The sequence below is a fragment of the Poecile atricapillus genome, chromosome 1, assembly GCF_030490865.1.
Source record: "Poecile atricapillus isolate bPoeAtr1 chromosome 1, bPoeAtr1.hap1, whole genome shotgun sequence".
In the NCBI taxonomy this organism is placed as follows: domain Eukaryota; kingdom Metazoa; phylum Chordata; class Aves; order Passeriformes; family Paridae; genus Poecile; species Poecile atricapillus.
Window position 1 is genome coordinate 143,615,166 of NC_081249.1, and position 71,218 is coordinate 143,686,383.

At 46.4% G+C, this 71,218-nt stretch overlaps 2 protein-coding genes across 3 annotated transcripts; both read left to right on the forward strand.

The window, feature by feature from the left end:
- Positions 1-28,792: 28,792 nt before the first annotated feature.
- On the forward strand, positions 28,793-40,114 carry DLL4 (delta like canonical Notch ligand 4). 2 transcript variants are annotated; one of them, XM_058829191.1, is made up of 11 exons: positions 28,794-29,190; positions 29,317-29,580; positions 29,999-30,056; positions 30,690-30,959; positions 31,660-31,720; positions 31,829-31,959; positions 33,337-33,506; positions 34,580-34,799; positions 35,252-35,960; positions 36,710-36,818; positions 38,257-40,114. In XM_058829191.1, exons 1-11 carry the CDS (start codon positions 29,137-29,139, stop codon positions 38,260-38,262), a joined length of 2,052 nt encoding a protein of 683 aa, XP_058685174.1. In that variant the 5' UTR covers positions 28,794-29,136; the 3' UTR covers positions 38,263-40,114. The 2 variants fall into 2 exon arrangements, with proteins under 2 accessions (XP_058685164.1, XP_058685174.1); XM_058829181.1 differs by lacking the exon at positions 38,257-40,114 and having other exon boundaries at positions 28,793-29,190; positions 36,710-38,229.
- Positions 40,115-67,294: 27,180 nt separating this feature from the next.
- CHAC1 (ChaC glutathione specific gamma-glutamylcyclotransferase 1) lies at positions 67,295-69,810 on the forward strand. Its single transcript, XM_058829205.1, has 3 exons — positions 67,295-67,598; positions 67,693-67,728; positions 67,989-69,810. The coding sequence occupies exons 1-3, from the start codon at positions 67,347-67,349 to the stop codon at positions 68,418-68,420; spliced, it is 720 nt and encodes a 239-aa protein (XP_058685188.1). The 5' UTR covers positions 67,295-67,346; the 3' UTR covers positions 68,421-69,810.
- The last annotated feature ends 1,408 nt before the right edge of the window (positions 69,811-71,218 follow it).

Consider the following 71,218-nt stretch of genomic DNA (forward strand, 5'->3'; position numbering starts at 1 on the left):
TTATCACCTTCAGGCAGAGAGAAAAGGTTATAAGAATGGACATACAAGTGAAAAACGGGTACCAAAAATGGTGAAAACTTATGAGATCACCTTGTCCTTCCCTCACACCTAGTCAATACAGGATTGTTCCCTCACTGATTCCAGAACAATGCCACTTAACCTAGATGCAATTGTGCTGCAGGAACTGCCAAACACAATGCAATGAAGACCAGAGAATGAGCTCATATGAGTTAATCCAATTCCTGCGATAAAACAATCCAGGGCTCTGGTCTCCATCCTGCAACATTCTCCTGAGCCAACCCTTCTCCAAGCCAACCCTTGAGTGTGCTAACACTCAAACACAAGCTGGAGCCACTGGTGGGCTGCTGAAATAACCTGAAGCTGGGAAAACGCAGCAAAACAATATGTTCTTTCTACTAAAACTGTTGCTTTGTTTAGATGGGATCTGTAAACCTTGTTATTCACAAACATTCAGGGAGCAGAGCTTGATTTCCAAGAATGCTCATGGAAAGGAAATCCATTGTGTAGGCCAACATGAATAGACCTTTGGTGTGCAGTTTTTATGGGAAGCATCCAGGTGGCTAGTGAGAAAATAACTCCTTATCAAGTAAAGTAATGCATTACAGCTACGGATGATTCCCAAACAGTTGAACATCCCCACCTGTGAGGCACACGGCACCCCAAGAGGAGTCCAAAATAATGCCACACAGCAAACACACAGCAGGAATGGCCATCCCCTCCACCAAATCCACCATCAACCAAAGGGTTCACATTCACTGCTTGCAAGTCATTGCAGAGCCACTAACACTAGACAGCACAAAGGAGCATCCCATGTATTCCTTGGACTGGTATCTTGCAGTGCCTTATACATAACAGACCTTAAAACAAGGGGTTAAAATTAATTGTAGGGTACACTGAAACACTTTCCTGGAAATGGTCTGAGCAGCAAACCTATCTCCTCCTCCTTCTTAAAATCATGTAGCTGATAAAAAGCAGAAAGTCTTTCATCACTATTTTGTATGATAATTAGGTTTAGTTGGCAGAGCTATGAGTCCTGAGTTAGCAAGTGCACATGCACATACACAAACACACATAGACCTTGTTCATTTATGTGACTGGTACCTAGAAACACAATTCCTCAGCCAGTGTCTGGGTGGCAAACATGAAAATGCATTTTGATAATATTGATGCTGGAACGCAGCAGCATGAACAAAAAATATGTCCACCAAGTGCAACACATTGTAAACAGGAGAATAAGTAAAATAAACAAATACATGTAATTTCATCTGGGTCACAAGTTGACTCAACGTGACATTTCCTTTTGTAGTGAAGAACATTGGAGAAAAGAGAGCTTATTTATACATACTGGAATATATTTGGGTAAGTTTTTTCCTAGCTCTCTTGGTTATTTTTGCAGTAAGCCTAAGTGTTTAGAGGCTTTTCCCCCCTTTCAAGATCAAGATTTTCTTTCTACTGTATCTCACAGAAACATAACTCATCGTTCTGCATCCTTAAGAATGACTGCTGTACGGCTGCAAGCAACGACCTCACCATGTGATCTTGCCCCAAAATCAAGTAAGAGATTAGTCTGTAAGCAGTAGCTCTAACTTCAATACTATCAGCTATTGAGAGGCATATGAAACAACATCCATTTCTCCCATGGTTGCTTTCTTCTCTGAGTGATGCTTTGCAGCTGTGTCTCTTCCAGCAGCAAGGCGGCCAGGACTCCCTGGGGAGCCCATTTACACTGAAGGGCTAAAGTGGGAACACGCGTCCTGTGTCCCTGGACACACAGGCTCACACACACAGCTCTGTGAAGCCCTGTGGGTGGTTTTCATGGAAGAGAAAATGTTGGCTAAAGTTCCTGTTGCTCTGCCTGCCTAGTACAGAGTGAGTGAAGCCCTGGTCTCAGATGAGTCCACTCATGCTCTCTGAGCTGGGCATGGGGCTGTGGTCAGGGCTGAATGCACACATGGGGGGTGCTGAGCTGCAGGTTACACAGCAGAAGGGCAACAGCAACAGCTCAACTCCTTGTGCAGGTTTCCATCCAGAGCACTCAAAGCACTGTGCACAGGGAATAGGAATCACAGGGAGGGAGAGGGAGGGGAAGAGGTTGACCAAGTCACTGAGCAAGCCAGCTGGCTGCAGGGAGTGCAGATCAGGCTGGAAACATCACAGCATCCTACACAGTCACTCATTTACCATGAGCAGCAGGGTACAGCAAGCACAAATAACATGTGAAATCCAACAGAGGAAGCCAAGCCTTGCTCTGGGTTGAACGCCCCTCTGCAGCCCTTTGGGAAGGTGCCAGTGCAAAGCCAAGGCTCGCTGTGAAATATCGTGTGTTAAGGGAGTTGGGGAAATCCAAGAGGGGGCTTTTTAACAAGGAGATGAGGGAAGGCTGTCAAAAGCAAACAAGTGCCCTGAGCTCCCTGCCCACACAGAGTGACACTGCAGCACTGAGCAAATGAGATTATAGTCATCAACAGCTCATCAACCCTGTGACAAGGGCAAGAGTAATCACCTCTGCTTAACAAACACAGGACCTGAGACAGGCCAAGTGCAGCTACACCAGTGGTGGGAGCAGCATAGCAAGCCTCTGCCCTGGGTCTCTGGGGTTCACATGAAATGGGACCAAGAATGGGCAAGGCCATCCATCTGAGCCAGGCAGCAATAGTCACCGAGCAAAGGAGACAGGAAGAGGATCTGCACTTCAAGGCTCTTAGCTGTGCATTACCAACTCAGATGTTGTCCACACCACTCCCTGCATCACCCCTGTGCTTCCCCCTGTGCCCCCAGCAAGGGTGTCCTCGGGCTCACAGCTAACTGTGCCTGCAAGGTTGGCAGGAAAGGCTGACCTAACCCTGCACCAAGCAGGCCCTCAGACCTATTGTCTCGAAATCAGGGTAATGATGGATGCCTAGGATGTTTCATCATTTCCCAGCACTGTTACAAGGCCCACATTTAAACCTCATCAGAAACATTTTGGTTTCCTTTCTGAGTTTTACATGCTTGGAGTGCCGGCTATACCCCCTCCAGCCTTTGTTCTCCTGTTATTAAAAAGTGTTCAATTTTTCAGAAAATGAGTAGTGCTGTAGAACAAACCTATGAATCTCTTCAAGCGGTCTGAACCTCTTGCATTAGCAGCAAGACCTCAGTGAGGCATTTGCCACCTGGGACATATCCTTCACAACCTCCCTATCCCTATCCCCCATCCACCCTCCATCTCTCCCTTCTCAGCTTTTTCCCACACTTGCCATGAGGTCAAACAAATGAAAGGCTGGATAAGTCAGCAGTAGAAAACAGGGAAGTGAGCTTCTGAATGCATTTGACAAAGAGGTTAAGACAAGGAGGTTAAAAGGCTGGGAGACCTGGACTGAGCTTAAAAAGAGCCCTGGGCCGATGGATGCAGGGAAGCCCCAGGTGAGGCTGGTCAGGACCACTGCAGTTTTTCAGTGCCTTTGAGGCTTGGCACAGCTACTGGCTGGATCCTCCTGTTGGTCTCTGTTCCCAGAATGGCATTTCCTTCAGACAGAGCTGGTGTGTCCTCCCTGTGCAAGGACAGCACATGTCTGCATGCACAGGCACAGCATGATTTTGATATTTGCCCGTCTTGATTTTCCATCATTCCCTTCTGCTAATGTTTTTTCCCACATTTGTGTAGAAATTAATACCCAAGTGTTCCAGGCTTGACCTGGGATTTTACTGCCACAGTACGAGCTTATAGAAATAGTGGTAGCTATACCACCTTCATTTGGAAAAGAGATTATGTGCAACAACTTGCATGTTTCAGTGGCTAATGTAATAATGAGGCAATTACAGCTCTCTGTTGGGTCTGGTCCAGCTGTTTGTCCAAGAGGTCCCTAGGTGCAGCTGTTCTCACCACCAGACCCAGATCCTTCCAGCTACTGTTGAAATTGTGCCATAAACCTGCTGATGGATTTTGTTTTTCTTCCTTGAAAGCACCTGCTTGAGATGTATGGCTGGTTTTGTTATTAGATAGTCAGAAAAGGCAAAAGTTGAATTCTGCTTTCAGGCATTTCATGGAGTCAGGTGAGCTCTCATGTTGGAAGGGGTTGTACCTCTCTTGCAAACTCTACTAATAAATTCACCTGTGTCTGCTCCCCAAACTTGCCCTGTCCTTACAGGACACTTGAAATGGTCATTAAGAATTAGCCTGCCTCTTGCATGTAGACTGGCTTAATAAAATACAGATCACTGCAGAAGTGGGGATAATGCAAATACCTACTGCAGCTTTAGCAAATAATTCATATAAACTAAAGAGGGAGAGGGAGAGGATGTTCACTCCAGAAGATGAGATTTTCTCAATTTCTGTGATTTTGATCCATAGTATGAGTTTAAGATATTATTTGCACCAGTAGTTGAAAATGTGTCAAGCAGTTAAAACTCAGTGACTCCTACAGGAACAGCACTGGTGCAGTCTGGGGAGGATAATGCCGTTATTGACCTTAAAAAGACCCACATAATCCCAATGCCATCATTGGCATGCAGGGGCAGCAGGACCTCCCCATTGGAGCAGGAAGAAACAACTTGCAGTCCCTGGAGGAGGCAACTCACTGGGGTCAGGCAGCACGTGCAGGCCTGTAACACTGGAGGTCCCTTGTGCCAAGGAAAAACATCTTGGGCATACTTCCTCCAAGCCTTTGGTGGGCAGGACAGCCCCAGTGGTTTCCTGCAGACCAGTGAGCAGGTGGACAAGCAGGGACATGTGTTGTGCTTGGAGCTGCTGCCTGCCCACCCCTGCCCACCGCTGGTTCAGAGATCTGGGTCCTTTGGCCAAGCCATGGCCATGGCACTTTCGCTTCCCTGGGGCCGGCAGAGCCCCCTGCGAGTCCCAGCTGCTCACAGCCCTTGCAGCCAGCCTGGCATGAGGCTGGGGGAAGCTGTGGATTTGTGGCTGGGAAGGACATCCTCATGGGATTCCTCTGGCACCTGCTCACCGGTGGTGCACGCAACATCTAGGGGTTTTACCCACAATATACGAATAAGATTTATTTCACCTTATCCTATCCTCTTCTTAGTTTCGTCCTTTCTCCTTTAAATCTCAACAGCCTGATTTCCTCTTGCCTTGCCTACATCTGCATTGATGCAAAATAGACCACCAGCCTGAAGGCACTGAAGAGTTGCTGCTTTTGCAAAGCATGGAATAGGAACCTAAGATGCAAAGGAGAAGGGATTAGGGCACCCAGAATCCTCATTCCCAAAAATCAGTATAGTTGGCTTTACCTCAGCTGCCCTTTTGCTCATTCACAAGCCATTTCCTTTATTCTTTTTAAAAAAGAACTGAGATCACATCAAACAATCCCCCGATATTGGGGTTGGATGAGCCTCCCTTCTTTAAATTAATTCATTTAGAATAAGCTTCAAAACCATCAAATAAAGTCAGCCCTTCTTGCAAACGTAGTTGTCGTTGTTGGCGGACATCAATGTGCTGTGAAGAAAACTGTCATTTGCCTTGACTTCAGAAAAGCATGAGAAAACACTTGCAGCCTTCCCTGAGATAAGAAGCCACAAACAAATCAGAAACAACAAGCGAAAACTCAATTCAAGGTTTACTCCAGGATGGACGTCTTGCTACGATAAATTAAGGTGTTTTTCATTATTAAAAATAAACAAAGCAATGAAAGTGAACCATGTCACCATTCATATGCTTAAAAAACATCTTTAATCTGCTTGGGAAAATCTTTTTTTCCCCCTAACAGGAAAAAATATTAGTTGTCCAGATAACAAGCAAAACAAAATCAACTAAAGGGCATCAAGAGACTTCCTGAAATTGAAAAAACAATGTTTTGTGTAACAAGTTAAAAAAAAAAAACAAAAACAAAACAACCACATACAGCAAGCAGAATGATTCCTCCAGCTTCTTCAGGTCGTCAGTGGTTTCAGGAACATGAGGAAGAGCTACACAAGCAGTCAAAAGTTTTATTTAACCTTGCAGCATTTTACAGCTGTCCTAAGCCTCTTCCCTTCTCCCTTTCCCCTCCCCAACCCCCCCGGAAACCATTTGTCTTTCTAGTGCCTTATTTTTAACAGCTCAGCTCGGCCCCAAAGGGACATGTGTAAAAACAACCAAAGAACTTAATCTGGCAGCTTTGGGGTTCCCAGGACTGAAATAGCAAGCCTGATGCAAATCAGGACAGAAGCTGCTTTGGAAGAGGGAGCAATACCTCCTCCTCCTCCTCCTCTTGAGGGAGAGAGGAATGGAAGGAGGCAGAGCCACGAGGATGGGCAGGGCAGACACTCTGAGACTGGGAGACACGGGCAATGCTGGGCTGGGTTAGCAGGGATGCTCGGGACCCCATTCATCCTGCAGTAAATCAGCCCCTGGAGATGCACGGGGAAGTTTGTACAATGTCTGCCCAAACTCTGTCTGGATCCCTGCCAGGGCTGCGAAACTTTCATTCTCATGAGTTCACAAATTTCACCTACAAGAGCCTGATTTAAACAATACAGGAGACAGTGTGGCATTCCTTCCCACATCCCTCTCGGCCTCTGCACTGTGAAACCACAGGAAATCATTAGCTGTGCTTGCTAAGAACTTCTGGATCAAACAAATGATCCACATTTGATGTATGGAGAGATTTTTTTTCTTTGTTTAAATATATTTATGATTTTCACAGGTTTGTTTGTGATGCTGGTTTATGCAGTTTCTAATGTCTGGCTGTCTGGTTTAAGTGCAGCAATACGGGGTTCAAAGGCCTCCCATGTTGCAGTTGCCATGGTTTAAAGAAGCAACGTTGCTCGCAATCAGGTAATTAAGCCATGAATGTATATCTGCTCCCTAATAAACACTCAGAGCGGCAGGTCCAACCCTCACACATTTAGGAGCTAGTTTCAAATGCAGCCTCTGAAATGCTGAAAGACCTTTCCTGTGAATATTTACAGCAGAAGTCAGTCCATTGAATGTTTGCAAAGAGTAATCCCTAGACAGGTGGATCAGTAGCCAAAGCAAATTGGTTTAGAAATGTCAACATATATTCATGGATTATTTGCCCAGCTTAAGCATTTATAGTAAATGTCAATAGATCTGGTAATAAGGTTCAACTTGCCAGTAAGGAAACCCTTAGCCTTGTAGCAAACACATGTACCACAACAGGAAAGCAACACAAGCTGCTGAGAGAAGGAAACCCACTGAGGAGAGTGATGGGAGGGAAAAGCTCCATCAAATATGCATCCACCTTTTCTGGGGCTACTCCACCAAGGCAAGATTAGCAATCTGTGGTGCTTTCAACACATCTGATCTTCCTTGCTGGCACAAGGTCCCTTTGTTCAGCAGGGTGGTTTCCAGCAGCCCAGAGCTGTCCGCCAAGGCAGCCACCAGCTGCAGGGTGAAAGGGGCACATTTCCCGTATGGGTGTGCAGCCTGTAAGCATCTGGGAATGCTCACCTGCACCCTTTGGCAAGGTGACACTCCCACCCCTTTCCTCCTCCACCAGACATGGCACTTTCCAGTGTTCCACCAAGGCACTGATTCACCACATCAGTCTGCTGGCCAGGACCAAGAAACCCTTTAACTTCTTAGTAAATCAAGCAATATAGGGCATGTTTGTGCTGCATGCAGTGCTTCCACTCATGCAAACAGCAGAAATCAGTCTCACCACCTTTTACAAAAAAACTGTCTTCAGGACAGAAAAGCATCCCGGTTTTTGATTTCAAAAGCTGTTCGGCACAAAGCTCGCTCCCAAGGCAGAGCACGGGCAGCGATGTGCAGCCCAGGGCAGCTCTGGGCTGGCTGTGCATCACTGCATCCCTTGCTGACCTTGCCCTCCCTATGCAGCCTGTCCAGGGCAGGCAGCGACTGAGAGAGCTCGTGTGTGACAAAGGTGCCTGTGCTCACTGCTGACAGCAGAGCAGCAAGCTACAGGGAGCTCCTTCAGTAACTGCAGGGTTCAGCCATGTCTGTTCCTACTGCTAGAAGCCTTTCCATGAAGAAGTGATTTAAGGAATCATTATTAATAACAAACAATAGTATTTCTTTCTTTTTTTTCCTTTTTCTATTTGATCGGTTTTCTAGACCTGTGACACATCCTGCCCTTGGGCACTGCTCCAGAAGCACAAACCTGCCATGCTCCCACTGTCCCTATGGGCTGCTCCTAAGTAAACTTGAACACCCTGCAGACACTTTCCTCTTTGTCCATCTCAGTTTTGTTACAGGAGAAAAAAATATGCCAGAGATCACAAACCTCAGCAGCAGCCACAGTGGTTCCCGCAGTACCATTCCTGGCATAAATCAGCCCTGTGCCTATTGCAGCTCTTCCTTGGCTCTGTGGCTCAGCTCAGCCACAGGAAGGCTGATTTTTAATCTTACTGACACCCTGTTTACACCAGAGAACCTGTTTTGATTGCAGCTGGCTTCCAGCTTCCCTTTGCCAGACTTGCCTCGCACCATGCCCGACCCTTGCAGACACTGTGGGAAGCATTTCCCTCTCTACAAACCACAGCCACCGGCTGCTCTAAGGGACAGGCCACCACAGAGCCATGAAATACCCATCCAGCAAGGGGATAAACTGCACAGCTCTGCTGCCTCCATTTGCTCAGCATTCCTGACCAAGGGCTTCTTCCTGCAAAGTCACCAGGCCCATCTTGAGCCAAAGTGCACTCACTCAGCTGCACCATATCCTGACAGGATGTCAGCAGTAAACAGTAGGTAAATACTCATGCTTTATCATTGGTTAGTATTTGTTGTTTTTAGAGAACTGGACTAAAATTCCCACTGAAAAAAAAATATGTGTACAACAAAAGTAGCTTCTATTTTCTGCCCACAGGAGAACCATGAGAAGAGAGCCATTTCCGTCATCATTATTCCCCACACAAAAAAGTTTGATGGTGTTTGCACTGGATTTTTAGATCTTTTGCATCTATCTACTTAATTGTTGGTAAATTATTTGATTTATTAACAAATTTGTATTCTGGATTGATAAAGAGCTATCCAGTCCCCACGATTGTTTGCCCTTGGCATTGTGGACCTTCTTGGATCAGTGAAAGCCCTGCAACCATCCCTGAGGTGCAGAGCAGGCACTCCTTAAGCATGACTATTCTCACACCACTCAAAATTGGTTTTGGCAAATAATTGTGGGTAGAAGTGAGTGCTCTGCAAAAACCACACTCCTTCAAAACTGAAGGAGTAAATGGGTGCAGCAAGCAAAGCCTTATTCTGGCATGACTAAAACATAAACAGCTATTTGCTGGAAATCACTGGCAGCATTTTCTCAGCAAAGGTTATTGTGAGAAGATGTAATTGATATTAATGTCTAGGGTTATCTCATCTGATTGTATCAGCAAAATATGGGATCAGTTGGTAATTACTTTTAACATGATTTTCGCGGGAGAGCAGTCGAAGCTGGAGAACAGAGTTGTCTTTTTAAACGCAGCAAAATACTGCCTAATTATGAATTAAACCCCAGGCTGAGCCAAGTTAGCGGTCTCTGGATTGATTTTGAGCTAGCAGCACTTTCCCATTAAACTTTGGATGATTCTCATAGTCATTTTTCCATGGAAGTTACACTTTTCTGAAAAAAAATAATGTTGTTAGCCTGCAGAACACTAAAATGATACAATAGCTGCTTGCTTGGAGCTCACTCGCCACCTGCTTTTCCTTGTTTTGTTTTCTAGCCTCTAATTACTGAGCAGAGTCAATTCCTAATGAGGCAGTTTGATTTCCTGTTTTTCATACTTCTTGAGCTGCTTAAAGAGCCTGTCCAACATAAAAGGAACCCTTTTCTAAACAGATTTTAAATTAATTATAATAACCTTGGTGGTTGTTGTTGTTGTTGCTCTGCATGTGTGCATGTGTGTGAGTGAGCGCATCTGAGTTTTCCATGGCTGTGTTTCTCATTTAACATTTCCACACGAAACAACCTCTTTTTTTCCCCTCCTGTTTCCCTCCTCCCCCCACCCCCAACAATGCAAACTGGAAACTCTTGTCCAGGAAATTGTAGCCACAGAAACACTGTGTCTGGGGCTGAGGAGGAAAAGGTGGTGATGTCATGAATAATTGGGCTGTGAGAAAAAACGGAGCATGAATAAGGAGGGAAATATTCTGACGTCTGTCTTTAAAGCTGGAAGATAAACACTTGTTGTGAATGGTACACGCTGACTTCTAAATGGGCTGGTAGGAAGAAGAGCAGTACTAAATGACTGCTCAGAAATATATGAATGATGCTAATGAGGTCTCTCAGCCCTCTCCTAGCCCTACCAAACACGTGTGGCGCCTCTCAGTTTGTGTCTCAGTGCTTCCCCTCTGGATAGCAGCGGCACTTGAGTGCTGCTGCGTTCCTGGGATTTACAGCAGTCCTATCCTCCTCCTGCCTCTGCTCCCTGCTCACTCTGTCCCTGCCTGCTCCCTGGGACCCTGTGGCACGGTGAGAGGATGCTGCAGGCTGCAGCTGCACAGGCGGCAGGTGTGGGGTGGCCACGAGCTCTGAGCTTGCCCAGGAGGTTCTGCTGGACACTGCTCCCTTCTGGCTGGCCACACAAATCTTGCAGCTGTCTTGGTGCATGGATGGTACCAAACTGCCAGGCAGAGCCTCCTGGAACAGAAGAAACCCCTGTCATCATCCACCTGCATCTTCCCAGCGTTTCAACACCCCTTGCCCCAGTCCCAGGCTGGTGATTGTCATCACCTTGCCCCTTCCATTCTCTAGCCAAGAGCCTTCCCAGAGAAATTCCCCATGGGAAGCTTTATCTGGAGCAGAGCCTACCACCATGCCTTGGTAACAGGGCTCTGCAGCATTGAGAAGGTGGCTGAGGATTGTTTTGTGTTTGAACAACAGCCACAACCAGTCCAGCTCAGGACTGTTGTGCTGGGCCATTTGACAAGTGCACAGGAGAAAGGCACTCCCTGTCCCAGAACGTTTGGAGAAGAAATGGATTTGCACCAGTCAGCCCCTGGACCTACTACATTTGTGAGTGTATGAAGATTCTCTGTGGAAACTGCATATGAAGCTCATTGAAAAATATTCAACCTGCTGCTAGGAATGTAATGAAAGGCAATCCATGCTATAGCTCTTAAAATTTGAGGGAGCCTTGGCCAGGGAGCACTGCATTCCAGCCCCACCCAAATCATAAAGCTGAGAAAACTTCAATGGACTCTAGCTTCTGGATTATTATTATTATTATTATTATGACAGGGTTTTCCTCTCAGGATTCAGACTCTCTGTAAATGGTGGGAAAAAGGGTTTTATACAACCTCCAGTCTCCACATGACAAAGTGACTGCCTATTCCTACAGTCATCTGAACAGAATAGACGGAATAAGCTATTGTCTGTGCTCAGAAGTCAGCGACTGCACCGGCACTTGATTGGTCCAGGATGTAGAGGAACAAAAAGGTCATTGAATAAAAGAAGAACAATACTTTTCATGAAACAAATGAGCTTTTGCTAATTTATAACATGTTTGGATTGGGTATCATATACATCAAAATGATGTAATTAGTAAATGTCATTTTCTGGAGAGAGAGAGTTCAGCAAACCCTTAATGATGGGAATTTCCTGCCCTGGACTGGAGTCTCTGGACTATCAGGGAATCATAAAGATGCTGTATTTCACTAATAATTAGAATGGGCACAAAGTGGGACCTAGATGTATGACAAGGGGAAAAAGGAAAAAGTTCACCTACTGTGAAGGTTAGTTGCACTGCAGGATTAATGATAGAAATACAATGGGCTGAAGGATGATTAAAAACAGTCTTGTACATTTCACACTCAGCGTTTGAAACCTGGAATCTGAATTGTTCCTACCTCCATATACCCACATCCCTCAAATCTGTCGCTACTTGGGTGATGGTGTTTCTGCAGCAGGCACAGCCATGGGCTCAACTCCCGAAGTACCTCAGTCAGAGCAGGACAGAAGCTCTGCAGTTTGTACAGCACTCCGCTGAACACATTGAATTCAAGGGTGATTTTCAATGGGAAAATGTTCATCTGTTCAACAGCAGCTTCACAAGTTTTGAGTGTGTTGCTCCCCTACATACTCACATACACATGTAGTCACATTCATAGTGCAAGGCAGGATCACACCTGGGGTTACACTTTCCAGGTCTGAGAAAAAAACTGCTCTCAAGATGCCCATCACTCAGAAGGGAGTCAAGAGTACTGGAGATGCTTGTATACGAAGCATTTCTCAAACAGTGTCATTCCAGGTTGCTTTAGGTAAAGAATTCATGACATTAGCAAAGCCAGACCCACTGCAAGACATGAGGAACATGCAGAACCTACTTGTTAAGGAAAAAAAAGTAAGTACTTTACCCTTTTTTGCAAGTCAGGCTTGACACTAAGCTGAAGACAGACTTGTCCAAGCCCATCTGAAAGCGCAGCTGGCTGCAGCAGTGAAAGCCAAGAGGTCTAAACTCACTCTTTAGATATGTCTGCCATCTTCAAATAAACATATCAGCTACATCAGAACTGCCTTGTATCTTTTCCTCCAGATCCTGAAGTCAGTCCTAAGCTGAATGTTGATATGAATGCAGAAAAACACTGTTTCTGTTTGCAATATAGAATCATGGAATAGTTTGAGTTACAAGGGACCTTTAAAGGTCATGATAGTGGTCTATCAGATTCAAAGAGCCTACCAAAAAGGCTGTACCCTGTCCTAGTTGCTTAGACCTGGGAGATGACTCTTTGCCTCAGAAGTTTTACACCACTTTTTGGACCCAAAGCTCCTGCTCTAGCATGAAAATCCCCAGGATGTTTCAAGAACTGTGTGGCACACTCTGTTCTTCAGAGCTCATGGAAGTTCAGCTGCTCTCAAAAAGACACCAAAAGGGCAGGGCACTGAACTGAGTTACCGCCTAGAAAAATTTTTACTCTGGTGGAAAAACCCAATAGGTGGGTTTATGAACAGAAATTTCCTCTGGCAATGGCCTCAGCCTTCTCTGAGATGTGCGAGAAATATGTTATATTACTTCATGTTTCCTTCTTTGCAGGAATTGCTCAGGCACAAATGAAATGTGATTTGGAAAAACTTCCTTAATCATTTGTACTCCAACTTTATTCTTCACAGCAAATTAAATGTAGGTGGGAACTAAACCAAAGACCCAAAGGTCCAGTAAACACTAATCACAGAACCTCTTCTGCCTGTAATGGGCATGTTTGAGCAGGAAATATTTAACTGTTAAGGGATTTTTGCCTCTCTATTAGCAAAGGAATGACACCTCTAAATGTGACATTCTTGTCCCCAGGAAATACCCTTACATTCTCTGCAAGTTCAGAAAGGAAAACACTCCACGGCAAATAATTTACTTCACACCCGCTTCTTTCCTTTATTTTAATTTGGTTTTTTTTTTCAAAAATTCATTCTGCTGCCAATTTTTCTATCTTTTATGAAGATTAACCCAGCAAGTCCCATGTTTTTGAGAATCTCCGACGGAAATCTGCTAAATTAATAATCTTGGGTCAACAAAACTATGTTCTGAAGGGCCCTGGCTGAGCCAGCTGCAATTCTGTGACGGGGAGGGGGGGAAGGAAGAAGAAAATAGTGAGAATTTTCTCCTTGGAGGTAAGGCTGAAAAGCAGAAAAGGTTACCACACATCTGCTGATCCACTGCACAGAGTCACCATCATTTCTGTGCTCGCAGCAAAACAACATCAGCTGAGAGACAGTACCTGCTGGCAGGTGGGACAGCACTTGATCATAACAGGAACAAGGATGCAGTCCTTCCTGCACAGTCCAGCAAATACTAGAGTATGACACACCACAAAAGCAGGTACAGGTGCTGACTCACAGAGAATCCACCTTTTTTCAGCAAACTCCTTATTTACCATAAATGAGTGCATACAGCCCACTTTCAGTTCCTCTGAGTTGCAGGGCAGTTAAACTCTGCTTTGTGCTCACCAGATGATAAGATCAGGACCATAATTTCAAGGTGATAGCAGCTCTCTACAGCTTCACCTATTACTAACACAGCTGTATCAAGACAAAACCAAGATTCAAAGAAACCACGTTAATGGGCTGAGTGACAGGGCTTGTAGGTGAGAGCAGACTTGCTGTAAATATTAATAGTTAATATTAATAAAAATATTGATAGTCCATGACTGTGTGTGGGTGGCAATGCACCAAAGAAATGGGCAGCTCTCGCTTATTCCAGTGGTTTCCTATAGTTTTGATTTCTGGATGGACAGAAGAAATAAAGACATAATTTAGAAGAAATAAAGACATCATTTCAGTTAAACATTCATTTGCTCACTATGTGGAAAACACACCACTGAGCTAACCAGTCTCTTCTCAGTGTATCAGTCCAAAGTCATTGCCAGTAACTGCGTTGTTCAAGCTTTGTCTTCAGATTTCACAGTGTGCTCTCACAGTTCCTTCACTCCACTGCTGGAAGATGTGGATGGAGCTGCCACTCCACATCTTCAAATGTTTTGTAGTTCTTTCCTGTCCCTTTCCTGTGGACAGAAAGACCAGAGCCCCGTGCAGAGCTCCAAAGATGACAATATTGCAAATCTGAAGTACAGACAGTTGAGTTTTATCCCCAAGTCCTGCACCCAAAACCTTCTGAAATTCTACCTGCATGCTCCCAAAGGAAGGTGTGAAAATGACAGCAAGCATGAGACAGTTTGGTCTATTGAGAGCTTCAGAGATTGGGCAGAAGTGATCAGCTGCCACGTTACACGGGGCCATCAAATGTCACTTGGGATTCAGGCCCTGCCTATGCACAGAGCAAGGGAAAGCCTTTTATTACCATGCAGTGTCCAGTAATGTCCTGGAAAAGCAGCCTGGATATGTATGTGGTGCCAGTGTGGTGGGGTTCTCTGCATCCTTTTTGGAATGAGAATCCATCAAAACAGACAGATACCCAGGGTTAGGTGTTACCAGCAAGCTCACTACCAAACTCCACAGAAATCATCACATATCTATGAACCTCTGGCAATTTATTTAAGTAACTCCCTTGGTTTGGGAATAGAGAAAACATACATTAACAATAGGTCTAGTAAGAAATCTCACTTGAACGCTAGCATGCATACTTCCACATGTCCACACACCCAAAATCCAAGGAAATGGCCAGGGCAAAACAGTCATTGGTCCCAGAGTTTTCATACTTTGGTTTACACTGATTTGTGAGCTGCTTTACTGATAAAGAGCTGACACAAATTATCAGCTGTTATCTTGACAGAAATTGCTTCCTTTACTAAACTAGCTTTCAGCACTTCCTCACAGCCATTGGAGACCTGGATCTCTCAAAAAAAAAAACCCCTCTCTGATCAATGCAAAACTTTGATCCTCATTTACATGTTTGAATTAGGCTTGCAGCCTGCTTGGTGCTGTATTGCCCAAAAGCTCTCCCTCTGCAGATATCCCAGCTGGCAATGGCAGTCCAGTACCCCAAAGAGAGTAAGATCTCACCTAGACACAGAGGAAAGTAATTGTATCTAAATCCTGATGGACAACCCTGCCCTGAGCCCAACTAAAGGAAGTCTTCCCATTCCTGTGGCTCTGTATTAGGACAGGATAGATACAGCAACACTGGAGAGTCAGGTACTTTCATACCATCCCTACACAACTTACCAAGGATAGCCACAAACTTTGCACTCCACATTTCAAGGACTTGAAATTACAAATAGACATAGACACTAATTTCATAGACAGAAACTACTTCTGTGACTTACTAACCTTTAGGCCAAAGCAATATAAATCACAGCTGTTAGCAACAGTTAGCAACTCAGAGCTCCACATTTCATCTAACCCTGGGACTTTTCACAGTACAATGACCAAACCTAGTCACTGCAGGAAAACAGCAGCTCAGCAGTCTCAGCAAAATCACCAGCAAGACCTGCTGGCTCAGGGACTTGTGGCTTCTCCTCAAGTCACCAGCCAACATGTCAGTGACCAAAGACCCTGCCACCCCTACATACTACCAGTCTTACATCCAATGAATTGGATGGCTTCTGCCTTACTGCCCACGGGTACCAATCCACATGTTGCAAACAACTTTTCTGATGGGTGTGATACAAACTTTCTAATGCTGCTGGCTACCCCTCCACACTGCCATGAAGGAACACTAGATGTTGTCATGGTTTTGGCTGGAATAAACTTTGTTTTCATCATAGTAACTACTAGGGGTCTGTGTTGTGCTGAAAATGGCATTGATACCACGGGAGTGTTTTTGGTACTGCACAGAAGTGCTTACACAGTGCCAAGACCTTCCCTGCCTCTTGCCCCACTCCACCAGCAAGTGGGCTAGAGGTGCACAAGCTTTTTGGAGGAGACATGGCTGGGACAGCTGACCCCAGCTCACCAAAAGGATATTCCATACCTTATGGCATCATGTTCAGTATATAGAGTAGAGGGGGAAGAGGGGAAAGAGAAGGGAAGAGGATATTTGAAATTATGGCATTTGTCTTCCCAAGTCACTGTTATTGAGTGATTGAGCCCTGCTTTCCAGGGGAAATTCCAGCTGAATACCTTCCTGCCCATGGGATGTAGTGAATTCATTCCTTGTTTTCCTTTGCTTACACCTGCAGTTTTTGCTTTTTTAATATATTTTCTTTATATCATCCCATCAGTTTTCTCACATTTGCACTTCTGATTCTCTCCCCCATCCCACCATGAGGGAGTGAGTGAGAGGCTGGAGTTAAACCACAACAGATGAGTGGCACAGAATATCTTGTGCTTTGTCTGCTTTTGCTGTAGTGGATCCATTAGTAAGGGAGAGTATCAGCCTACAAAGTTGCCTGTCAAAAATCTCCCAGCTGCATTGAATTCAAGAAAAATTAGTTTGGGGCATCACAGGAACCTGGTCTGAACCGTGACCCACTGACACAGAATTTGGTGGCTGCTTTCATTGGTTTAACAGTGTCTGATAGGATTATGGGCAGCACATTTCCAGGCTAGCTAAGCTCTACACAAAGCACTTCAATAAATATGGCAGTACTGTGTCTGTTGTTAGAGGTGCTTTGGTGTCCACAGCAATACAAGCCTTTAACTCTCTAGCAGATTTCTAAGCAACAAAACTTGCCAATCTCTGTTGTTTTAGGAGTGAACTGAAAATACTTTGGTGTTGATACACCACAAAACTCAACCATACTGTGAACGTTGCTATGTTTTGCTAAGAAAGGTTTTTTTAAGTATTGTACTTGTTTTTTAAGTATTGTACTTAAAACCAGCTGCTTTTATTGGCACTTCCTCATCCAGGCTGCAGCCACTCTGTGTGTGGGGATTTTTGTGAATTTTCTAATCACACTTGCTGGCTGCCTCTGAATGACTGTGCAGATAAAAGTAATGTGAATGAAAGTAATGTGAACAGCAATTTTAGAATTGAGCTTGATTTCACCAATTTGCCAGACTGGTAAATAAGAAGAGAAAGAGTCAGAGCTAAGAACCTGTTCTGAAAACTGATGCCAACCAATGCACAGGAAAGGCACTCTGTTGTTGATTGTTCTTTTCCCAGATGGTTGCCTTCGGAAGAGCAGATACACCCATATCTGGGATATCATGGGTTTGTGGGCTAAAGAAGACTTCCTGGGCACCTCTTTAAATCCAGGCCCCTGTCCTCTGTCCCACCTCCTTCTCCACCCCACACAAAGAAATTACCTCCATACTTTTTCTCTTCCTACTGTTTTCTTATGCCCTTTTCCCTCTTTCCTTCATTCTTTATGCAGAGATCTTAGCAAGCAACATCACCTTCGGAACCTATCAAGTGCTTGTTCTCCATCCAAAATATCCCACAGTCTCTGGCCTCAGCTGCAATCTCCAAGCAAAACTGTAAACTGTACCACAAGAGACCAAGGGTAAGTGTCTTGTCACAGAGCTTTCCTCTCTCTCCATTTCACTGCTCCTATCCTGCTGTAGCGCTGGCAGAGCTCAGGTCAATGTACATCACATGGAACACCTGCCTCTGGGTTTAGGAAGAGCTTCCTGGCAGGGCTGCCTTGCCTCAGCTAAGAGTAGTGATGCCACCTTCAGTAAGAGCCTCATGAGAACCACAGAAGTACATTGGCAGGTGAATATGTTGCCTATTTTTAACTATTTTCTCACCATCTGTAGCAAGAACAGATACTTTGAAAGATGTTCATCATGGAGGATATTTTGTGGGATTATATGGCTCTTGTGCCACCTACCCTTAGTGTTCCAGTGAAGTGGGCTCCCCCCAGGCAAGAGGAGCAGGTAGGAGCAAGCAAGCAAGAATTTGGACTACCAGCTGTATTCCTGACAGACTTTTATCTTCAGCATCTTCTGTCGTTGCTTCCCTGTTGGATCTCCACTGGTGGCAGTCGCAGCTGGAGAGCTAACGTAAAGCAAGTTGTCCCCTGTCATATAGACTTGGTCTGAGAAAAAACAGATATCTGAGAAAAAACAGATATCATGGTGGTTAAAATTCAAGGCAGTAGGGCATAGACTACCCTCCTGTTGCAACTCCTCCTACCCTTTCTGATGGAAGAAATGGGAAATTATGAGGAAAAAGGCTCATAAAGGCCTTGCAAAAACTCAAATAAAAAAGCTACATCTAGGAATACTTTGAGGCCACAATTAGTCCTTGCAAATGAATGCTTACTGTTTTCATCAACTTGAAGGGTTAGTAGAAATTAATCAGCTGTGAATTGTTTCTAAAATGAGACAAAAAGCAGCACTCATCCACAGGGGTTCTGAAGCAAGAATGAAATGAAAAACAACATGAAAATGTGGCCAAAACTCTTAAATGTGGAAACAAGCAGGCACCAAAATAAGCATGTAAAGTGTCTTTTCTGGTCAATTCATCATGAACAGAATAAGATGTTTCCCAGCACAAAAGTTAAAGAATCCAAGTTTGGTGATACTATCCAACAACTTGAGCTGCCACCGTGTATGATTCGAGACTGAAGGCTAAAGCGTCTGCTAGATACTCCATAATAAACACATTGGACATCTAAATTGTTATATATCTTGGCACTTGACCAGCAAAGCATCCATGTAAAACCGTATGCCAGTAAATCTGCCTTCTGCTTTTAAGCTGATTATTCAAGGGTTAACTATGAGATCCCCTAATGAAGTAATAACACCCAGACATATTTTAAAAGCTATTGATTCATCACACTATCTGTTTTGGAGCATTCTTAATGTATAAACAATAAAATGAAAATGCTCTGTAACCTACAAAGAGTTCATTAATTGTGGTATATGTTATTTTAGACATTCTTTGCTCTACCTTTACTGCAACACTGCAGATTTTATAAGGAATAGGCCTAAAACAGAATCCTGCATTAGATTCCCCTGCCCCCAAAGTTGAAAGGGTGCTCAAAATCTAATCCACAGTGCACAACCTGATTTTACCAATTAATCCATTCAGCACCATGATTATGGTAGAGATCCCTGGCTTAATCCAGATATCCCAGCTTGCACCCTTTCTGGGCTGTACTGATGCCTTTTACTCAGGCATCCCGCTGTGGCATAAGGCAAGTTTCAATGGAAATAGTGCCAAAATGCAAGCAATCTGTGAGACTGTATTTATGTCCACCTTATACCTAGTGCTGCAGGTTTTGTTCGTAAGGATTGTGCTCTTGACAGAAATAAGACACTCCTGATCCTAATCTCAGCTAGACATCCCAAGCACTGGCCAGGGGCCGATGCTCAGATTCCACCTGAGCTGTTGTGCTTCAGGGTAAACCACATCATCCCTGCTCTACTCAGGCACTAAGGAAGGGATCAACCTCACCTCGCTTTAGCTTTCTAAAAGTAAAGGGTCTCACCTGATCAAGTCCTGTAGGGTGCTGTGGAGTCAATGGAGAGGGAAGGCTTTCTGCAGACGCTCAGTCTAGCTCAGTCCCCTCCCAGAATGAGTGAAATGGTCCCACCTCTCAGTGTTTACTCAAGAGGAAAAGTAGATATTTCATGTAGCCTATGTATCTATTCAAAGGCTGGTAAAGAGGCTCTGAGAAGCAGGGTTCCCACACGGCATTTGTGTGTGTATGTGCGAGAAGAACTTCACACGATGGGCCCTTGCCTCACCCCAGGCTTTCAAAGAGGACAGTATGTCAGCCTTACCCAGCTGTTTAATTGCTCCTTCAGGACAGCTTCAGGACAGCTTCAGGACAGCTTAATCCCCTTCAGGATGCTGTCTGCTCTCCCCTAGATGATTTGGTCACCTGAAGAGACTTCAGTGGCTGCCAACCTTAAGCAGCCCCTGACAAAGGGCACCAGGTGACAGAAGACTTCTTGATCCCTCGCTGCTGGCTAAGGGTGGCAGCATAGTCCTATATAAGGACACTTGAGAGCCTCATGAGAAGTCCTCACAGTCGCTCAGTTCAAGAAAGGCTCCCGTGTAGGCTGCAAAAGACGACCTCTGTGACCATCTGTGGGCACAGAGCTCGAGGAAGGAGTTGGTACCCGTGTCATCAGTGTACCACTGTTTTACATCACTGAACACTAACAAATGAAGTGTTTATTGCTCAACCATTTGGGGCTCACTATGTGGTCAAGTACCAGCTTTTTTCAGTCTGCTAAATTACCTGATGAAACTTTTGATTTAAAGAATAGAGCTGGAAGCTGGGACAAGCCGGGCTCTTACCAGCAAACTAGATTTGCTGTCACATATGAGTGACAAGATATTTATGCTGACAGGTCAACAGACAAATAGATTCATTAATTTTCTTCTCCCTTGTCTTCCTTGTCCCATTGACTAAGCCCCTATGCCATCCACAGCCACTGGAGTGAATGTTCATTTCTATTCCACTGTCATACTAACTACTGCTCTAGTTTAAGTATTCTTTTGAACCCCAAGAACAATGTGCACAAGGCGCAAATCCATCCCGCTCCTCCATGGCTAAGTAGGGCCATTAGACAGGAGAAACAATAGAAACTCAGCGGGTGCTCTGTGTTTGCTCCCTGCATGGCCGCACACAAAGACAAAAAGCAAGGAGGGCTGGATGGTCCAAGGATGGGTATTGGATACCCTGATGCACTCATTCTCCCAGCATCCTCAGATCACAAAGGAATAGAGGTTTTGCATGGGCCTGCAGAAGCTACATCAGTCACTGGGCACAGGACCTCATTGTCTGGTTTGTTTTGTTTCCCTGAACAATATGTCACATATTTACTTTCCTCTTGGAAGGCTGATGCTAACATAAAATCATCACCATGTTATGCCAAAATGTCAGCGTGCCACACTGCCACATCTCCACATGAGGCTGCCTCATGGGCTCCCACCAGGATTTCTGCACCCAATCATTTCCCTTAAGCAGTGTTTGCAGGATGCAAGATCTTCTTAAAATAGGACAAACCCAGAAATCCTGGAGCCGGTGGCAGCCCTCATTCAAGTCTCTGTCTTGAGTGACTCCATCTGGACAATCTAGGACTGGTTTTGATTGGCTGTGGAAGCAGCTGGTCCTGGTTAAAACCTTTCCTTACTAGAAATAAACATAAATGCTAGGGATATAAGTCAGAAAGGTCTTTGTCTCCAGTCATTAGCAAGTTTTACCTCTGGTGAAGGGATTTCAAAGTGGATTTTCTTACTTAAGTGGCCAGCTGTATTTTAAATACCTTTAACTTTTACCAGCGTGCAGCTCTGAGATGTTTGCTGCTGCTGCTGCCCTGCTGCAGCTTATCCTGGTGCACAAGCAGGTGCAACTCCATTGAGTCTCACAGACCTTTTTCTGCCAGTACTGGCCTACACATCCCTCCAGAAATTCAGCCCTGGGTGTTTAACAGATTCTGCCCAGCACCAGACTACCAGAAGAGCAAGGAAAACAGAAGAATTCAGCAAAGACCTGGCACGATGCCTTGATGGCAGGACAGCTTCTGCTACGAGGGATAAGCCCCAATCCCTCTGGGATGATGGCATCTCATCAGCCCCCTGGGCTTTGGGGTTGCGTGCCATGTACCTCTGGCCACTCCAGAAGTTATTCCCAGCTCTGCTCTCCTCTGGGACAGGCTGCACAGTGGCTGCACTGAGGCCACACTCTGGGATTTGCTCTGCCAGCTCTCACATGCCAGAGGTCTGAGGCTTCCTCCTCTGACTGTGTGAATCAAGCGCCACAATGCTGGGCCTCCACCAAACATCCCGTGGGCTCGGGATGGGGGACAGGAGAGGAGGGAACGGAAACAGGCAGAGCGTGGATCCACGCCACTTCCCAGGGGAAGGGTTAAAACTGCCTTTTACTGTTTTTCTGTGACAGATCTCTTTACTCAGTGCTATATAATATAGCCCCAAACATATTCTAAGTAGCCAGGGGCTGCCTGGCCATCTGTTTGAAGACACAGACCTTCTGATGCAGGAGTTCCCAAAGCCTGGCCCATGGGACATTTACTATGGAGCCTGCAAAGGGAATTCTTCCCCTTTAAGAAGGGGAAGAATTGTACTTGTTTTGTTATTCTGCTTCAGGCCACTGTCCCATCCATGAATGTTGATCCATACACGACTTACATATGAAACAAAATGTGTGAACTTCTGCTCCAAGTAAGAAATCTCCCCTCAAACTCACCCCTGCCAATCTCAGCCACAATTCTCAGACTTAAAATAAAGATTTGGTCATCTCCCAGGTAACTACTCACAGCTCCTGCCACAGCTTCCAGGAGTGCTGTTTATGAGAAATCCCAATTTTATCCATCTACCTTGGGTGAAAGTGCAAACAACTGCATGGCTTTGTGTCTTTCAAAGCAAATTAGGCTTTTACAGGTGCATTTACAAATGATATCCATAGCCTGCACTAAATTAATTAAGAAAGGAATGGACTCTCATAGCTGAAATATGTGCATACCCTTAACTATTTTTGTATTACGTTTCATTTTATGTATTTATTCAAATTTAAAGCAAAGGCATCTTTCAAATACTCTTGGCACAATAAATTTTACAACAAATGCATTCAAACAAAATCCCAGCAGTACTGAAATCACTTCCTCTGGAGGAACTCAGCTGGCCCAGAGCTGCTCACTTCCTCCATGAGAAGACAGTCCTGTAACTTCCCCATGCTATATTATATCACTTCCCCATATCCCCAGATGCTGCTTTCCCTCCCCTGAGACCTATGGGGTGACACCTAGAGAGATCCACTTTTCTCCCTCTGTGTCAGCATAGCAGGGAAAGTGTTTTGGGACAGCCAAAAGGAAACCCAAGGTGTGGGGCAGAGCAGCACATGGGCAAGCACTCACCTCTCCTTGCCCTTCCTGTCAGGGACTGCAGGCTGGGGGTCTCAACCTTGGCACCCATCAAAGTGGCCTCTCCAAGAGGGGCAACCCCCTGAAACAAGTAGAATGTTGGGGTCTCTCATCCCACAAGTCCCTGTAAGGAAACTTGCCCCATGTCAGGGAGTGATAAACTGCAGGTCGTGTCTTTGCGTCCTTAAAACATGAAATTCCCTAAAACATGCAAAGTATCTATTGGTGAGTAAAATAAAAGGGAACCAAAAATGTCACAAACTGCCTTGATGCCTGTGACCCACAGGAATCCCAGCACCACTCGTACACCTACCACCAGTAGCGAGGACCAGATGCCACTTCCCCAGGCACACAGAAACCACAGCATTACAGAAAAAAGGTGAAATCAGTGGGGCTAGTGTTATTTTTTTTTTTAATAAAGTTTTAAAAGGACTTTTTCATATTTTCTTTACTTTTCAACTTTGCTCTACACCCCGGCAGCAGGTTTCTGCCAAGGCACAGCCCCGTGCTGGGCGGCTGTGCCGATGGGGCGCTGGGCTGGGGTAGAGCTTTGGAGCTGCTGTGGCATCTGGCATGAAAAAATGTCCCGGGAAGCTGTTACATTAAATGGCCAAATCGATTTATTGAATGGCAGGTGTTAGCTACAAACAGATGGAGAACATAAAGGCATAAGCAGGCATTTGTATGGAAAAGAAGCCATCGATTTGTAGCGAGAGACTCAATGGTGATCGTTACAGCCTTTAACAGAAATGTGCTTTTTTTCACGGGGCTGGGCTCGGGGTGAGCGGGCAGCGGGGAGCGCAGTCCGGCCGTGCCCGGGCCCGCCGGCGGCGGCTGCCGCGGGCTCCCCCGGCTCCCGGGCCGGCCCCGCGCTGCGTGCCGGTACCGCCCGCCCCAGTTGCGGCGCGGCGTGTCCGGGCCGCCCGTGGCAGCGCCCCGCGGCAGATGAGGCACGCGCCGGCCTCATTACAATGAGAATGGGCAGGCTGGAGGGGCCATGTGGCAGCAACAGTTTGCAAATCCCCCCTCCTTCTGTGCGAATCGGGAAACATTTCCAAACATTTGTACCCCAAATCGACCACATTAACACCCCTCCGAGCGGCGCTCCCTGGAGGGATGCTCCACGCTACGGGCATTTAGGCAGAAACAAAACAAGCAAGGGGAATTTTTTTTTCCCTCTTCTTTTCTCTCTCCTTTTTTTTTTTTTTTTTTTTTTTTCTTAGAGGCTCTCGGGGTGTGTCTGCCCTGAATCGATGCGCAACTTTCTAGCTAAGGGGTTTTTAAGCCATCGGGGAATCCGTCTCAAAAAAGCGGGGCTGTGCACATGGAGGGGCTGACGAGCACTGAGTAAATGGGCGAGTCTCTGACTGAGAGATCAAACTCACTCCGTGATCAAAAAGGCGATCAGCGAGGCCAGCCCCGAAACAAACCGCAGAGCCAGGAAGCAGGAACGCTCCCGAGAAAAGCGCGCAAGGTGCACAGTAAAACAACGCATCGCGCTCGTACAGGCGCTGGGGATGCTGCACTGGCCGACAAAATTGTTATGATAAATTTGAAGAAGTGTAGGACAGCCTGCGGGGCTCTGGAACTGGGAGGGGTTTCTGGGCGCGCCGCAGGCAACGACCCTGGGGGTGAGGGGGTCGGCTCCGGCTCGGCTCCCGGGGAAATGTGACTAAAAGGCTCCAAGGCACCAGTGCGCTGCTCCCCGCTCCGCGGTCCGCTCCCAAACGAGTGCGGAGAAGAGGAGGTGGGTGGGCAGCGGCTGGCGCTGAGGGCAGGGGAGGGGCGTGAGCCCTCGGGCACCCGCACCGCTCTCGGGCACCGGGAAGGGTCCCCCGGGTTAGGGGAAAGGGGAAGACACAGGACACCCCCAGCTAAGCTTGACCCGGCCGGGAAGCCAGGCCAGCCTGGCTGTGGCTTCATGTTGCTTTAGGGGACAGCCTGGGACACCTGGGACACAGGGGACAGCCTCGGGCCCATTCCATTCCAAAAACCCCGGGCGTCCCATTCGAAAAACCCACGGCGCTGCCGTAGGTACGGGTGCTCCGTATCTTCAGGACCTGAAAAGCAGCCCAGCGGAAGCCACGCAGAAAGCGCAAGGTGGCAACAACATTCCCGGGAGCCGCTTACGCCCAGACCCACTCTCGGCGGGAGTTTTCCTCCGTGTGTGGAGTGGACAGATTAGAAAGCATGGAGCCTTCAGAAAAAAAGAAAAGCGGAGCTGATGGTTGCGATGCAGGTGCTGCTGGCTGCGTCTGTGCAGGCGATAGCGAGCCCTTCGCGGCCCCTTTGCCGGGGCTTGGCAGGCTGAGAGCAGCAGGACACGGGCGGCAGGGGGCGGGGGGGCTCGGGCACATCCCGCGGGTGGGGGAGCGCTGGACGTCCCCCCGGGAACGGAGGAGGGCAGCCTGGCACGAGGGCTCGGGGGGAGGGATGGCTTGGGCAGGCTGGCAACTTTCACCCGCCTGGAATTAATTAACGTTGTCTCGTTAGCGAGATGCGTTTGGCCCGGCCACGCGTATGCTGAGCCGGGCAGCCTGGAGATAAATCGGCAGCAAATGGGGCGCGAAAGAGGGGAAGAAAGCGCCCTGACCTCGAGTAACTGAGCTGGAGAGAGAAGGAGCAGGGTGGAAGGACGGGGAAGCAGCGACCACCGGGTACGTCCGGTCCGGTCAGCGCACAGCATCCCAAGAGGGGCTGTGAGCACCCCAGCTTGATAAAACCGGGGGCTCTGCGGGCTTTGCCCCCGTCCCGAGGACAGGTACCCCTCGAACTGAGCCGAGGATTTTAGGGGAGGTGGCTGGGCTGTGGATCTCCAAGTGACCCAGGATGGTGTGTTGGGCACAGAAAAGAGTTTGCCGGAGTTGTGCTTCTAATCTGCTCTCGGCCGACTTTCAGGCTCAGCTGTTTGATGCTATTAGTGGAACTTTTTTTTTTTTTTTTTTTTATCTGAACTCCCTGTGCGTGTGTGTCAACATGCAGCAGGTGGTTTATTATATTCCCCTGTTATTATTTTATTACGAACTCTTTTTATAGCTGCAATCAAAATAATGGTCTGGAGTTTCGAGGAGGATTTAGCGTCTGTTTTGCACCACTCACTCGATCTTCTGAAAATATTTGGTTCTGGGGGGCAGGACACGTGGGGGAAGCTGGAACGACGTGTGCTCCTGCCGCGAATACGCAAAGCTAGGTGCAAAGCTTGACTCGAAAAGCAGTGACCACCCAAGGGCGGTTGAGCGGGCTGCGGAGTGCTTGGGGGGCTTGCACCCCCTTTCGAGGGGATGGCAGAGGTGGCAGCTCTTCTGCAGCCGCCAAGGTGCACTCCGCCAGGATGGCAGAGAGCTTTGGCGGAGCTGTGAAAAGCAGAGATGAGCTTGCCTTGCTTTAACCTACATTAGCTCCGGGTCCATATGGTAGATGCTGCCTGTGGATCCTCAGCACCAAAGCAAGGCCCTATTCTTGCACGCCGCCCTGCTTGTGCCAGATGGTGCCTGGACCAAGTGGCCATGCGTGGGGTGGCTCTGGTTAGCCTAATAAACGTCCAATACAAGTCAAAAATCAAAACACACACATACTAACATCTGCTAGAGCCTGCAGTACCCAGCTAGCCTTTCAATACTGAATTAAAGAGCCCCACAGCCCTTCTGTTCCCCTAGGTTAGACACTCATTACCATTTATCAAGCACTGATGTTATCTGGCCTCTCATTTTATTTAGTACCGAAGCTATTAGCATCAGATTTGATTTTGACAGTTGACGCTGCTGCTGGTAAAGCCGGGATCTGGCCGGGTGGATCGCTGCAAAATTCCGAGTTCATCAGCGGCGACACATTCCTCCTTCCCACTTGTTTACGAGGCCGAGACAAAAGAGCTCCTCGCCTGTGCCTCTTTGCCTCGCGGTTTATCTCCACCACGGACACGGCTCCCGTCCGCACAAACACGTACCCCAGGCGACAGCCGGGCTGCTCGGGACGGAGCCAAGCCAAGGGTGCCCGGCCTCGGGTGCAGTCCTCCGACATTGCCAGAGTTTGTTCCTCCCGGCTTCGGCTTTCACAGGCGCAAGAGGGGACCAGGAGAAGTTCTAATCCTCTTTTGCTGGCGACCCCGATTTCTAGCCCGTTACTCTGCCCAAACCAATCCACGGCGGCGGTGCCCGTGGCTTTCCCCCACTCTTTCTCTGCGAAGCCGTGTCGTGTTACCCGTTCTCCCCCCCGGCCCTGCCGGTGACACCTTGGGCGTTTGGACCCTGATCACATCCTGGCCCAAAGCCGGTCTCCAGGGAGAGCAGCCGCTTTACTGTACGAGGGAGCGCGACGGCCTGGGAAGTTTGGCTGGAGGGTGCCTTCCCCATGCTGCCTCGATCCAAATGATCCAGACCCCCGGCTTTCCTTATCCCCCCCAAAAGCGGAGGGGCGGGGAAGTAACTCGGAGCGGGGAAGTAACGCTGCGGGAACAGATCCTTAGGGAGAGCAGAAGGGCGGAAGGGGACCGGCAGCGCTCTGCTCCCCGCGTTGCTCCCCGGGTGACCCACGCCGAGGAGGCCCGCAGCCTGGCGCGCCGGGCGCTGGCAGAAAGGTGGCAAGACCTCATTACCATACAGCTGAGGGTTTATCTCTCCCTCCCTCCTTCCCTCCCCCCTCCGGCCTCCCATCCATTTAACAAGCTGAAATAAAAAGCCACATGAAAGGCCTTCTCTGTGCTTGGCTTTAATGAGGGACACGCGACCCAACAATAAGCGCACGCTGCAATCAGGCCAAGGGCTTTATGGCACACGCCAGACCGCAACCCGGCCGCGGCCAGACACGGCCCGCGGCCCCGCTCCCGCCCCGCTTGCCTGCAGGCGCCCGAGTTTTCCCCTTGCCCATGTTTCTGGGAGCCGGGGCAGGCTCGGGAAAACCCAGCTCCGTCCCTGCTGTCGACCTGTCGACCCCGGCCACCTCGCAGGAGCGCTCGTTCGCCGCCGAACTCGGAAGGGCGGCCGAGCGCCCGTCGCTCCCCGCCGTGCCCGCCTCCCCTGCCATCGCGCACCCCTTCCTCGGTGGGCTCCCTTAGCCGGGGCCAGCAATGGGGCCGGGCCTGAGGCACGGGCGCCCCAGAGCTGGGCGCTGCGCCCCGGGTGCCCGCCTGCCGGGCAAACACCGTTTTACTTTTGGTTTCTAGCCGTGGCCAGCCCCCGCCGGGCAGGGCAGCAGCTGCCCGCCGGGCTGCAGGGCACCGCGCCGCCCCGTCCCGCCGCCCGGGACACGGCCGGGGAGGGGGGACACGCGGGGAGTGGTGGGGTGGAGGGCAACGGGAAACTAACTAACTAACTAACTAGCTAACTAGCTAATAAGCGTATTTTTGAAATATTTCATCCTCCATTGTTCGGCCGCCGTAGAAAGCTGCCCTGTGGAGAGGCGTCTGATTTTCGAGGGAACTCTCTCTCCCAGTGTGAGCGCCGTAAATATCTCAACAGATGCTCGGCTCGTTCGTAATCAGCTCGGCTCCTCGGCGGGCAGCGCGGCAGCGGCGGCGGCGGCGGCGGCAGCAGGGTATTAATTCGGGATATGAGGGCTCTCCGCAACATTTGGTTCTTTTTTCCAGAAAGGAAAGATGGAAAAGGGGAGGGATCGCCCGTGAGTCTGACTGACAGTTTACATAATGAGCTTGTGAGGATGCGAGGCAACTATATAAACAGCTCGAAGCGAAGCAAGTTTTCCATTTACTGAGCGCTGTTAGCACCGGTTAAAGGAGGAGCGGTTCCACACTAAGCACTCCCCTCCGCGTCTCTCACCAAACCCACCCGGCTTTGGAGTTTATAAAGGCGACGACAGCGATCAGAGGTCGGCGGCTGGCTGCAGGATTAATTCCCAGAAGAGGACGGATCGACACCTGGATTTTACCTTCCGATTTCTGCTGGTGCTCGGGGAATATTTGGAAGAGCAGGTTCTCCAGGAGAATCGCCGTGACGCCTCTCTTTTCTCCCTCGACCGAAGAAGTGCTTGCTTGGTCCATTTGAGGAATACAGAAGGAAAACTAAACCCACTAAGAACTGGAAGCTCGAATAACACAAGGATGACAGCCTTGCGCATCTTTGGCTTGACGTTTCTGTTAACGATTTTGCAGCAGGTAATCGCACACGAAAAAAAAAAAAAAAGGGTTCGCGAAATGTAAAGTGGGTGATGGAAGCAAGTTTGCATGGCAAAGCCGGGTAAGGTCTGATTTGGCTATTTTGTGTGTCTCCCCTTTGTGCAGAGGGTGTCCGGCTCCGGCGTCTTCCAGCTGGAGCTACACGAATTCGTGAATAGCCACGGGTCTCTGGCCAGCGGGAAGCCCTGCTCCCCCCACTGCAGGACCTTCTTTCGCGTTTGTTTGAAGCATTTTCAGGCAGTGGTTTCCCCGGGCTCCTGCACTTTCGGCAGCATCATCACCCCGGTTCTGGGAATAAACTCCTTCAGCATCAAGGATACAGAGATATTTGACAGCCCCATTAAGCTGCCCTTTAACTTCACGTGGCCGGTGAGATTCTACTTTAAACCCGATTGCGATGGTGGGGCAGGAGGGTGGCAAGAGCAGGCTAACCGCGGCGGGCTGATAACCTGTAATGTAAACAAACTACTTTTGCCTTTAGACTTATTTCCATAACTTCCTCTAAAAAAAAAAAAAAAAAAAAAAAAAAAGCGCGCAGTGAAAAGGCTCATCCAGATTAGAAGCACTTGGGATAACCAGTGTTATTAAGAGAAATAAAGCAAGGGGCTGGGGGGCTTGGAAGTGGAGATGTGTATCTCTGGTCTGTAGGAGGGAGGGAAGCGTGTAGCAAACGCGGGGCAGGGCAGGGCAGGGCAGGGCCGGTGGCTGGGTGGCTGTGCGGCGGGGCGCGGCTCGGTGCGGCGGGGCGCGGCGGGGTGCGGGGCTGACGCTGTTTTCTCTCCCGCAGGGAACCTTCTCCCTGATCATCCAGGCCTGGCACGCGCCCGACAATTACCTGCCGGAAGGTGAATAAAGCGCGCGCCGCCGCCAGGGGGCGCCCGCGCGGCGGGAGCTCCCTCAGGCCCGTCCCGCGCCTCCCCCGGCCCCGGGGCCCCCCCGGCTCAGCTGTTTATACCATAACTCCGGGGCCGGCTTTATCCCGCCATCAGGAGCCGGTCCCCCAACGATATCCATCAGGGGCCGCTTTGATTCTGCCCCGGCCTAATCTCCAACACAATTGCGTTTCCTCCGGTTTATTTTTGGCGTGGGAAAGCGAGGCGGGCTGCGGTGAGAAAGCCGGGAGCTTGCCAGCAAGCCCCGTCCGCCTTTTCCTGTATTTTACACCTTGCTCGAATTCCGCCCTTTGGAAAGGAATAATGGCTTTGGGATGTTTTTCTGAGAGGAGAGGAAAAGGATATTTCACAGCAGCCCTCCTTTCACAGGCCCCTCGGCTGAGTCCTTTTGGCCCGGGTTCGCACACCCTGGTGGCCACCTTTTTGTACCCTTGCATGCATCGATATCCACACGCGTGCCCGTGTATATGTACATGTGTGTATGCGTGTGTGTGTGTGTACGTGTGTGTATACATTTGTGCGAGCGGGGTGTCCCGCTGGGATTTGCGGGCTCCGAGCCGCTGACCCTCGCCCGCTGTCCCGCAGGCTCCCGGCCGCCGCCGGAGGAGTGGCTCATCAGCCAGGTGTCGATCCAGCGGTCGCTGTCGGTGGGCGAGGACTGGTCGCAGGACGTGCATCAGGGCCCGCAGACCCAGCTGCGCTACTCCTACCGCGTGGTCTGCAGCGAGAACTACTACGGCGAGAGCTGCTCCCGCCTCTGCAAGCGCCGCGACGACCGCTTCGGGCACTACGTGTGCGCGGCGGACGGGAGCCTGGCCTGCCTGCCCGGCTGGGCCGGCGAGTACTGCACCGACCGTGAGTGCCGCGGGCAGCGGGGCGGGGGGCACACGCGGCCGCGGCTCCAAAGCTCACGGAGGCCTCCCGTGGGCCGGGCCGTGTTTTCATGCCGACCTCTCCACTCCCTGTCTGGAGAGGAAAAGCTGTGCGCCGAGGACTTTGTCCCCTTTGGCTGCAACCACCCTAACGCCGTGCTGCACCTCTTCGAGCCTTAGCAGCGAAGAGCGAGCTGGCAGGAAAGGGACCTTGGCTGATAGCCCTGAATAGCAGTAGCTGCTGCAAGGTAAAAGGGTAGCAGCTTGCTCACACAAAGTCTGCCACCAGCCAACCATTCCTGAAGCCAGAGGACATGAGACAGGTGTTGCAGTATAGTAGTGGGAACCTTTACTTTGAGCTCAGGGTACCATTGGGTTTTTTCAGCCCTTCAGGACAAGCCAAAGCCACTTTCTCTTGCTGCTTTTCTAGCAAGAGTTGCAAGAGTTCATGTTTGTTGCATAAACAGAAAAACTAAAGGACAACTTGACAAGTGTTGGCGCTCCCTACTCACTTCCTCCTGCTCCAGAACTCCCTGTACCAAGAAGTTTTAAAACGAAGTTTGAAAGTGTAAAAATCTTTTTTTTAAGTGTTTTTTTAAAGCTTTTTATCCTTTAAAAGTGTCTTCTGTAGCGCCATGTGTATTTACCTAAACATTTATGCTTTTTTTATGTTCTCTTCACAGCCATCTGTCTGGCCGGATGTACCGAACAGAATGGATATTGCAACAAGCCTGGAGAGTGCATGTGAGTAGATGGCAATTGCAGTCTGAACATCAGTTAAAATGTCACCTTGTAACAGAAACTTAAACTCTTCTCCATGTCATTAATGTTTTAATTGGACTTTTCTTTTAGCTGCCGTCCTGGTTGGCAAGGCCGCTACTGTGATGAATGCATCCCCCATATAGGCTGCCGCCACGGGACTTGTAAAACACAGTGGCAGTGCATATGTGATGAAGGATGGGGTGGCCTCTTCTGTGATCAAGGTTAGTTCTGAAGCTTGCACGTACAGCTCTAGATTGGGTACTCCTTACTACTGCATTAAGGAATCTGACCCACTGGAGCTGGAGTTAAATTTCCCCAAGGTACATCTTCACAGGCATGAGTTTGTAGCACTGCAGCCTTACGTACCAGTTCTTGTAGAAATTTTGTTTGAAAACAAGGAACCTTTTTTGGTAGCTGCAGTTTTTCTCTTGCAAAAGAAGTTTCTCTTGGAGAAAGACCTAACAATCTGGTTGAACAGACAAGTTTTCTGCCTGCTCAAACGAAATTTAACTTTTTCCTTCTACAAATATAACAATTTATTAAAGAGTTTCGAGCAGCAGTAAACACCATCATTTGGACCTTCTTTATTTTGCATACAAGGAAGTTAACTCATGTGATAAGTCTGGAGCATGAGAGAAAAATCATGTAAGCAAGAATGAAAAGTACAGGTTCCATTTTAAGGTACACCAGACCACTTCCACCTATTCAACCCACTGAATCACTGAACCGTAGCCAGCTGAGCAGTCATGTCCTCAAGGCCATATATGCACTGCTGGCACTGAGATCATGAAGTGCTCAAAGCAGGCTAAGTGTTTCCAGGACAGTTATAGGATTAAGATTGTGAAGCCTGAATTAAGCAGGAAAAGTAAAGTTGCAGATTTTTTTTTTTCTGCTTATAGTTATCTATTAACCAGTTGCATTCAAATTACGCCATAGTATTTATAGAGATAATAAAGCTTTTCTTATGTCCTATGAACTTATCTTATGCTTAATCTCTGTCTAAAATTTAAAGGAAAAAAATAATAAAGCTGTCAAGCTTGCCAGAGCGTTTGACAGTTTGATCTACTAACATCCATAAAAAGAGAGCAAACAAACAATAAAAGATTTCTAGTGTTTATTTAAATCTCAAAGCCAAAACATCTTTTATTTTTCCTCCCCGCCTTTCCAGAATGTGCCTCAGAGCACACTTTTTAAAGACAGGGCTCGCTCTTTTAGTGTGTAGCATGCTGTACATGAAGTGGCCATAGTGCTGTGGTGCGTGTTTTGGAGAATACGCGCTTATGAAGTACATTTTCCAATTTGGTACATAAATCCCATTGCAGGTAACAGATTTATGTCCACAAAAAAGGGAGAATATACCAAAACACTAAGAAAGTTATATTTTTGCCAGCTCTCTCAAAATTCAGAGCTCACATGGTAGATGGTAATCTGATTATGACTGATGATAACCTGGATAACAATCTCCAGTATTCCCATTGATAGCAAAATGAAGTGCTTCATTAGAAATTCTGTCTTTTTTCTTGGCTACAGCCTTTTCGTACGTATCTCTTTTCCCAGCTGTCAAAGACGTATTCTCATAACTCCCGGTGTCTTTGCAGATCTGAACTACTGCACTCACCACAGGCCATGCAAAAATGGAGCAACTTGCATGAACACCGGCCAGGGCAGCTACACGTGTGCGTGCAAACCCGGCTTCACCGGCGTCGACTGCGAACACGAGATCAGCGAGTGTGACAGCAATCCCTGTAGGAACGGCGGTAGCTGCACGGTAGGGGCATTTTAAATGTAAAGCCTTTGTGTGAAGCAAGCCCCGGTGTACCTTTTCAGAGATGGTTCTGTAACAACATAATGGGAATTCGATAGGACACAGGTTCATTACTGACGCTCACAACTATCGTACTGAACCCTTTCCGAGAGGTGTCAGGGGAGGAAGTCTGTTACAGGAGGAGATGTATCATCTAGATTAGAACTAGTCAACTGATCCTTGGGTTTCTGTGGCAGCCATTATGAGAACTTGGCAAGATCCAGGGCTGATGAGGGAGCAGATCTGTTAAAAATAAGCTTCTCAAACCACCATTCATACAGAAAGGCACTAAGTCTTTATTTTAATAGCAAATAAAATAAAATTTTGCTTTCCGCTATGAGAAGATAGCGTCAAACAATATGGGGGCGATCAGCTGAAACTTTCTGTATAACAGAATTCCACACTGTTAGATTCTTGTAGTTTAGTGTTTCAGCCTAATGATTGATTCTTACCAATGATGGATTGGTAAAGGCTGATTGATTATAGATATCAAATGGGATCTGATGCATGTTTAGATTTAAGCAAATGCAATTTTTAGATTAAAGCACAAGACCCTACCTCCCTTCTGCCAAGGCCTTGGATATACAGTTTGTTATGATTTAAGTAGTGGGACTTATCCAAGCCAAAGCAACTTAAACCCTTGTGAAATAAAATAGGGTTCTCACACTGAGGATAAATGGCCTGATCACAGCTGTGAGGTCAACACATATCACCCTGCTCTGGGAAGACCTCTGGATTCCATTAGACAGTAGTGGTGTTGGCATTGTTTTTGTCTAGCTGCCTGCATGCTCCCCACAACTGCATCTGCTCTGCGTGGGTAGCTGCACGATTACTCCTGTACGCTGAGTACGGCTGATGCACAACTCTGTCCCCCACAGTCTGACCTGCAGGTGTTTACTCTGATGATGTTGCTTCTGCCACATCAGGCTGTGGATGAGAAGGGACTGAGAAGCGCTTGCTGCTGACCAGAACTAAGAGTGCGGGGAGCTACCATTGGTTTCCATTAAATAACAGTGGCTTAATGCTGTGTTTTGCAGGATATGGAGAACGGTTATCACTGCCTGTGCCCCCCTGGCTACTATGGCACTCACTGTGAGCACAGCGCTCTGACGTGTATAGATTCTCCTTGCTTCAACGGTGGCACGTGCTTGGAAAAGGAACAAGGGGCCAGCTATGCTTGCGTTTGCCCTTTCGGCTTCACAGGGTCAAACTGTGAAAAAAAAGTAGACAGGTGCACGAGCAACCCGTGTGCAAATGGTGAGACTTTTTATCAAAAAATCTCATGACCCTGACTCATTTGTGCTTTTCAGTGCAGAAGTGATAGAAATCCAATCTGACCTCTACACTTCCTCTAGAACATTAGTCCCTCTCCCCCGCTGCATTTCACATCCACCCTAATTTTAGTCTCTTGCTGGGGCGGGACTTTGACTAGCATTTTCTATGCAACAAAACAATGCATGAGGTTTATCATATGATGGGGAAGATGTCAGAATTAAATTAAATTAACTCTATTACATATTTAGAAGGGGCATAATTTTAAGGCGTGGTGATACAATTACGTAAATTCGAATGAACTTTTAGATGTGCGGCTGTTTTGCAAAATAACGTCTCTCTTCTTGAGGTAGTATGACATGCTGACCAGGGAAAGATCTAGATCTCTGAGTGAAGTGCATTGCAAACTAATTTTTATTTTACTTTTTTTCCCTCAGATGGTAGTTGCTTTTACCTTGGGCAGATTCGTGTGTGCCGCTGTCGGGCTGGTTTCTCTGGTCAGAAATGTGAGATAAACATCAATGATTGTGCCAGAAACCCATGTTCCAATGGGGGAACTTGTCATGATCTAATCAACGATTACACCTGCACGTGCATGCCAGGCTACAGTGGCAGGAACTGTGACATCAAAACCAGAGATGAATGTGCTTCTGGGCCGTGTGAGAATGGAGGCACATGCTACAGTGGACTTTATAGTGCCAACTTTGTTTGCTACTGTCCTTCTGGCTTCATGGGCAACCGCTGTGAATTGCCAGTTTATTCAGTGCCTGTCACACTTCCTCCTAAACCAGTCCCCTGGATTGCTATATCCATGGGGGTGGGGCTGGTGGCTTTGCTCATACTGTTCTGCATGATAGCAATGGTCATCAGGCAGATGAGGATGCACCCAGAGCAGGAGCTGGAGACAATGAACAACCTGTCTGACTTCCAGAAGGACAATCTCATTCCAGCTTCCCAGTTGAAAAACACCAATAAAAATAAAGACCTTGAAGTGGACTGTGGGCTGGAGAAATCAAACTACAAACCCAAGAACCACAAACTGGACTACAATCTGGTAAAAGACCTGACGAGTAGAGGGACACCAGAAGATAAATATTACAAAAGTGAAAAGTGTTTAGGAGAGAAGTCTCCCCTCCGACTACACAGGTGAGAATGCAGTTTCTATTATAGTCTTTCCTAAAGCCACTCATCTTCCTATCAGTCTAGAAGCAGGTGAGTATAAGAGAGAAAAACAAACCTCAAGCAGATAATATACAAAACAAACCAGATCGAAGCCAGGAATCTTCATACTGGAGTATGTGTGTGACAACCAAGTGGTATCTTTAGCTAAGTCAATTAATTTGAATGTTTGTGCAGGGTGCTGTTAGTATGGACACTGTGAAGGAACCTGGAGTAGCTAGGCCAGTGGTGAAAGTAAGAAGTATCTGTCCTTCCTCAGTAGATCTTGGAGGAACAACAGTTAAGGCATACAGTGATTAAAAATAAGTATTTCACTTTGTAAGAAGGCAAGATGACCTGCTTACTGAGACGAATGATGAAGTGAAAACAACTACTCTTTTTCAAAAGGAGAAAAGGGTATTCAGTGGCTTATCAGTCTTCTGATTCATGTACTGAAGGTCTTGTCTGGGATCTGCATGTGGTTGTTACCAAGGGCTCTGAGGAATGTGCTGTGAGGCTGGACGTGGTAGGAGCATAGGAAGACTCTCGCTGTTCCTTACTTCCACTTCTCTAGCACAATATCCCAACAGACACAGAACATGTGAAACTTGATGCCATGTATCTCCCTTCCACACCTTCATGGCTATCTCGTTCCACCGCTCCATATTCATGGTAGGTTTTGAGAGTCAGGCTTGTTAGTAGTCAGCTAATGTTCTTTTTTCTCTGCTCTGCCTTAGTGAAAAGCCAGAATGCAGAATATCAGCGATATGCTCTCCGAGGGATTCAATGTACCAGTCCGTCTTCGTGATAACAGAAGAAAGGAATGAGTGCATCATAGCCACAGAGGTAAGTAAGTACAGAGGTGGACAGGCATAAATTCACAAAGTGAAAGGGTAAATTATCCTTTAGTATTGTTTCTAGAAGGTTCCTTTATTTCCAGGGATTGTGATGCTTCCCAGCATTTTCCTCTCCTCTTCTGTGGCCCACACAGAACATACAGTCCCCACTGTAAATAAAAAAAATTGGCCGCTCTGATTTTATTAAACCAAAGGTTTTGGGCATAGATAAGTCGGTGATAGATGCAAACACAGAACATCAGCCCATAAAAATTCAGCACATTGTAGGATTATTTCCTCTTAAATAGGTGGTCAGAAAAAATGGAAATAATAATCGTTCTTAGCCCCATTGATGTAAAGCCATGTTTTTTCCTGTGACTACAATGGATGATCCTTGTTCTGTGGAAACAGGCAAAGCTATAGATTTCTAGCTGAAGATGGAAGGTAGCGGAATGTGTTAGTGGATAGGCATAACGGGCATTTAGGAAGTCTTATAAGGTAATTTCAACCTCCTAGTGTTTAAGGTCCAGCTAAGCATTCTCTAACAGAAGTTAAAGCTGCTACTGATAAAAACATCTCGATTTTAACATTATATTGAAAAGTTGGAGACACAAAAAAAGGAAAGGCCTAACACTGAACTTTAAAGACTTCAAAAGCAGGTACTGAGGAACCAGCCAGTTCCTGAAGAATTACCAGCCTTTTGGAAAAAGTCTCAGTGGAAGTTAAAGGCAATTTGACAGTAACCAATACCTGTCTTCTTCAGTGTAGCCATCTTTAGGACTACTTTCACCCTGTAGGAAAGAGAAGCTTGCTGTGCCATATGGCAGTGAACTGTGAAGTCAGACCTGCAGGATTCAGTCTCCCTTTCCAAGGTGGATATCAGATTTCCCCTTGAAAGCAAGCTGGAACACAAGTCAACCAACAATATTAAAAGTTTAAGACTAAGTGAAAGGATTCAAAGATACAAATGACAGCTAGACTCTTCATTCCCATTAAGTGACCTAAATACTGTATCTTCAGAGATCCTGCTGACCAAAGTTAGGCTCCCAGATTTACATCAGGCATCTCCAGAAATGTTTCTGTTTTCAGAATGACAACCCCTAGAATCTCTCACTACATCATTCAGGCTTAATGCTTCTAAACACAAACTATTTAACTATACTATGTACTTTTTACAGTTCCCTAATGTCAAGCACCCAGGTTTGTAAGCATTCTCCCTCTCAGGCCAGGTAGAGAGGCCACTCATCACACAGATGACTATTTTTTTTTGCTGGTGATTCTTTGCCCCTGGGCCCAGCTGAAAACATTGAACACTGAGAGTTAAACTGCAGTAATGTTTGGCTTAAATTGCTTTGGTTAGACATAGCTGAATTATAGTTGGTTAGTTCTGTACTACTCTGTATGCCGTGATTCCTTCTCATTCCTGGTGTTATTTTATATCCTGACAGGTATAAGATTGAAGATCGGCCCATTTGCACCTCAGATTTGGTGATGCCAGTAGATGGACGTTCCTGCTGCATTGTTTACAATTCAGAACTGGATTGGACTGTTTTTAATTACATGCAACTTGCTGCTCTCAGGCGGAGGATGGAACTGAGTGAACTGGACAGACTGTGAATTTACTGAAAGATGCAATACACCTTTTTATTCTTACTGCCCTTGTTTGATGTTTGATACCAGAAATCTTATTTGCTAATGAAAAGGGGAGGCAGAGGGAAGAGAGAGGTTAAAAATGTTGGTGTTTTAAAAGATGCTGAGGCCAGTTCCTCATGGACAGACCCCTGGCTTTCCAGAACTCTGGTTATGGGAGGTGCTGGTAGATAAGGAGGCACATAACTGTCACAGATGTTGCCATGGAAGGTGCGAAGCAAGACACATTGCTATGCAGATAATGGATACAGTATAAATGAGGTCTCAATTTTTTCTGGGTTTAAAAGTGCCTATAATGTGTCAAGAGAATCTAACAAGCCCAAACAGAAACTTGACTGCTCTTTTTGCAGTTACCTGAACAGTACTGGGCAGAGGTGGCTGATACTTCCTGCTACACATCCATTTGCATCTCCCCTCTCCTGCTGCATGTACTGGAGACTGTAAGGGGTGAGAGGAGGAGGAAAGAAGAAAACTGAATTTACATGTCATCTCATTTGGTGATGCTTTGGAGAACTGATTGTCTCAAGCCACAATGTGGAACATGATTTTTGTGGAAGTTGTGCTAAGGAATGTGTACTGCCTCATCCCCATTGATAGGGAGGGGGTGTGATCCCAGCTCTATATAAAGCCTTACGAATGCGTTTAAAATCAATCAGCTCCTAGAACCTTTATGTGCTGAGCTGTCTCAGCTGTTTTCATGCCCTTTGCACTACCAGTGATTGTGAATAGACATTACTTCTTTTCTTCTCCTTCCTCATTCTCTTCCCCCTGCCCTATTTTGACACAAATTCGGGGGTTTATGTCGTGTTTCTGAATTAGGTGCCACCTTTTACTGCAAATAGTCCCAAAATTGCAGCTGTTACTTTCTGAAGAAGCAGCAGCAGTGTGACAAAACCCACTTACCCCCCCATTTCTCCATCTGGTTGCAAAACTCCAGCTCCTGTTCTTCATTCCGATTCTAAATGCCCAGTGGTGAAGCACCCACTGAGATGCCCTCTGCCAAGATAGGTGGAGGTTAGAGTTAGAAGGCTTTAGGCTCATCCTGTTTCTTTCTTACCAACCTACTGCTACATGGAAAATGTGCTGTGTCTGTCCCTGGAAACCAGAGGCGGGCAGGAGCTCCTTTCTTCTATACATATTTACAGCAATAATACCAGACACCCCAGTGGAAAGTGCCGTGACACTCATGAATGAGACCAGGGCATGGGGCAGAATGAGGAGGGAGAAACAAGATCTCTTAGAAGAAACCCAGACTGTGCTATCTCTCTGACAGCGATATTCCTGCCCTTGTAAAGCCTGTTGTTGGACTAGCCCATCTACTCCCTTGAACTGTGCAGACAAGACCCCTTCATATTGTCCACTACTGACCTTCTGCTCCGACCACGTAGGACCATTTTGAAGATGACCTTCAGAAATCAATAATATGGGTTTTAGTTTGTCTGTTTGTAGTTTATTTTGAAGCCTAGTATTTCAGTAATTTAAAAAAAAAATCAGAAGCACTGAACTTTCTACGTTTTATAACATTATTTTGTATATAATGTATATTTATAATCAAAACAGAAGTGTAAATATGTTTATTACTTCTCATGTAATGTTTTTAATGTGATGACAAAGTTTGAATTTTATTTTTTTTTTCAAGCAATGAAAATACTTTCCTGCTACTACAAAGTTTGTTGTGGTTTGTCCTTTTACACAGCCCAGGTTAGCAAAGCCCCCCAGAAGTAGCCTCACCTGCCTGGTCCCCACAGTCCTGCATTTACATTTTGCTCACCAACTGATGTCAGCTGCTTTTTATAAAAAAAGTTACAATGTTAGCACATGTCAACAAAGTTGTTCAGCTGAGTGGTATTCACCTGACATTTTGAAATGTTATACATATTTATATTGTGATAATATTTAAATTATATATACACATACATATATATGTGTGTATATATGTGTGTGTATATATGTATATGTATATATATATACTTGCTATGGTGTGGGACTGAACTGTCAGGAAAGTTATTTTTATTAATGCTTCACTCTTCCTCTCCCCTGACAACTCATGACACCAAAGATGCAGATTTAATACCATTTCAAAGTGGCTTCATAAATGCCTTGTCTTGGGGTTCACTTACAGAGCAAAACACTGTTGCTATCTCTTTTAATCCTATTTCTTTAAACACTTTTAATAAGATCCAAATCTTGTCCACAGGTTACTGTGGCACAGCATGTCCATCTACACATGTAAGATTGTATCCTTGTTTGTTTGATTGCAAGGGGTAAGATCTGTCTTTCACTTGTGGGATTAGGGGGAGTTTCAGGCTTTCTCCTCCTGAGTTCCCTGCACTGCCTCAGCAGCTGTGTCCTCCCGGGGCATCACAAAGTCATTATCCTCCACAGCCCTCTTGGAAGACATTTCCACAAAAAAAAGTGTAAAAAGCGCCCTTGTATAAACACTCCCAGCAGGTTTAGTAGCCTTTGAAGCACATACATTTACAGGCAATTAAGTCTCTCACTAAACCAGCTAGGTGCAATACAGCCAACATCTGAATGCACAAAAGCTAAACTATAAGAACAGGAAACTACTGCTGCTCTATTTTAAAATCAGAGGTTTTTGTTGTTGTTGAGAAAGTGCCAAAAAATCATCTGAATATTGGATGCCTTTCCTATCTTTCCCCAAAATAAAATCTAAGCAAAATTTGCTAATTTTTTTTCAAAAAATGAAAAATTAAACCCCCCCTGCGACATTTAAAAAACACCATAACAAATTCTTTTTACGTTGTCATTAAAATACTGCAAATAATGTTTCATAAGGGTCCTTCTGAGTGTATTAATAAGGTTACATAAGTACTGTTTACTTGGGATGGTTTTGTTTCTCCCTCTTTAGACCTTTTCACAGCAAAATTAACTTTCAAATCCCAGCCAATTTCCCCAGCTACCATAAAAAATAAATTTAAGATGAAACTCGGATATAAAAAGCCACCTCCCCCTCCCCAAACATTCACCCTGTAGAGCAAATTATGAAAAACAAGCCATTGACAAAAAGCTGAGCAGATGCTCCCTGCTTGCAGTCCTTCCTCGGCAATGTGAAATAAACCCAACAGATGCCTCTCTTAATTGAGCACATGGATTACATACACACATGCACTCTGTCCTGCTTAAAACAAAACACACACAAAAATCAAACAGGAAAATAGACAGAGAACTCTTCCCAATGCCTAGGCAAGCAGGAATGCTAAGACCAAAAAAGACTCGGCTCTTCCTGCTCCAAACATGACAGGAAACTGTACCCATAGACAGAAGGGGGTTGAAATCCATTAAAACCTGTGGACCTGATTATGTAGATCCCATGGGGTAAAGCAGGTACAACACATGCCTTTGTGTATCCACACAGGAGAGAGGAAAAAAGAAAAAAGCATCATCTTACAAGGAAATCTGTGAATATTTACTGGAGGCAGCACTGCACGATGCAGCTACCGGAATAGATCACAGATCCTACACAGGAAAAACAGGAGCGGTGCCTGCTTCCACACAGGGGGAGATGGAAAGCATATGTGAATCTGTGCACGTGTGCACATCCCCAAGTCCTTGCCAAAGAAACTACAAGCAAATTAGCTGAACACATAACAAAACCTAAGGTTTTAACCTATATCTTTGGCCAAATCCTTCCTCAGTGAGGGCCGCTGTGCTCTGCTCAGCAGCCTGGCTCCCCCCAGGTGAGTACATCTCTGAGCCACGGGCTGTGAATTCACTAGGAGGAGCTGAGATCCTTCGGCTGTAAAGACTCCTCAACCTCAGTTTCAGAGATTCCTCCTGAGGACCACAGACCACGTCAGGACCAAAATACCGTGCTAAGCAGTGCCTTTTCTCTTAACAATCTCTTAACAAGTGTATAGACTTCTTAGACCAAACTGTACAGTTTATTGCTTTCAGCATAATTTGCAATAACTATGATAAGATTATGGATTTAGCTCAAGGACTGCAGGTAAACTTGGCATTCAGTTTTAAAAGACTGCACGAATTCACTTGAAAACCATCTGACAAAACAACAATTTTAAGAATGGACTCTGCTTCTGAGAAATTCTTTCAGGTTTCCTTGTATTAGCACCTGTTAAAAACGATTCCACAGCCACGTAGAGCCCTTCAGTCTAAGTGATTTTGGAGCTGGAATGAGTGAGAGGGGTACTGCCTGGGGCAGTGCTTTGCCTGAGTTGTTTCAGTTTGGTTGCAGCCCTACATCACTTTCGTCTTTGACGACTCCGATGAAGGGAGGCAGATGCTGGGATATACCCGTAGCTATAGCACCCACTGGTGCTGAGACAACATGCAGCAGGATGCAGCACAGGGCACAGAGTTTACTTTAGCTACTGTAGGTGAGGGGTGCTTGTAGAAATTAGGGTCAGTACAGGACATGCACAAGACTTGACCAGCAACAGCTTTCAGCCTTGAAAGAGCTGCTGAGGAAGAGTAAACTAGTTACTGTGCAATTGCAGCCACCTAGCCCAACAGATGAAACTATCTCTGTAAAAACACATATCAGGTATGTTCATTGCTCCTCAGTCTTTTCTTTCACTAATTTGTGCTAAAATGAGAAAGGCACTGTAGGTCACTAACAAACCTTCACTGCAGCAGCTTAAGTGACAGTTACCTATCTGTGTTTGCCTGTCATTCCCTTATCTCTATACCCGACCCATAAATACACATTGGTTTTACGCAGCAAATATGACACTCCCAGCACATTTTGCTCTCAATCCAAACTCCAGCTGTGGAGAATTGATGTCATTCAGTGGCCACCATTTTCACAACTTCAGTTTTACTCCCTCTCCATCAAGATTCCCTGCCCTCATTGTGCCTCTCCTCCCCTAAGTCCTGCTCTCTTGTTTTAAGTTTTGCCAGCTCAGCTCCCAGAGCTGGCAGGATGGCCAGTGACAGCCAAAGCAGTGAGATTTCTCCTTGATCACTCTTGTATCTGCTCTAAACTATCCTACTTTGCTCTTAGACCTTCTCTGTGAAACAGTGTGAGCCAGCACCATAAAACTACCCCTTCTCTTTCTTCTGCCTCTGCTGAACATTACCGCTGCCATCCTTGCTCCTCTTCCCCTGTGCAGCTCTTGGGCATATTTCTGCAGCACAGTGGTCTATCATGCTTCAGGGTTAGGATGGAACTCTCTGGTCCATAAGGTAATTGATTGTGTACACAGCAATCATTTCAGATGCCAAAGCAATTGTTCCACTCACAGCATTTGATTCCAAGGACCATTGTATGTGGAACATACCTTTGTTTCCTCCCTTTTAAATCTTGGTGACAGACCATCACCTTCCCAGAGGTGCTCCATTCTCAGGTACATCAGTGGTCCCCTCCAACGAGCTTTTTGGCCCTCGGGAGATGCAAGGAGAAGGAGAACATCGATCTGCTTAGGAAGCAAACCCAGCAGTCACTGCCACCCAGAGGTCTTCACTGCCTTCCAGCAGCACTCCACACAAGTCCCTGAGGAACTCAGTGGTGACAGGCTCTGTGCAGCTCCCCACACTGCTGGAGTGCTCCCCTGGACAGGAAGAGTAGGTCAAGTTTAAAAGTGCAGGGCATGGAACGGGCTGGAAAACAACTCCTGCTGCCCAAGTCTCCATTTCGCCATCCTCCCCTCTGACTGGGTCACTTCTGGCTGACATGTCACATGAGAGGGGACATCTACAGCTAGAGCATGTAGAGGGGTTTACACCTGGAGATAACATAGCCCTGGGTCTTGTGTGACCTGCGTAACACAGATGATCCCATCATTACTTTATCTCTTCCATAGACCGTAGAATAGTGATGGACTTGCCTCTCACAGAGATAGCAGCGTAGTACATAACCACCATGGAAGAGCTTAATCCTTCTCCATTTCCTCTGCAAGCATTCTGTCTTTCCTCTTGCCAGCCAAGCTGGAGACAGTGCTCAGACTCCATCTATCCCTGCAGCCAACCCACCCTGCCAGCTGCTCAGCATGAAGATCAGGTCATCCCCAGGGAGAGTCCCAAGTTCAAAAGGAGCACCTTGCTCATAGTCATGTTTTGCAAATACACATTTAATGGAGGAAAACATGCAGTTTGAGGAGAGGCTGTTTGATGATGACATCTTTTAGCTGTACTTTATAGCTTATTTGTTGAATTGTTGCTGGCTTCACAGTGGTTTTGGTGATTGTATTTTTAACTAACTGCCTAGAAGGTCACAGAGGCACCATGTTTGTTTTCATAAATGAAATTGAACTAAGTTATATTTAACATCCAAACAGATCTGTTGAGAGTTAGGTTTATAGCTGGAGAGGCCTTCACCAGTCAGAACAGGATCTGGCCATTCCTGGCACCATGCAAGAACTCTGATGATCTCTGTACTGTGGTACACGGCTCCCATGCAAGTTTGTGAGCAGGGCTGAAATTCCTGGTGCAGATATGAATCCCTGCACATTTGAAATTACTTCTCTATTAACACTGTTTAATATCTGCCTTACATTTTCTGCTTTGGCAGAAAATGCCAAACCATTGCCAAAGCATTTTGTTCTTGATCATAAACTCATTTGTTGTCTGGAAGATTGTCAACAAAGAAACAAAAGACAATCTGAACAAAATGTATCTGGGGGGTAAAAACCCACAAGAGATAAAAGCATGGTAATTAAAAAACGAATGGCCCTGTTCTAATCCTCTCTTTCAATTCAGCCCACCAGGTCCAGGTGTTAGTTTCTTCATCAATAGCTTCCCATCCTCTCATGTCTCTTTATAGTACAGAGGCTTTTCTTCCTCCCAACTCTCTCCCTTAATGAAGATTACACTGATTTTCACACTGTTAATGGTATTTATGTTTGACATAAGTTGCTTAGGAGGAGGTTTTTGAAGTTCTTCAAAACTCTAGATACAATTCACAATGCCTGTCCAGGTTTCTGGAGATAGAGTTCCCTTACATCCTGAGAAGAGGTAGAAATACCTGTGTGCTTATAATTGCAAAAATCTCCTTTTTCATGGAGACAGTAATGTTGAGGAACCCTTGCATCAGATACACATTTTTCAAACATGAGGAGGAAGAATTTCCTTGCCTTTTTGGCAGCTGCTGCACAATCTGCTCTCAGTCATCTCCAGCAGATGCAGATTCATCTCACCTCACTGCAGCCATCCAAGCGTGAAGCGTCTAGTTTAAGCCAACCGTGTGACTTATCTAGGGTTCACGGAGAAAGGTAGATCCTTCCAGTGTTTGCTCCTGGAGAGGCGTCTGAAATAAATGAGGGTGAAGGATGACACTTGGAAGGGTCAGTGTGTGAACTGAAACCTGACAAGTACTTTTCAGATGGTTTGAGCTGCTGGAGAGGCATCCTTAAGTGTGAATTTGAGGAGCAGGCAGTGCTTCTCTGAAGGGAGTGGGATGCAGACACTTAACCCCTACATGTCCTTGAGGAGGTCTCTGTTTCTGTGGCTGGCCGTTCCTCTCTCCTGACATATGAAGTGGAATTGTTAGTGCTAACGTGACTCTGAAGGATGTTTTACGTGCTCGTTCTTATCCTTCAGTCTCCTCGTGGCTGCGGAAGTGCAAATAAGCCTTTACCGCTTTCATCTCCTTGTTTAAGTAGCTGCCAAGGATAAACAGCCTCTGGGTACCCTGAGCCGTGCTACAGAGCTGTGCAGAGCAGACACTGCTGCTGCTGCTGCCGCCTCTCCTCAGCAGAGCAGCGCTCTCCTTGAGTTTGAGCCCAAACTGGGCTGTGCTGTACTGCCATCATCGCTTCCTCTTTGTTACCTCACAACACCATTTCCCGTTTCCTGCCTGATTATGGCCATGCCAACTGCTTTTCCCAGGCCTGAACCAGCTTCCCAGCACCCTCATTTCGACTCAGACAAAAACACCATCATGGACACTGTGCTGGTGGCAGAGGGTGCTCCTGGCTGCCATGTGAAATACAGCTCTCTCCCCACACTGTCACCCTCCTTTCCCTGACCACTTGGGTGCCCAGTCCCAAGCTAAAGAAGTGAGTCTCACACATTCCATAAGGTGGGAGAGAGCAAAACGAGGTGCCGATAATTTCCAGGGTTTTATTGCAAGCCAGCAGAAGGCAGCAAGGTTCCCTGCAGAGCATGAGTCCACTGGACAAGAAGGTGGTGATATGAGGGACCCATGGGGCACATCTCTACAGACCCTCTGTGTCACTGGGCTTCACTCAGAGACCTGGCACTGAGCTGCCTAAACACTGTGGGAAATCACATGAAGGCATCAGAGTACGAGGGATTAATGTGGTCTCCAGCAGCTAGTCCCAGTGCCTCATCTCCCCCGTGGCAGAAATGCTTCCACTTCCATAGCTGAAGTTGGTCCAGCATCCAGACACATCTGGTTATGCCTTTCTCCACTCTCTTTAGGGCTTATTAGCGTGTGGTATTTTCTCATTACTTATAATAAAGTGGTGTTCTTGTTTTGGTACCTGAGGCAGCTGAGCCCTTTTAGTCTCTCCTTGAATGCCACAGTCTCTAAAGCTGAGGTGAGGTCCCTGGCTCAGGTGGGAGGAAAACCTTCCTCCTACAACTCTTTGCACCCTTGTTTAAGCACCCAAGGAACTCATAGCCCTTAGGGCCCTTAGTAGGTGTCCCTACCCCTCCAGTACCCAGTTCGAAGCCTGACCCAGCTAATACATATTGCCAGTTACTTACTGTGCTGTGTCACCTCTTTTCAGATATGAAGAAAAATAAATAGCCTTTGCAGACATACACCAGAGGTACGATACTTTTAAGCTTGTACTTTTATTTCCATACATCTCACCTACATTAAGCAAAAAAAACTAAAACAAACCACAAAAAGCAACATGCCTGTTCCCTGTTCCTTCACCTTTTGCCTGTCCAGTCTGTTTAAATGGTAAAGTATTTGAGGAAGGACCTGTCCTTTGCTCCAGCTTTTGTAATATTCAGAGGTTTCACAGATGCAACACAGGAAAGACTCTGGGCATTCTAAACTGCAGAGTGAAGACGTGGAAGCAGCAATAACTGATCCATAACATAAAAAACAAAAGCTGATTTCCCTAGCTGACCCTGAATGAGCACAATGTGCATGTTTGTACAAGGTGTTTTCTTACTAGAACACCTGGCAATAAGGCTGTACCACTACGAGTGGTCCCCTTGTAGTATAAAGCTTCATAACCATTCCATTTGAGTGTTCTTCTGAGAAATCTGAGCAGGCAACGGTAGCAGGGCACTTTCTGTACATTGTATTTAGAACAGACTGTTCCACCGTGAGTAACTGTAGGGCACACTGCTGGAAACAGGCTGGAGAGGAATGGATCATGCCAGGTGAGTCCAAACTGGCAGCATCTGAGAGTGGAGACAGTGCTGGTGTGGAAGAAGCCCTTCACCATGTACAAGGTGTCACACTCAGATTCCATCTCTGGAAAGCTGAGTATGTTCATCTGTACCAGACAGCAGGGAGAACAAGTGCTTGCAGCAGTTCCACAAGTCCTGCAGTCCCTGAGGAGGCAGCAGCACAGCATCCCTGAGCAGCCAGCAGAGGTCTGTAGAGCCGGCACAGCCTGAGCCTGCAGCTGCGGGCTGTGAGCGCTCAGGGTAGGTGGCAGACTGCACCTTCCTGTCACAAGGCACCTGAACTGAGCACAACTGTGTGTCTCTTGGAACTGAAGGCACACCAGAGCTCTGTCCCTGTGCTTACTGGGGAGCAGAACAGTGGGGCTAACAGGGGGTAAACATTGTGAGCAACATTTGTGGCTGCAGGGATCCCTTACTGATATTGGGAATACAGGTGCATCATTGCATGGTCACATTATGCAAATATCTGGCCAAAATGGGTTTTTTAGCATAGTTAAAAGGTTTTGCACCGCTCTTCAACTCCAATTGCAAGGTCACAAGTGACCATGGAAAGTGAACTGAAGCATTGCAAAGTACTGCCTTCAAGGCTCAGGCTGCAGCCACGGGAGGAGGGTGTGTGGCACCCAAACCCATATCACAGTACAAATTATCAGAATGTTCTGCAGCAGCCAAGGGAAGGCATCTCGGGCATTTTCAACGAGACTCAATGTTAACACCCTCTCTAAGCTATGAGAGACAAATCAAACCCTACTCTCTGAGAAAAAACCCACAGGGACCAGGGAAGTTTTATACTCTGACCTCCAGTGACTAATTTCCGCATGGCACATGATGCAGCACGTCAGGTAACACACATTAATTCAGTGCCAGCATGCAGAGCCAGGAAGGGCATCTCTCTGAAAGTCTCTGCTCATGTTTCAGCTTCAGCCTGCAGCTCCAGATGGGGAGCATTACTGCAGAGGAGCAGGCACAGGGAGAAAACAAACAGCATCGTTTCCCCTCATACCAGATTCCCACCCCAGGACCAGGTGTGCTCCCTGGCCATGAGCTGGATTGGTGGGCTGCAGCTGTGACACCACGAGGGGTTCCTCAGTGACAAAAGACAGGCTAACAGTGTGTGGGAGACAGCACTTGCATCTCTCCCCAGCCCACTATCTCAAAACTGACTGAAAATAGCTGAACCAGAAGGCTGCAGAGCAGCCACCCTCCAGCTGGTGCTTTGAAGGCACAGAAAAGCTTTCTGCTTTTCTCAGTTGTCATTTTGCTTTAGGGGACACCTGCACACCTCCTTGGCAGCACTGGAGCCCTCGGAGGGGCAGGAAACAGCTCCAGATGTCCAAGCAGCAGCCTGTACATGCAGCACTGTGTTTCTTGTCAGAGGCTCGTTAACATACAGATATTTAATCGGTGCCTCTAAGGCAAAGAGGGAGAGAGGCCATGGAGCACAGGCCTTCCAAAGGTTAGCAGGAGAGGCAGCGCTCCTGTCAGTGGGACTGCAGGCTCGGAAAGGCTGACCCCCATGGCAGCCTGGAGGCACGTGGGAAGAGCAGACCCTGTGCTTCTTTAAGTGTGGTTAAAGATGTCACCAGAACCCCTCGGGGCCCAGCACAGTCAGTCATTTCTGCAGCACTGATGTTTGGGTGTGGCTGCTTATCTTTTGTTTTCTTTTTCTCAGGCTCACACACATGCTGGAATTATACTAGTGAAAGGGCAGTTAGAACAGTATAAGGGGTATTTGTTAGCCTACACCAGAATTAGATAACAATACCTGAAGGGAATGTGAGAGACAGAAGGACGGTGAACTCTGCAGTGGGCAGCTGCAGAAACTCACCCAAAATGGATGCCCCATCTCAGGAGGTGTTTGGGGCCACGATGGATGGGGCTTTGGGCAACCTTGTCTAGTGGAAGGTGTCCCTGTTCATAGCAGGACAATTGAAACTAGATGGTCTTTAAGGTCCCTTCCAACTCAAACACTCTGAGATTCTATGGAAAGGCATCAGAATGTCATAGCAAATAGCTGCACTGTGTACATTTACTTTGGAAAGGATTTCTCACTGTATACCTCTGCTTCTCTTTCACTTTTGTTTCATTGCTTCAGACCCTGTTCCCTCCTTCCTGAGTAACTAATTGCAGCTCTCCAACCTTTTTGAGTCATGTTCCAGAGAGGCAGAGACACAAGGTGCTGCTAGGCAGCCACACAGGATAGATGCCTCAGGAGAAGACACCACCCCAGACCTGCAGAGACCAGCCATTTCCCAGAAGGGTGGATGCCATTCTCTCTATCTTTTTAAGTGTAGTTGTTGACTTCCATAAACACCACCTTTGTGTTAATGCTGCTAGTCCAGCCATCCTCCTGTGTCCTGAGGCAGCTACAGCCACAGGGTTGCAGCTGCCAAATGAAGGAGAACCCCTCTTCATGCAGGCACACATCTGCCTTCAGGGTGCTGAGCAGCCTCACCTGTAATTTTGCAGAGCTGAATGATTAGGTCCAAAATGCCTTTGCATTAACCCGTGCAGTATTCGATGCACACGTCTTGTGTTCTCCTTTTGTCCTCTGCTTTAATTTTATATAAAGAGCATTGCTAAACAGTTGCAGCATGTAATTTCCTATAAGCTGGATGGAGTGTGTTCTGGAGTGTGAAGAAAGCTTTGCCAGTAGTACAAAGAACAACTGGTGAAAAGACATGGAGCTAATTTCTTTATTTCTCAGCTAGCTTTCCTACAAATGTAATTGCACTGACTCCAACAGTTACATTTGTGTAAACCAGGATGAGAAGGATTCAGGGTTAGGGATCCATTCCCTCCCTTCTCTCCCAGCTCCTGCTGTGCAGTCTCTGCAGCTGCCCTCTGCAGAATTCCCCATTTCTCTGTCCACCACGTTCTCCATCGGGAATCGTCTATCCACTGTAGGTTACAGCAGGTTTGAACAGAGCTTGGAGATCCTCTGTCCGTGAAGGCAGAGTGAACACTAAGGACAAACACCTCTCTGCAGTCCTGCCCTCCGCCTTGCTGCCACTTAGCCCTCTGTGGGATGTGCCCAAGAAAATGGCATAGCTCCTACACTGTGACACAACCTGAATCCTGAGGAGGCAATACTGAAGAAATTCCTTTTGGCTGCAAACCCAGACTACTCGATCTGCTTGTCCCAGCGGAGGTGTTACCACAGCATGGCGCTGTGGGTCCTGCGGGCACTCCCGTTCCTGCCCTCTGAGCTCCACAGGCTTTATACTGCCGAGACAGAAGAATTCAGAGAAAATAAGAAGGGCTGGTCTTTACCTGGTGCTTCGCTGGGTTCAGAAGTTTTCGGTATGAGTTCATTCTCTGCCTCTTTATCCGTGTCTCAAGGAAAGGACTGAGGATCCCCACACCAATAGTTCCACATGCAAACAGAAATCTTCATAAAAAGGAGAGCAGCTCTGCCATGAGGACTATCTCAGTGCACAGACTTTTTACTTGCCTGATGTGAGACACACACATTTCCCATTCTCAACTGTTCCTTTGGGGAACACTTAAGGTATGCTTTTTCTGATATTTTCCTGTGGGACCATGAGGACTTCTCAGGGGACGGGAGTGTTGTTAAGCAGTCACATGAGATTTTTGAATAAGCCCATAAGGAATTCACCCTTTAGATCATAATTAAGTGTATTATATCTTTATTACCACTGTACTGTGGGGTTTCCAACAGGCCACTGTCACTGACACAGGACTTAGCTCTCTAAATTGGTATGAATGCCATAAAGAGAAGGGTTTTTGCATGGCTTCTGCTAGAATTCTCCAAGCTCAAGTAACTGCTTAGCACATGATCAGCTAATTCTAATGTTCAGTTAAAAATTCATCCACCATAAAGGATGTTTATAAAGGGAGATATGATCTTTTCCAGCTATGATTTACCATAGATACAGTGCAATAAATAGGTACTCCTTGGCATGCACTCTAAGGCTGGACCGAGAAAAGCAGAAGGGGTGGGGTTTTAGTTCTGTTTTGGTTGGTTGGTTTGGGGTTTTTCTGTCTTGTGGAGGTTTTGTTTGGGGTTTTTTTGTTTGTTTGTTTTGGGGTTTTTTGTTTCATTTTAATGGATACCTCATTATTTCCACATTTTATCTTCATATTCCAGGTCATTAGCTGGTGGTGAAGTCTGAGAACAAGCTTGAAGGATGAACCCTTATGCTCTTTGGACCACAGAGGAACTCACTTTTGATCTCTTTAAACCTACTTGCACACACTTTCTTGCAGAAAAATTCCTCCTAGTTCCAGGATGACATTCCTGCCAGACTCTGAATGTCATCATATGGAGATCTGCTCCCACACAGAAGGGTGCAGAAAAGATGATGTGCTAATGAGCTACCTTCTTATCCCTGCTGTCAGTTCAGTGACTCTCCCTCCTCCTCTTCCCTTCCCCTGAGCTGCAAATGTAATTGCTTTCCAGCAGCACTGCGAACAGCCCGGTCCATCTGCAACCCTGGAATCCCTCCAGAGGGCAAAGTCTTGGCTTTTTGCTTCAAATTATCTTGTCTTTTCTTTAGAGGAGAAGGAAGGAAATACCAACCAGGGCACTGATGCAGCCAGACTGAGCGGTTGAAATGAGGCCAGCATCCCTTTTGCCATCAGACTACCCAGGCTGTCCTCCTGCCAGCGCTCAGCAGGCCAGTGCAAGCCTGTTGCCTGACTACCATGTCCCTGTTATTCTGCTTGGCAGTGCAGCTTGTGCCCCTCAGCCCACTCCCCTCGTGCATTTCTCAGTACCCAACAAGGGATATAATATCTAACACAGAGTGTTAGCCCAACACTTAACTCCTCTCCCATGTTCTGCAAGGAACTTCACCACTTCTGCATGCACAGGGCTGGGGTGCAGGAACAGGGTATTTGACATTGCTCACACTGGCTGCCAATTAAACTTGGGTCAAGCCACTTTCCCCTCCCACTCTTCCTAGGTGTAAAGTGGGGCTGGTACTCACTCATCTGCCAAGAGGGATAGTTAGACACAATTAACTGGTGTAAAAAGAGTCCTGCCTGTTACTAGAAGACACTGATGCAACATGTGAGCCTGCTCAGGCAAGAGGTATGCTCAGACTGAATAGAGCAAGGTCAACACAAACTTTGATGATAAATTGTGGTCTGCTAAAGCCATAAAATAATTTCAGATGTCATGGTCATCAGCATCTTTCTTTCACATCACCTCTCCACATGCAGATTAGAGGTTGCTAAGAGGCACATGATGTGACTCTTGAGGCTGTCCTGTGCAGGCCCAGGAGTTCAACTCGGATGATCCTGTGGGTTCCTTCCAAATCCGAATATTCTGTGATTCTGAGTGGTCCTGTTTAGGGCCCTTGGAAATGAGGAGAATGAGATCAGCAGAGGAAAAAAGCCTGCATGGGAAGAGGAATTTGCCTCCTCAGTTTTCTTAAGAGGATCCATTGGTACAATATTTGTCAAATAACGGTACTCAGATACCTCAGATACGGTTGCTTTAATTTCTCTCATACAGAGGCAACACACCAGGAAAAAGATTTGTCAATAAAAATTTGACAAAAAACAATGATGCTTTCAAACTGTGTTGTTCCCCAACTCCCTTGTTTATGAAATCCATGCCAACCTTTTATAGCTTTTTCAATTTAAAGGGTCATATTAAGAGCTCAGTTCTGTTTCCTGCCCTGCCTTTGTTTCTCCGTTTCCCACTTGTTGCTGTTTTTTGACTAGCCTGGTCACAAAGCATGAAATCAATTGTTTTCAAATCCAGGGCACTATGTTCCCAACAAACACACAGAAAAGCTGTGTGGGGGATTCAGCTTGCAACTATTTTGATCTGATATCTTCTGGGAAAAGCCACATGTAGCCACCAGCTGGCCTTCCCACATGGATTTCTCCCACTCAAAGGCTCTTTGGATGCTCTTTAATGCTAATGCTCAGCCTTATGATGCAATCTTTGCTACATATATCATGGATGCTGTAATATGCCACAATGACCCTTCCTTCTACTCAGGTACTGAGTCCTCTCAGGGCACGTTCCACCGTGAGCAATACCTAAAACGTGAGGCTATTGCACAATCATACCATGACACCTTCTTTCCATTACCTCCAGCACAGCACCTTGAAATTCCTCTTTAATTGCTCTCATTAGCTTCCTCTACCACATATATCTCAAAAGAACAGCCAAAAATAGCTCAAAGAAAATAGGCCAGCTCTGTTACAGGAAAGTGGCTGAAATTTGTCTGAGGGGTTACCTGTCAGCCTCAAGGCTCCACACAGGATGCTATGGAATCTAGCTCTGACTTTTCTTTGGTGACTAGCCAAATGTTACAACAGAACTAGAAGACCTCACACCTGCTGATCTTTGAGAGAAGGCACATGGCAAAACTATATTTATGTTCAACATAGACCAAGTCACCCTGGCTAGAAGGGAGGAAGATAAGAGACAGTTCTTAGCTTAAATTTGGTCTCCCACATTTGTATTGACTGAAAAGAAGTGCGGCACATGGGCTTTGTTAGATGAGTGGAGCCCTATTCTGCTGCACCATCACAGCTTGGTGCCATTCCGTCACCTTGCAGTGAAATCTAAATCCTTTCTGCTGCTGCATTTAACCTGCCTATCCACGCATCCACCCACAACTGCTCTTTCACAGCCAAGCCCTTGACACACAATAGTCGTCTGCTCCCCTTCCATTTGTCTGCTCATCCATGGAAATCCAAGGGCTAAGAAATCCTGAGGCTCTACTGTATTGCTCTGCAGTACAGGAAAGGGAAAATCTTGTAAAGCCAGTTTAATGAGGCAGTTAAGGGAAAAGAGGAATGCTTGGAGGTGCATTGTAAGCTACTGTGGCATCAGATGTTATCTTAAGCTGCTGAAGAGCAGTCTGCTTGTCCTGCTCATTTAGGATAAAACATATACACACAGCTCTGCCAGCAGGTCTGGAGAAGCAAAAAGAAAAGCTGAGGCTTTTCCACCATCTGGATCTAGAAGAGAACAGCCATCCACAGCCTTCCTTTGAGGAAACTTCGTGTTAGAGGCTCCCATTTCAGCACAGAAGGTAATGGAGTGGGGGATAGGAGAAGAATAGGTGATGTTGATTCAACTGGAGATGCAGCATGAAGCAATCCATGGGAAATAGTGTGGTCACCACAGCTGTCTTCAGGATTGGAGAGAAAAGGCACTGGTAGATTTGGACAGATTCCTTCTACCTCTGACTCTAAAGACTTCTCTTATGCTTAGGCTCAGACTCAAATTAAAGGAATCACTAACTGCTTAATCTTAAGCACATTATAAAGTTCAGCATCAAGTGATTTAAACACGTTCTTATCAATCTTCAATTGGGAACCTCTGATCCTTCTTTTCTTGTCTAAGCTTTAAAACATAGCAGGATCTGATCTTAACATCATACACGCAGATGGTCAGTCTGTGAGAGGGCAGCATTGTGACTGCCCATTCCATGCTCAAGGCACTGTGACATGGAATAAAGCTGAAGGCTTTGGCATTAGCCTGCAGTGACAGACTTTAGGAATAAGCTTCTGCCAACCAAGATCCTAGAGAGAACATTACTGTCCTTTCACCCTGCATCCACATCTGCATGAAGCCTCTCTCCTCCAGACAGTGCCCAGGTGCTCCAGCTGATGCTGCAAGCTACCTGCTGCTAGGCTGGGGTCTTGGCAGATTATAGCCAAGTGCTGTGGGACTGGAGGTTGAGATTAAAAGGCAATTTTAAAAAGAGAAAATTATTATCCTGAAGAATCATTAATCTTTCAAAGCCTGTAAGGCAACAGCCTTCCTATCTTAGCTGGCACAGATTTCTTAAAATGGGAGTACAACTAGAACAGATTAAAATATATTGGAAACCAGTCACTGTTCCACAATATGACATGTATGTGTAAAATTAAGAATAGGTTGTACATGTCCCAGCACCGCTGTTAGCAATGCCACATTCATCAGAAACTGGAACACAAGCAACTCTACAGTTGAAGGCTCTGGGGTAATACTGTACTTATTTTTGTACTGAAAAGATGTACTCAAGGAACTTTTTCTATCCAAAACACACAGATAACAGAACAGTCTTTCCTCAACAGCGCAATCTGTATTAAGGTGGTATTCATCTCTGAGGATTTGAAATATATGTGTCAGCTGAGAGTCCTGAAATCTTATACTGAGGATACCATCAAGGGAACATTTCGAGGCTTTTCCTTGAAATGAGGGGAGGGACATACCTCTCAAAAAGAGCTGACATTGTCAGCTGTTGTCCTGGCACCAGTCTAGTGTTCCCACCTCATGAGAATCTGTCTGTGTGCTCTTTATCCTGATGTAACCTCAGGCTACGTGTAACATCAGAGTTAGTAAACAGGTGGTGACGGTGCCCCTGCTTGTGTACAACATTCCAGTCCGATCATTACGTAACATACCAACCACTCAAGCTATGATTTTGATATTCCACTGACACACCAGTCATCAGCTTGCAGTGTCCATGCGACCAGAGTGTCTGCAGGTTTAGTCTGTCTCAGGAGAAGGTTCCCCATGGTCTGTACTGTACCACTCACTGCCAGATTTCACACTGGCCATTAAACAGGGAGGGTGCCCTGGTAAAATCTGGATTCAAATTCAATCAAACTACATCGCCCTTTACTCTGATGTTATAATTAGCTTTGGAGAAACTAGTTCTACAAATGTTGTTACAGGGTTGCAGGTAGAAAACAGATTGGATTAATTTAAGTAGATTACTTCTAAAAAAACACATAAACCAAATCAATCACACTTCTCCCTCTTTTCCACCTCCTCTCAAAAAAGTCTTAAAATTGTTTTTTAAGAGCCAAATGGGCCCAGATGCAGGTAGTACTGCACCTTACACCATCCTTTACTCCAGACAAGGCAGAAAAACTGCACTTACATTCTGCTTTGGTGACATTGTTACTGTCTCCACATACAGACAGACATAACTAAGCAGGGTATTTGGCATTGGGAAGATACAATAACACCTCAAACTACTGAAGAGCTGTTGAGAGATGACATTAGAATGGGAAGAATTACAAGGAAATTTCTAGCCTTGACATAAAGAGATGAAGCTACTGAATTCAGCATAGCTCACCTGAGCTTCTGCTCTCACATCAGCTCCAAAAAACTCAGCATGTAGCAGGATTTCAGGTAAGACAAAGTTAGGAACACGAGTAGAATTAAAACCTGCAATGGAGACGTGTCATGGCAGAGCTGGAAAAGGTTAATGCCAGAACAGGATCGATAGCAGAATCAGGCCAGACAGAGAAGAGCAATCTCACAGGGAATATTGATAGGTGAGGGTCAGCCGAAAGAGCAGCGATGTCAGGACATGGTGAGTGCAGGAAAAAGTTCAGACTGACACTGCAATTACATGCACAGAGAAGTTACGCAAGCAGACAGGTTAACAGTAAATACCTTGTTCTGTCAACACTGGATGCTGTTTTCAGACACAGCTATTAAAACCCTGGCAAAGTATGACAGCTCTGGACGGAGCAGAACTCTATTTGCTGGTGCCCACAGGTCATTGATAGCTGAGGAACTCCTAAGAGGAGCTCAGATTACTTCAGTCGTGATCTTAACCAGCCAAGAGCTTGGTCACTGTCAGCCTATAACATTTTGCTGTCAATCCCACAGCTTCTGTGTGGTCCAGTGCCTGTTCTTCAAGTCACCGTGTTGCCTGCACAGAAGAGGATGCAGTGTCCCATGAGTCACTTTCCTGTTGCCTCCCAATTAGGAGCATGGCCAGCAGAACTGCACTGTCAACACTTCCCACACGCTGCTTACACGGCGAGAAGGTGCAGCAGAAACATCTCTGCTCCTAGAGAAGCTGGTGAGTTACCCCTCCTTGCCACGCATTCCACCAAAAAGCTGGCAGAAACCTTCTCACACATGCCCCCCTGGGAGCAGGGAAGCCATAATTAGTTCATGGAGAGGCTGCTCAGGGCTGCAGGAGCCCCGCTTGCTCAGGCGTTCTGACACAGCACAGTAACAGAGCTGCCACTGCACACAAAGCACGCCCATGACTTATGCCCAGAGAACAAAAGCAAAGACACAGCTTCTGGGCAGGGGCTTCAGGTGGAAACCTGGAGGAGGGAGTTGAAGGCAGTGTCTGCAGGCATGGGCATGTCTAGGTGACACAAAGCTGGGGCAGAAACACCAGTGGTCACTGCAAGGCCGGTGCTAGAGCCAGGCAGCCCAGGGCTCTGCACTGACAGTGCCGTGTGTCACAGGGAGCACAGGTGAATCAGTCCAGCAGCTCCCAGTCTTATACGTGCCTGGAGTCAGCTTCCCCCAGACACACCCCCTTACACACAGGGCAGCCACAGGGAATTCACCTCAATTTATGCTAGTGCTCTGACTCACCCCGTTGATCAGCTCCTCTCTTTGCAGCCACTACAACAGCAGCCTTGGCCAGGCAGTCAAGTGCCTGAGACTTGGACACTGGTGCTCCTCCTACCTACCTTCTGTTACCACCACAGCCTATGACTTGATAGGATATGTTCTCAGAAGCTTTCTGTATCCTTCGTAGTGCAGGAGAGCACAGCCTGTCTGCTACATGGCCCCGGGGTTCCATACAGGGCAGAAAGGAAACCTTCCCTCCCCAAAAAGAGCGCAGTAAGATACACATATCACTGGGGTTTTTGTAAAGCCAAACCAGATTTCAAACAGGCTGTGACCAGAGCCATTGCCTGTCTGGTAACAAGACCACAAAAATCATAACTACTCTTCAAGACATGATTAATCTTGTTTCGCTGGAAAAATTCTGTTCCCACATGGGCTACAGCTGCACTTTCTGACCTCTCATTCCAGAGGGCTTGGAAGCATCATAATTGTTAAAAACTCAACTGAAGGAGGTTTAATGTTGAAAAAATTTTATCTTCATAATCTGCAATGGTTTTAAAGTATTTGAGGGTCATGATGATTTCCCCATGATGGAAATGGTAACACCAAGCTTTCAAATGCTGCTACAGCAAATTTCCACAAGAGTTATGAAGCATGGAATGCACCAGGACAACCCAGGACTGCCCACAACCAACACACACAACAGCTCTGCCCAGGCAGATGCTTCTCCTGTTTTGATCTTGCACATGGCTGAGCACTGGAGGACAATGCCCATCGTTGGCCATACAGAAAATCCAACAGCTACTGATTACTTTTGAGTATTCTCAGCTGCCAACCACGCAAGTTTTTGCTGTTCCCACATGCAAGAAGGTGGCAGGCACTTGACTTAAGAGAGCAGCATGACAGGCAGGAGTCTACCCAGCTTTGCAGAACTGACTGCTGGCCCACAGGATGGGAAGGATGGTGTGGACCGACTGCTGGGCAGCACATGTTACTTTATACATTTGTGCTCCAGGCTGAATGAGAAGTGTTTCTGTGGAACCTGTGTGTCTTCACACAAGTTCTCATGCCTGTTATCCTGGCACTCATTTTTGTCTTCTGGGGCAGAGACAGCACGAGCTGATACACAGATGCTCTCTCTGAATTAAAGAGCTGGCAGATCTTGCTTATCATATTTGCCAGGGCACCACAAGGAAGACAGGCAACACTTAGCAGGTGTGTGAGTCATTTCTTGGCTTATTAAGTAGCTTTTTTCCATAACATTTTGTTCTAAATAAAAAGCATTGGGCTTTAAGGGAGGTGGTGATCACTGGCACGTTCTGCTCCTCATCTTTGGGAAGAGCACCTGTAATTAGGAAGGACAGGTCATTGGATCTGCTGGGCTAATCACAGGAAGATTTAGAAAAGAAAACTGCAGACCTAGGTTACCAAATTAGAGTGCAAAGAAAGTAGGGTTTTATTTTGAGATAGCAAAAACTTAAGTGCCCAAAACCTAAGTGGGCATGACTTAGGAAATCATGAAAAGAACGGAGCTACTGTTGAGACAGACTCCGTCCTCTTTGGCCACAAAACCAAACATGCTAGATCACATACAACACATCTACACCTATTTTTCAAACCACAGTTTTCAATGTATGTGCCAGAGATCCTAAAATAGAAAGGCAAATTATTTTCAGCAGGACTGCAAATTTCCTTCAGATAGAGATGTAGTCTTTACATTGGAACACAAAATTCTGCCCAGCATGGCCACATTTAAAGCAAAATCTTTCAGTACTTGTCACCAACAATAATCGGCTTGCTATGAGCCACAATCTCAGAACTTTTTGGGTTTTTGGTCACAACAATGAGATTTTTGGTCATTATAGAAATAAACAATCTCTTTTACTGATACAACAGCATAAACCATCTGTCTTCCTCTGCATTAAGCATCACATTAGGTAGATCATTTGCTTGCAACTCAAATGTTCAAAAGAGTGAAATACAAAGTAAGTGAGTCACACCCATTAAAAACTGTAAAGGAGAAGGGATGCAATGAAGGAGGAAGTTCTTAACGAGATAGCTACTTATCACTCTTTCTCCACACTGATTCATAAGTCCCACACATTGAGGGGCTGGGTTATTGTTTTGATTGCACAGTCAACACACACATCTTCCTGCCCTGGAGCAATCAAGAGTCTAAACAAAAGCACTGTTCCTACTCTCTTTTTTGCCTTGATAAGGACTTGTATGAGTGGGTAGCAGGTGGGTTTTCTTCCTCTCTCAGATGAAGACTATTAGTGACTATTCAGGTGCAAATCCATCCCTCTGGCCATTGCAAAGAGGGGCAGGGCTGCTAGGAGGCTGGCTCTCTCCTTACAGTGAGGCATGTCAGTATTACCAGATGCCTGGTAGAGGGAGGACTTTGTTCCTCTTTGTTCTGTTTGGTCTTGTTGCAGACTTTGCCCTTACTCTTTCTTTTATAGGCCTCTCTCTCATCTCTTTAGCTGTGTGTTTTATGGGCTTTGTTCCCAAGGAGAAATCTCTTGTGTCTTTATTACACTTGGCAGCTTGCTGCTTCCTCTCTTTGAAAAGCATGCTGGCTACTCCTGGTCCTTTCTTAAAGCTTGGTGGCTGACTTTACAGCTCACTTCTCTGCTGCTAAGTAGAACATTAATTTCAACTTTCTTCTGCCCTTCAGAATTCCAGATGATACTGTAACGTTGCTTTATCTGAGGTTCCTCAGTAGTCAAGGGATGAGATGGTGATCCAGGGTTTGCATTTGTTCTGCAGCCCATGTTTATTGCCATTAGTATATCAGTCAGATATTTCAGAACTCTCAGCTTGTGTTTGTTTAGGGCTCTGTGGTCATACTCCAGCTAGCTGTGTTGTATAAAATGAATCCATAGCATCTAAGCCACAGAGGAGCAATGCTTGTTAAGAAGACACAGTGATAATCTGGGTAAGAGCAGCTGCAAGCGCGTCAGGACAAAACCTTATCACTGCAAACTGATGAAGCCTCCCCGACACTACAAATCTGTGGAAATTCTGGTGCTTGGCTATACTCCAGCTGCTTCCTGTGATACTCCTGAAACGAAAACTTTCTGCTCATCAAACAAGAGCACTGGATAGAACGGCAGTAGGTAATAGAGGTAATGACATCACATAATCTCTGCTGCAGCTAAATCTACATAAAGAACTTATTTTTCTGTTATTGGCCCTTCATCGGGAGGAGTGGGGGGGAAGTGCAGATTTAAAAACTTGTTGCTCTGCAGGTTAGAATATTCTTCTTAATCTTCAAGCTAAACCACCCATGCCCAGTTAATACTCATATCCCTTTGTGTGAATTCTGTTTCAATAACAGGGCTTTTGTTTGCTCAATTGCCATTTATTTTTCATGTTTCAAATATAGGAACCACTTCCTATTTTCCAGTTGTGATACCTGCCCCACTTATATATTTACATCCTTTGCTAATAAAATTTTGGTTTGTGTCTCTTTTTTTCACCTCCCTTGTCACAAGCTCCAGGAGTTCTAAGAACAGTGCTTCTTTTCCTTCAGATGTGGTAATTTTTTTTGAAGGACTCACAGCAATCACCATCCTGTCTTTTATTGGTTTGCATCCAAGGTATCTTTGGTGTTGACAGTGATATTCCTGCCTGTAATCTCTCTTCAATCTTGAGCCTCTTTTTATTTGACTAGAAATCTTCTTACTGGGTTTTAAACTCTTTACAAATGTGCAAATTGCCCCAAACTTCTGTAGCTCTTCATTATATAGCTAAGTGCCAAAACAGAAGTTTCTCTGTTGCATTATTCCTTTTCTATCCTGTATGAGTTCCCTGTTATTTCTTAAACTGTTCTTGAAATCAGCTGGTTACTTCCCTAAACAGTTATCCTTCCCTACTCTAGGAAGCAAATCATAGATTTTGCTTTCTACCTTTGAATTAAAATTTCTGTTTTTCTTCCACATTTCTGTCTTTGGACTCTTCAGTCTATACTGCTTGTATCAACCAGTTCCTTCAGGTTTTTCCTCAGGCCTGTTTAAAATTTTAGCTATAAACCCATTTTTCTTCTTTTTATACTGGAACTGAAACTAAATCACTTCCTGAAGTGAAACTAAATTAAATTACCTCAGCCCAGATACGATGCTGACTTTTACAGCCAGGGCTGAGGTTCCCAACCCTGGCCTTGTGAGCCCATGCCTCCTCCACCTGTGTTTCACCTTAAAGCTGCCAGTGTGGACATCCACAGGACTCCTCAAAATGCCCCTCCAGTGTTTGGGCAGCAGAGTGAGAGCATGGGGAGCAAAAAGCAAGGTGTAATACTGTACCAAAAGATGAACCAATCTAGTCTGTGACTCACAGCCTGGCAGTCACTAGGTTTGGGATGCTGTGGGCTCCAGCAAAAGGAGTTTCCACAAGTCTGTACTCAGATTTTAAATTCAGCGTCCAATTTGTTCATCCCTTAAGCTAAGCTAGTAGGAAGTGTTTGAGCTGCTTTCCTACCCTGAAGGGGGGAAAGACAAAATTCCCTGAGCTCCTGCTACAACTCTACACTAGTTTTATTACTAGTTTCTACTACTACTACTAGTTTCCTCAGTCTCTGCTCACTTTATCTACTTTTAACCAGTAAAAAAACAAATCTGAAATTGTAGTTTTGATTCCTTATAGAGAATTTTTTTATGTACTAGTGCTGGGAGGGACTTTGTTAGCAACATGGAATATGAGAGAGGGATAGGATGACCAGAGCAATCAAGTCCAGCTCCTGCTAGGGGAGTCAAAACTGCCCACCAGCTTGAAGTGGGGTGGGGGAACTCAGCAAAACCCATTGTGCAGCAGATCACTCTGGTGTACAACTCTAAGAAAACCCAGCACTATCATTTTGGCTTTTAAGAACCCCTCAGCCAACTACCAGGCCACTAGTAGGGTACTGATATGTTAAAACACTCATTAGATATATGGATTTCTTTTTTTCCCCTCATATAACTAATTCAAATACAAATCGAGTTTGTAATGTCTCCATCGCGTTTGTCATTCTCATCTGTGAATTGGGCACACTGCAAAACCTCCCAACACAGCTGACAACAGTCAGAGCTGTAGCAGTCATGGGGTGAACAGACTGAATGTGGAGTAGGTCAGCATCAGTTTAAGTTCTGTCCTGCAGAAGAATCACCCAAACCACCACCTTGTCCAAGACTTGTTTTTCAGTCTGATGTCCTTACAGTACTTCCCCCCCAGATTTTAGAGTTGTTCTCTTTAACATACTGGTATGTCCTTTGCCATTTTTAGTTCTCTTTGCTCAGGACTGTATTTAACCCTATGAGTTAATGTCTTTAATAATGGAAGTGTGTTCCCTTTGGAGGCAGCAAACAAATTCAAATACACCTATTTCCTACTGTTTTATACATCTTTCCTGATCCCCAAGTTTTAATACAGAAGCTTTGACAATGTGGCTTCTGCATTTCCATCTTTGAAACAAGGCTAACTGCATGTTTCTATGGTAAGTGTTCACATCTGGAGGGGATTTGTAAATGCCATAAGAATTGTATTCGTCAAACAGAAGTGAGTAAGACCCCTGGTGATGCATGTGGATGTGGCTTTGTGAATATCAGGTGAATAGCACTGATTTACATCGCTTTATAAAGTCTGTGGCATTGTTTGAACTTCAGTTCCAGTACCTTTAATCTTTACTGAAGCCTTCAGGAAAAGAGGACAATTCGTTTTTAGATTCTCCTGTCTATTCATTGTAGAGAGGAAAGCAGTGCCAAGCTGTTGGAAGATGTGTGATATCTGGAAATGATCTGGCAATCCTCTTATCTCCAGCTGATATTTTCTGAACAGAACAACTTTTGGTAAGACCCAGTATGTGCCCTCAGTTTATTGAAGTAAATAAGAGCCTGACACAGAAGCCACTGCTATGTGTCATGCCAGCCCTGTTGTTGGTTCCTCTGGCTCCTAAGGTGATTCACTACTATCCTGAAAAACAGGCAGCCCTGGCACTGCTGGTCACCCTACACTAACATGGGAATGCTTGCTCTGGGGAAGCGCAGCACATACTGCTAAAGGGAAACTAGCTCCTCCTTTTCCTGAAACATGGAAAGACTTGTTTCAAAAGTAACAAAGCTATGACTGCCTTTTTCTCTTTCCCAATGGTTCCAGGGTAAAGCAAACATTCTTACTGCTGTTAAGGGGTTTTTTTAAAAAAATATTATTATATTAACAGAAGATGACAATTATATTCCATTTCTTTTTCCCTAAGGCACTTTTAAACTGTTGAAAGTCTACGGTTTTTTCCCATCTCCTTTTGTTGTACTACAAAATCTACATCATATTCCCCAACAGCTAACTCCACTGCTGCTCCACATCCTCTCTCACACCTGTTTGAACATTACTGTGGTTCAATTTGGTGAGCTGCTCCCTTGGCCTTTTGAACACAAGCTCCAACCATACCAAGAGACACTCAACCCTCTCTTTTACACCCACCTGCTTCACATACATAGCTGCACCTATAACTGCCTGCAGGACACCTTTTCTGCTCAGGCATTTGCCTGAGCAGATCCTCATGCCCTCAGTTTATTTAACCAAAGTAAAGTGAAATTACAGTCAAGATAAGAAATTAATGAAAGAAAGCTTGAAACAACAGAAAAAAATTCTTAACCTCTTGCTGTATATGCAACAAACTCAGTTACAGTCTTCCCTCAGGCTGTGTTCCTAATGATGGAGCAGCATCCCAATTTATACAAGAAAATCAGGGACTTCAGAAGGAGTTTCTAACCTAATTGATCTGGTTGTACAGCACTGCAGGGAGCAGAGACCTGTAGTGTTTAACTGGTGTAGGATCTGATGCTGGTCCCCTGAGGCTTTTGCTGTACACATTGGCTCTCCATTGCAAATCTGGCTTGGCCATGCAGCATAGCCTTTTGCCAAAGGCACACACACAAATGTCACAGCTCTGCAAAGGAAAGGAGCAATTTTTCTCCCTCACCAGCAAGCATGCAGTCACTTCTCAATTATATAATTTTTAATTTCTTGGTCCAATTTTCCTTAGCTTAGTACCAGCAGATAAGATACCTGGAGCTTCGTTTGTCACACATGCATAATTCAGTGCATTTCTCAGATCACAGAATCACAGAAGATGCTGAGTTGGAAAGGACCCATCAAGATCATCGAGTCCAACTCCTGGCCATGACACGAAGAATCACACCATGTGCCTGAGAGCGTTATTCAAAAGCTTCTTGAACCCAGACAGGCTTGGTGCTGTGACCACTTCCTTGGGAAGCCTGTTTCAGTGCTCAGCCTCTTTTGGATGAGAAACTTTTTCCTGATATCCAACCTAAATCTCCCCTGACTCAGCTTCATGGTGTTGATCCTCAAGTCCTGTCCCTGGTCACGAGAGTGAAAAAGTCAGCACTTGCCCTTTTGCTTCCCTTCATGAGGATGTTGAAGACCGCAATGAGGTCTCCCCTCCCAGACTGAACAAACCAAGAAAATGGATAAAACTCACATCCTGGGGAAAGCTGAAGAAAGAGGTCAGATTTTTTTTTAACAGTGTTACTTAGACCAGAACCTAGAAAGACCTTCTTCATCTTATCTTTTTTGATTTGTCTCTTTTTATGCTCTTAATAATGAGGATTCACCTACAGACAAATGTTTTAATGCTTTTGTTAATGACGCACTGGGGGAAGGTTGGTCAAATTTCCTTGATTTTAGCAGGAAACAAAAAATAAAGAACTAAATATGAAAAATATACACTTGCTCTACATATACAACAGGACACAGAAGACTAGTTTAATTCCCAGAGGACACTGATTTCATTTGACTGAAAGGCCACATCATTTTAGCTTTGACAAACTCCTGCTAAGGCAGGAGTCTTGTATGTTAGGGGACAGGAACCACAAGACTGAAAAAATGTAAGACTAGAGATTCATTTCTTGTTTTGCCAAACGGAGCTTTGATACAGACAGCTGATAAGAACAGTTTCTGGAGCTCTTTCTGGTCTGACTAAGGACTCTGAATAGAGCAGCTGTACAAGCAGGTGACAGATTCACCTTTTGCCTATGGAAGGGACCATCAGAAAAGGATTAAGAGGCTTTAAGCCTGTGCCAGCACAGGTGTGTGGTGTGAAGGGCTGGGAGCATGCCATGCTAACCCCATACCTTTGAGCCTGAGTAAGACAAAGAAGGTGACTGGGAAAAGCGCAAGTGGAGAGGAAAATGAAGGCGCTTTGGGCTCCGTTACAAGGCTGACCTTGTGAAGGGTCATCCATGGTGACAAGTCAGAGAGTCAGTCGTGCAGGGCAGGGGAAAAGGATGAGCTGTGTAAGGCACGGAGCAGCGGGAAAGATGTGAGAGCTGTGCAGACTCTTGTCACCCGTGATGAACACACCACAGTGCCGGGAGTGCCCACCACAGACTGTAGGTGTTGCAGCTGCAACACCCTGTTGAGCGGAAAGGTGGGTATCAGTTGGATGGGGACCAACAGGAAACTAAATAAAAGACTGTAACTAGACTGATTGATTAAGTGCAAAGGACAAGAACAACGAGAAACACTTTGGCGGTTTTGCTTCTTCATTCTTTCTCCTCCTCCCTCACCAAAGTGAGTAACTTTGTAATGTAAGAGTCCACCCCTTTAGCTGTCATAACCTGCCTAAAGCTGGTTGACTGCTGGGTGTCCATCCCATACACAGACAGCACTTGCACCCCTCCACGTAGCAAATGTTATGTATTACAAGCCGACACTCCAGCCTGGATATAGCACTAGGGAAAACGCACGCAAGTAGTTGGATTCAGCACCACGTATGTCCTTGCATTAGTGTGGATGTTATTATTCTGTTTCAAATGTATGTGCCTTACGCCTTGGCCCTGTTGACGTCAGGAGCTGTCGCTTCACCCTGTTAAATATTAACTGCTTGGTTTTCCAACGCAGCACCTCAGGTTCTGGGATAAAGCCAAAGCGGGAGCGTGGGGCAGGCTGAGGAGGGCTGGCCCGCTAACTCCGCTCCAGCTTCTCCCTTCTGGGCACGGCGGCCCCTGGGTTCCGGCAGCGGCCGATCCGCTGGCAACCCCCGGCGGGAATCTGGCACCCAGCACCGCCGGACACGCCGACCCCGGGCCGGACACCCCGCCTGACGCAACCCGCGCCCCGCTTTGCCCCACACGAGCGCCGCGAAACCTCCCGCCCTCGTTGCATCACCCGGGCGGGGCGGGGCGGGGGCCCGGCCGCCTTTAAAGCGCCGCGGCGGCCGAGCCGCCCCAGCAGCGCTCCGAGCAGCGCCCGCAGCCGCAGCCCGACATGAAGCGCGACCCGCAGCTCCCCGAGGAGCGCCCGGAGCCGCCGCCACGCCCGCTCCTCTCCCCCTCCTCCTCCTCGCCCTCGGGGCAGGCGGAGGGCGCGGAGCTGGCGGCACCGGTGTGGATCTTCGGGTACGGCTCGCTGGTGTGGAGGCCGGGCTTCGAGTTCACGTCGCGCAAGGTGGGCTTCATCCGCGGGTACAGCCGCCGCTTCTGGCAGGGGGACACCTTCCACCGCGGCAGCGAGAAGATGGTAAGGGGCGGCGGCGGCGGCGGCGGCGGGGGGCGGGCCGGGGCGCCGGGGTCGCGGCTTGGCTCTAACAGCGCTGCCTTTGCTCTGCCCACAGCCCGGCCGGGTGGTGACGCTGCTGGAGGACTGCGGGGTGAGTACCGGGGCCCCGGGAGCTGGCCTGGCCGGGGGGGTGCCCGCGCCACCACCTGGAAAGGTGTGGCGGCAGCCGAGTGCTCTTGAGCCCCGCCGGGATGGCGCGGGGTGGTGCGGTGCGGTCCCCCTCTCTGCTGTCTCATCACTTGTGCGGAGACCCCCCGGAGTAAGGGAGCCTTGATTTGAAACATCAGCAGGCGGCTGGACAGGCCACTGCAGGTACAGCATCCCGTAACCACCCTGCTCCTTCACTTTTAGGCATGCACGTGGGGTGTAGCCTATGAAGTCCGTGGGGAACAAATCGCTGCATCGCTCGAGTATCTCAACATGCGAGAAGCTGTCCTGGGAGGATATGACACCAAGCTGGTGAAGTTCCACCCTCAGGAGAAAGATACAGAGGAACCCATCCTGGCTCTTGTTTACATTGCAACGCCCCAGAACCCTTCTTACCTTGGCCCAGCATCTGAGGAAGACATTGCAGCACAAATCATTGTCTCAAGTGGTTGTGCTGGCCATAACATTGAGTACTTGCTGAGACTGGCAGACTTTATGCGCTACTTCTGTCCTCAAGCAGAGGACAAACATCTCTTCTCCATCGAAGAGGCTCTCGTTTCCATCCTTCCGTGTCTATACTACACAGAGGAGTCTCTAGAAGAAACTGCAAGTGTCCCTCAGAAGACTAAGGGTTGAAATAGGAAATTTTTTTTTGCAGGGCTCAATAGAAGGGCCATAAGGGAGAAGAAAGCAGTGGGGACAATCTTAACTGATGAAATGTACTGGACTGAGTGAACAAAGGGACAATTAGCAAGTAGTTGGGGAGGGAGGAAGTGGAGAGCAAAATGCTTGCTATAGGACTTGCAATTAGTACCTGTTACACTCCTTATCTGTAGCATCACAATAGCCATCACTGCCTTCCAGATGGAGAGCTGGGATCTTCACAGGAACTCTGCTCTGCAAGACTTGCTTCTGGGAATCAAACCTGAGGCATTCATTTTCTTTAGAGAAAGAGGCTCATCTATTCTAAAGTGTTGCACTTTCTCCTTTTTTTCCTTCTTTTTTCTTTGAAGACTAGTTGAGCAGGACTTGACTGGGTTTAAGCAGTATATATGTAATTCTACCTCAGATTGGCAAAAAGCTGTTTGTGTGGTGGTGGAGACTTTGGCAGATTCTGCCAAATAAAATATTTTTTTTTTCCTCTGCCTTGTCCCACCTCCAGTACAGTGACCTGACACTAAATTTTAGAACGTTTGTGCAATATAAAATGAACAGGCCTCTGTGCTCTTGTGGGTCCTACTTACGTTGTGAAGGATCACAGTAATGCACTTATTTTCTAAAATGTCATACTGTATTTATTATGTGTTATATTTCATCTTAGGAGGGGTATCTAAACTACTCACATGCCGCAGTGGTACGCAGCCCACACTCAGCCTTGCATTTGTGCCTTCTAGTTTCAAATCCGTTTTCTGAGGTGCTAAGCCTCCTTTAATGACAAGCTTTTTTCCAGGCTTCACTGTCCTTGTGCTACTCCAGATGTAACTCACTCTGTAAGAAATGCTCCTGCCTGTGTGGGAAGCCTGTGCTGCCTGCAGGAAAGCTGTCAGGATTCAGGAGAGTTTTAACTAGCCCTGTACTGGATAAACCTCTGGTGCTTGAGGATGACGTGGGTTTCTGTAGAATCATTTGAGGGGTTCTAGTTTCATACAGGGGTGTTTCTCTGGCACACTTTCATTTGACTGCAGAGGACCATGACTGAGCATACTTGTAAGTCTGTGAGCTGCTGAAAAGCCCGCCTTGATCACGTTAAGCAGAGGCACTGCTGTGAGCTCAGACTTTTCAGCTTCACATATTAACAGCATGAAAACCCACAGGATTTTGTGAGAAAACTGCTGCTACTGCAACTGCAGCAAAACAGCTCTTGAGAGCTGACCCCTGGGCCTGTTGGCTCCTCCCAAATACCATGTGTTTTTTTTAATTATAAAAAAGGCTAGGGACTGTTTGTATTACTGTGGCTTGTATGCATATGAAGTGGTATGGTGCTGTGCCCAGTAATAAAACAAACTGACAAAGTCAGTCTCGTGTACTTTGGTGTTGGCCTTTTTTTTCTATTTTTTTCTGTTGTGGACTTGGAGTTCAAACTAAGAAGTCTTGGGGTTTGTTGAGGTTTTTTGTTTTGGGGTTTCTTGTTTGTTTTTGGTTGGTTGGTTTGTTTTTGTGTTTTTTTAATGGTGGTTTTGTTTGGTTTTTTTTCAAACAAAGCCTTAACTGCTAACACTGCTGAAGTTCCTAAGGATTTTTTTGTGGTTTTGTTTTGGTCTTTTTGAATCATCATGCTGCTGAGCAGCATGCCTCTGCCAGATCTAGTGGAAGAACCCGATTGACTCTTTTCCTTTGAGAAAAGGGGATTCAGTGACTTTCTCTTTCCAGCTCTTGTTGATTGTGGAGTGCTGGTACTGACAACAGACACAAGCCAGCCTTCCAAACTCTGCAGGGCAGACACAGAAATGTAATTCTTCCTTGGCAGGTCAAAGGATTTTCATTCTGAGTGCAATTTGGCACTGCTGTTTCCAAGAAGTAATAGTGGACAGACAAGAAACTGCAGCTGCAGCCAGATCTGCTGGCTCCAGTAAGGGAGTGAGTTGTTTTTCTTCTGCCTTGTGCCCCACGTGGTGTGTACAGGGGTAATGTGCACATTCCCACTCCTCTAGTTACCAACTCCCTCAGCACCTGCAGATCACTGTTCCTACCAGTATAACCTGCCTCAAGACTTGAGTGATGGAGTCAAAACTAATGGAAACAACTGAATATACCACTAATTGAAGGCAGTTGCATGTTTCAGGGAAAACAGACTAGAGAAAAGTATGCTTTCACTGTCGTGTGAAGGCTCTTACTTCAGCTGAGCAGCTGCACCATGGGGGCTGGGGTATCTTCCAGCTGGAAAATCAAAAGGTTAAAAATTGAACTTACCTACTACAAGGTACTGTACTAGTACACTCACTAGTACAAGGCTGGGGTAGATTCCAGAATAACTCCAGAGGAAACAAAACCATCTTACACACCTTTCAAATCTTCACAGGCACAAAGGTGCCACTGACAGGAATTAATATCAGATGTGCACTGAGCACCCTGCATTGCCATTGCCCTTGCCTTGTCCTGCCTAGCCTCGTGGCCCCATGATCTTCCACGTCTGGTAACAGACAAGCAGTGAATGCCTGAGAGCAATGCAGCTGCACAAGGAATGTTCCTTTGGTGGCTCTTTCTTCTTCCCTGAAAAGCTTCACTGTTTTAAGCACAGGTACATTACTCCACTGAACTACCATTTTCTTCCCAAGGAGTTCTTTGTAGTGGGCTTCCAAAAACAGGACCCCATTTTCTCATCAGAAGTGGTGAGTATGGCAGCTTGCTGCTGTCACCCTGCACTACATCTCCAAGTCAGACACTGAGGTAATGAGGTAACTTCTTTCTCCCATGGCTTTTACTGTGTCCTGTGA

Coding starts and splice junctions, on each gene's coding strand:
- DLL4 (XM_058829181.1), top strand. CDS start 29,137: ATGACAGCCTTGCGCATCTTTGGCTTGACGTTTCTGTTAACGATTTTG. Junction 31,960..33,336: donor TGGCCTCTTCTGTGATCAAG/GTTAGTTCTGAA, acceptor GTGTCTTTGCAG/ATCTGAACTACTGCACTCAC. Junction 33,507..34,579: donor GGAACGGCGGTAGCTGCACG/GTAGGGGCATTT, acceptor TGTGTTTTGCAG/GATATGGAGAACGGTTATCA.
- CHAC1 (XM_058829205.1), top strand. CDS start 67,347: ATGAAGCGCGACCCGCAGCTCCCCGAGGAGCGCCCGGAGCCGCCGCCA. Junction 67,599..67,692: donor ACCGCGGCAGCGAGAAGATG/GTAAGGGGCGGC, acceptor CTCTGCCCACAG/CCCGGCCGGGTGGTGACGCT. Junction 67,729..67,988: donor CGCTGCTGGAGGACTGCGGG/GTGAGTACCGGG, acceptor CTTCACTTTTAG/GCATGCACGTGGGGTGTAGC.